The sequence below is a fragment of the Oxyura jamaicensis genome, chromosome 3 (assembly GCF_011077185.1).
Source record: "Oxyura jamaicensis isolate SHBP4307 breed ruddy duck chromosome 3, BPBGC_Ojam_1.0, whole genome shotgun sequence".
Taxonomy (NCBI): Eukaryota; Metazoa; Chordata; class Aves; order Anseriformes; family Anatidae; genus Oxyura; species Oxyura jamaicensis.
Window position 1 is genome coordinate 57,828,652 of NC_048895.1, and position 71,058 is coordinate 57,899,709.

The window sequence follows — 71,058 nt, forward strand, 5'->3', positions numbered from 1 at the left end:
AGGGTGAGCTAATTTTATGGTGCAGAGGAGCAGAGCATTGTTGACTCACTAACAAATAGCAGTGCGGATATCAGAATAAGAGGGTTTAGGCGTGTTGCTTAGGGATATATAAAGGCAATATATATGAAATATAAATCATTCTCTCTCTTATTTATTTTGTAATTAAGTTCCCAGGTTCCACTTGTTTCAGTTTAGCCATGTACAAAATGTTGTTAACTAATTTGCTGTTGTTGGCCAGTGAATCAAGATCTCTTCCTGCAGCAAAGGCCGACCACCATTACAGCAGTTCTCTGCAGTAGTGGAAGTGAGTCCTGTAGTTGTTACAATCCTCCCCAATAACCTGGGTTAACATACCTCACATATTTCATGCAGTTGCTGGATGCTGCGGTGTATGTACATACACTCTACTTTCTGAGGAGGACAATGGTAATTACCATATTCTCTGCCCCCATTCTCAAAGACTGTTGCTTTAAATAGAGGTTAGCCACCGTATTTATTTGCAAGACTGTCTGTATGTATTCTGCATGTGCCTCATCATTGATCAAAATGTAGCTGTGAGACAGAAATCCAATGCATATCCCAGAACTGTATCACAGGCAATCAATCCCTCGGATGCTGTGGCTGACACAGGGCCTTCAAAGTCACAGAAGATGGTCCAGTAGAGTTACACAAGCAGAAGAGGTAGGCTTACATTTTTTTAAGCTGCAGCATATGCATACCACATTTTAAAGCCCCTAGTTTCATAATCCAAAGAGAAAATAAAATGCCTTGATGCTTTCTGTTTTATTAACAAAATTAACTCACAGAGAAATTCAACGAATAGACATATTGCTTGTTAATCTTTTTATTAACGATCTTTCCCCTTTACAAGCAATATACATCTAGTTCTGCAGGAATCTCTATTCCACAGATGAATGCAACACATTAGATTATAATTTCATTTCTTGACGGAAAACCCATAAGTGGGCATTACAGTGATTCAGATTATGCAGTATGGATGATTCATATCTTTTTCTTTGTGCTTGACAAAGCATCAAAAATAACAAAGTGGCAGGTGAGCTCTACTCCAGCACTTGACACAAGTCTTGCTTAGGCTCGTGAGCCATAGTATGCCTTGATGTGACTGTTCCTTGGGCTGGCAAAGCCATGACCATGAACAAAGAGAGGCACTGCCTTAAAGCAGGGACCCATTGAAATCCCTCATGGGAGAATGATGGATCACATCAGAGTCCAAGAAGAGCGTGGTAAGGAATCTGAGTTTGACTACAAGTCAGTCACTTATATCTCCCTGTGAGCTGCGACGCTGCTCAGGGTACCCCTGAGGTGCACCTCGGGGTTGACCCCTCAGGGAACAAGCTTATCTGTGGACAAATGCTGACAAGGAAGTAGGGTGAGTAGTTCACGTTAGGGGGTATTTTGGAAGAATGCAACTGGATTTAGAACCTGCCCCCCAGACCCTGGAGTAAGTCTTCTCTGAACCTTGCCATTCTCAAGCCTTTAAATAAAGCACCATTTCTATTCTAGCACATCCTGTTGAAATTGTGTTAAATTGACTGATGATTAAATGCTGATTAAGTGCTGTTAAAAATCATACAATCTAGCCTTGTTATTTACAATAAAAGTAAAAAATAAATCCTGAATTGCTGCTACATTAAAGTCGTGTAAAGTCTAATTCCATAACAACCATGTGACAAAGCTGCATGTCATTATATGGATTTATCTCAGAGTGCAAAATGCAAGATTCCCATGGATGATACATCTTCATTGACATCTGCATGTGCTGAAACTCATCAGTTATTGTTTTTCCACTCCTAATTATTTGCTCCATTAATCTGTTCACCTCAGTGCTCAGTGCTTTCTGATGGTTGTTCACTAACAAGCCAGCTGAATAAATTTCCCAAATCCTCATAAGGCCAGAAAGCCACATTTGTATTTGTTTAACTTTTTCCTTGTTGAACATAGCACGGGGACATATTTTCAACAAATGCCTTCTGTGCTTCTCAGATAACTCGCGGCCTTGCTGCGGTGTTCAGTTACCTACAAAAGCCATTTATTGCCTCATGCATTCCTCCAACATGGGCATTATCCCTTAAATAATTCACACTCCATTGTGTCTTACTGCCTGAGCTGCAACCAATATAAAAGATATTTAAGGACGGTCTTTACATAAAGCTCACATAATTTCTTATAAGCACAGTTGAACCCTCTTATGGAGTCAGGTTTGCTTCAAGAAAACTCCAGCTCAGCAGGAAATTTACAGTGTCATGTGTGAACTGTTTTCCTCATGATTTGTTTCCGAATCATGAGGAAGAACATCTTCAGTGCAAGCTGCATTGTTACAGGAGCATATACAGGCAGTTAAATCACATTTATCTCCTTGATGCTCTCGTGATTTGTTTTTGTGTTCCCCCCCCACCTTTTTTTTTCTTTTTTTCTTTTTTTTTTTTTTGCATTTACAATTGGGGCCGAGCAGATGGCAACGGCTCAGCTTGCTGTAATATACCCATAAAATAAGCAAAACTGTCAGTGAGCCTTCTCTCCATCAGGAGTTTATTTCACTTTCAGGAGGATTTTTCTTTGACAGGAATGAACCTCAAAAATTGTGACTTTAGGAAGAAATGAATAGAACTTAATGATTCTGCAGTTCTTTTTGAGTTCTCTGTAGCGCTTCTTGTTTAGGGGAGGAAGGTGGTACTTTGGGATTTTCTCCTCCACAGGGCATTGCATTCTGACAAAACTTCTAGAAATTCCTCATTTTTTCTGCTTTTGCTCTTTTGTCATTAAAAATGTTTTTTTGAAAGTATGGAGTGGCAGGAGGCTATCATAGAGACATCAGAAGTGCATGTGTTCGAGACTTGACAGAGCCAATGACATAAGTAACTGTAATCTCATTAAGTTCTTCTCATCAAGTTCCAAAACAAACCAGCACACCAAACAAACAAATAAACAAGAAAAAAAAATAGATTTTTGCTCCCATAGGATCTGAGGTAATTCCTAATTATCTTATGAAATTGTAACTAAGACCTAGAGATGATGGAGATCTGTTATTTCCCAGAATGTGCCAGCATAAACAACCCTTTTCAGATAGACAGTAAGGACAGGCTTTGCCCCAAAACATGATCTAAACAGAAAACACAAGTTAAACACATTTTAATTTTGCTTTTTTCTTCCCTAAAGAATGATGGCATAAACTGCTGAAATGATTTGCCTGACACCACACACAAAGACCGAGGAAGAGCTGTGTCTGAAGCAGAGCTGCAGGCAGAAAACCTCCTGAGCCACAGTTCAGTGCATCACCCACAGTTCATCCTTCCTTTTCAGGGCACTACCATGTAATAACATATTATTCAAAGTTGCTGACAAGTCTGAATATCTCTTTTTCTTACAAATGGAGCAGTGGCCATTGGCAAAAGGTAATAATAGCACTGGACAGCAAAGATTATAACTGCCTGTGCCGTACACTGTGCTACACATTTTGTCTTTAAAAGCTCCCTTGGAGAAACACATACAAGAACACAAAGGAAGCTGAAATCTGACCTGTCTATAATTTATAGTACTCATTATATTTTGGGGACAGCCATCTCTTGGTAAAGGTAAGTTCTTTTATTTATAGGCAGAGGCTGCTCATGATTTGCATGCTAATGCATTCACATCTGCAAAGCCTATAAATTAGCCTCCAGCTCATTATGGCAATGCCATTGTCCTACTTGCCAGTATGTAAACTGATCCCAAATGTTTCATATGTCCGCAAAATAAAAACAGCCTGAGGGAAGAGCTTCACCACTGCAGTAGTAGCACACAAAAAAATGTCCCCCTTTCCCCCTCCAAAAAAAAAAAAAATCACCATAAAATTACTGGAGGAGAGGAGGAAGCCACTGAGTGTTTCAGAAAGATGAACACAAAAGCCTAACACTCCAAAACTCAAGAAAATGGAGTGTTGTTGCTATGTTTTGAGGTGCTAATGCATCAGTTCAAACAAAAGGATGATTTTATGGCAGCTTTTTAATAGGCTCCCAAATAAAAGTATCTTCATAAAAGATTAAGTCGCTTGGTTGTCAAACTGGTTGCATCCTAATGCGTCATGCAGGAACACCCCTGTTATTATTAGTGTTTAACTTCTGTCTGAGCCTAGCTATCTGGAACTGACACTGAGGTCCTTGTTCTGTGCACCTGATAAAGGCAGTCCCTACTTTCATAGTCAAGAGTTTAGAATTATGTCAAGATTTTGCTCCTTCATTAAGCTGACAAAAAAAAAAAAAAAAAAAAAAAACAACAAACAACAACAACAAAAAAAACAGTGTGCAGTGCAGACGAAACAGGCACACGCGCATGGCTCACAGTCCTGTCCGGAGGTGTGGATGCCTCCTATATCAATTCACTTTGTCAACGTTAATCGGATTGTACAAGACCACTTGCTGTACAATAAGTGTTCAGCTGCTAAAGGCTCTTCATGCTCAGCTTTGCTGCTGCAGGTAAGGTGAAGAGTAGTCCCACCTGATCTCAGATACACTTCCACCCACTCTTGTAACTTCCATTTGGTTATTTTTAACTGTGCTGAGGCACACACATGTGCCCACCCTTTAAAAAGAGAAAAGTGAAACCCTTATAAACAAACCCTAAACCCTTCCCATATCATTGGAAAGATCTTAAACCAGGTGCAGTGATAGAGCGGCTGTCAGCAGGCTCTTACCCACTGCCCAGACTTGCCTCTGCATTACCCTTCTGCATGCATCACCTGGCCTTTTCATCTCTTCCTCTTAGCCTCTCTACCCACTCTTTGCTGGCTGTAGAGTCCCCAGAGACCTCCATTCTTCACTGGCCTACCACTAGAGGTAGATGACCATATCTGAGAACAACGCCCGACAAAGGAGAACTTTGACTGAGACTTCAGAGCAGGAAGGGACAAGGCTTCAGGTCATGGCACAGATGTGATGTCAGATTCAGGATCCAGATGTACCTGCATGGGAGAGGTACCTTAAATTAATTTCTTTGTTGAATTCTGGTTCATAATAAGAGCTGGTTATTTATTTATTTACCTGTAAATCTCTTGTTTGTCACAGTAGGTTGCGGAGTACTGGAAAAGTAGGGCTCTGCATGAGTCACAACCCAGAAAAAAGCTCTGCCAAGAACACAAATCACAGCACTTTGCAGCCCAGCCCAGGTGATAAGCATCAATGTTGTTGTCTTCATGTTGTCAGTCTTATACTGCCACGAATGACAAGATTCACTGTGATGTATTCAAAAGGGGCTGTAGGTAGGGATATATCTTCATTTAATTTTCATATGTATGTCTTTTCCCTACTACCATAAGCAAGGGGAAATATAGCATAAAGAGAAATAACTACTTCTTTAAAACAGACATAGGAATATAGAAAAGAAGTTGACACTTTTAAATTCAGGGTTTTCACCTCAATTCTGTTCAACCGTACTTCTGATCTTGCAAAGAATTGCACAAGACTAGATCCAGCTCTGAGGCCAAGAGAAGGTTTATACATCTGCTGTATAAGCCACAGCCATGTCACCCTATCTTTTGCAAGCAGGACAATCCCACTGAGCTCTGTGGGACCTTGCTACCTATGCTACTCATACAAATCATGGAATTCATTGGACCTCGCTGTTTGGACTCCACTGAAAAGTATAGTACCAGTGCTGAGACAAGACAATTCCCCTCTGGTTTCTAATTGCATTCACTGTCTATAAATGGCACCAGCCCCTTTACAACACTGTGTGGGAAGAAAAAATCTCAGTTACATTTTTTTATTCAGATCAGCTGTAATAAAGCCTCTTTCCCTCTCTCCTCTGCCTATTGTGCTTTTCTTTAAGCTTTTGCTGAACCTACATTTTGGACCTAGCTCCTTCACACTTTGTACTACAGACATCCCAGGATGTTTCTTCACAAATGATGGCAAGTAAATGCATGCAAAAGTAGAAACAAGCATTCTGCAATGACGGTTTAAAAACAAACATTTTCCTCTGTGTGTATTTAACACTTTACATCTCAGCCATATGTTCCTCCCCTCATCAATTTGCCTTTTAGATTGTTCTTTAACACTTGCCTATTTTCTTGCTCCTGCAACAGAAGGGAAGTTGATCTTTCATTTGTTCCGCAAATATCCCTTATTGTCCCGGGTTTTATTACCCCATCTGTTATTGTGTGATCACTTGAAATCTCTTGTGGTCTCACTTTTCCAACTGATCACCCTGTACTACAGGTTATATTTCAATTTAATTGCTATCTACTGTATGATGTATAAACTAAAAGGAGAGGAGCAGAAAGATGAGGATGTTTTTCCCCTGTCTACCATTTGTCTGTTCCTGTGTAAGCATACATCGTCAGTGCTTGCTTATTATTGGTGACAACATTTAAGCTAAATCCCTCATCTCCACTCTTTTCAACTCAAAACTGATAGTTCCAGCTCAGTGTTTACTACTTTAAAAAGCAAAAGTGTTTACAGAATACACTCACCAACACTTGAGAGAAATAAGCTCACTTCATGAGCTAAAAAAACACTTCCCTACAGCACACTTGTCAAGATGGGAACTTTCCCCTTAGGCATGGTGTTTCCCCTTTCTCCTTCATCTCTCCATCTCCCAGCCTTCTCCTACTGCTCCTAACACTTTTACTCTTGCTCATGCATGGTTGTGTTAACTCTGTATATCTGTATATTTTTAAAATTATTTTCCCTACCATTCTTTTAGATATTTATAGATACTATCTTCTGCAACACCCTCTTTCATCTTCCTGCACTCAGATACTTCTATCAGAGCAAGAAGTTCAAGAGAGATGCTCTCCAAATCAGAGGTACAGTGCTGTTTCTGCACGGGGAAGTAGATCCTGTAAGGATGGTTAAGCTGAATTGAAGGTTTTGGAGCTGAATGAACAGAGATTTCTGCTATCTGTCCAGTGCTATGAGAGAGAAAAAACAGCATTATTTATAAGCATTGTTTTGCATAATAGAATAGCAAAATGGGTCAATGCCAGGAAGGAACAGAGGCATCTCCTGGTGCAACAACGCTTGGGAGAGAATGCGTAAAAGACAGCACGCCTGACTTGCCCCTTCAAATAATGACTCAAAATCTTGACATTCATGCATGCCGAGTGAATCCAGTGCCACGTCCACATGTGCTGCTAATTTGGTTTTGTGATCCCTCATTTGAGCATGTACTTAAAGACCAGACTGTCTCTTAGAAATCAGGCCTCGGTGGACTGAGCTATTGGATGAGTCATTTATAAAAGCTAAACAGGGTCTTTAATGTGGAGCTGTGCAATGAAATGTACCCTGTCTGGTTCTGGATATGCACATGGAGATTAAATTTATCCCAAAAGCTCCTGATGGTGCTGCTGGGAACCAGGACAGCAGTTTACAAGAGCTGCCTGTGCTGAGGCTAAAAAGAGCAAAAAAGATGACTGTCTTCTACAGTGCTGTGTGGGCAGACCTGGGATGTGCGTGGCTTTACAGAGGAGAAGGAAAAACTGAAGGCAGGAAATACGGGTTAATGCAAGGAAATGCAAATATCAGTAAAACAGAAAACTTCTGTAAATTTATTTTTCCTCAAAACATTTGAATGATACACTCATTCTGGATTTGACTCGACCTTTCCTCAAAGATATAAATTTATTTAAAATATAAAAGATATAAATTAAATACATATATTAAAAGTCTTGGTGACAAGAATGGACTGCAGGATAGAACGAACTTGTATCCATGTTCGCAAGTGCAGATTTCCCCGTGGAAGGTATAAAGGCACAAATACGGTGTGGGTGTCCGGCAGGCCTGTCGCCATCAGGGAGACGGACTGACAGACGCTGCTCTTCACTGCAAAGGGCCGAGTGAGGCGAATTCCAGTTTGGGTTCCAGGTCTTTGATTTCGGGGCAATCAAGCACGGGATGACCGACTTCGTGGCAACGGGCAGGCCAGGAGGGCTCCTCCGAGCTTCGTGGAGCTGCCTGGGAGGCCCCGAGGCCTCCAGCAGGCCGCCATGCCTGGGGGGGTTTAGGGAGGAGGTCGGGGACGCCTCAGGACGGCCGGGGCTGCCCTCCCGGCCCCCGGTCCCCAGGTTCTGGAGGAGTTTCCTGCCCTCTGGTGGTAACAGCCATCCCTGAAGCACGAACCCCGTTTCCTTCAGGCGCCTGAAGCACGAACCCCAGTTCTCCCAGGCTTTGTGCCGTGCGGCCGTCAGGTAGCGAGGACACGTGCATCGCCTCTTCTGTTCGTGTCAACAGGGGAACTGCCGGAGAAAGCCCAGGTCTCACTTAAACAGAGTTCCAGATCTGAAGCCAGCTCTCAGAGTAACACAGAAACCTGATGGTGTCCCTGTAGATCAGGCTGAGTTGCAATATTTGCGTTTCCAGGTTTGTGTTTGGTATTGCACAAATATGACATTTTCCAAAACAAGTCTTCTCTCAACTTATTTGAAGTGAATACATAATTCAGAACAAATATGAGCATGCTGCTCTGCAAGAATTGGTAAGCCTTCCCTGGACCTCTGTGAGTAAATAGGAAATGTTAAAAACAAACAAACCTAAAATCAATGAAAACCTGCAAACCCTCATGTATAAGCATACACTGAACCATGGGTTTTCATTGAAGGGGGATTCAAAAAGAAATATTGGCAACTCTGGAAAGTAATTTTCTCATGCTGGACCAAGTTCCCGTTCCTGAAGCAATAGTTTCAGTGTCAGCTGGGCAATTCCTAGGACTTCATTGCCACAGTTTAGCATCATGCACAAACATGATCAGTTTGCAGCCTTGGAAAAGGACTTACAGACAAAACCTAAATTAGCATGCAGGTCAAAGATGATACAGTTCTTTATTTTATGCTTTCCTTTTTTATGTTTTGCAAATACAAATGAGAGGATGAGGTAAAGAAGGAAACATTGCAGTGAAAAGTCTGTAGACCTTGGATATTCTGTGGACATGATCCAAATGAACCTGAGGCCTCTAGAGAGCTCTGGGGTAAAATCCCAGCCACCAGGGATTCTGTCATTTCCTTTAATAGAGGCAGAATTTCATCCAGTGCAACTGTAAAATAACACAGAGGCGTCTGCAGAGCTTAAGTGCAGAAAACTTGAGTTGCTGAGTCAGTGACCTCACAGGCATCTTACTGACCATCTGCATGGCAACTAAAGGCACAGTGTGTGCCGAAAGAGGAGGACTCTTTACTGTCCTTGTATTTATATGATTTTAGGTCTTCCCAGGCAGATGGAGTCACCTAAGATGTCTCATGCTGGAATGAGAGAGTTAGTCAGCCTCTGTGGGCCATGCTGATGTTTTTGTGCTGCTCATCCAACCTGGTATTTTCACAAGGCGTTTGAAGCAGTTTCAGTGGCACATCAATTGCACAGAGCCAGTTTATTTCAGTAGCGCCAGCCCCAGATGAGTTTCTAATGTAAGCTGAATTCAGCCAAGAGCTACTGACAAAATCTCTTCAGAAAAATTGCTTTCTTTTAAATTCAGATAATGGCAACATCTCAGCAGAGATAAGGAAAGAAAAATTTGATTTGGAAATGCTGCTGGAGTGGTTGGTATGGGTTACACTACCTCGCATCCCCATCCTGTTTTATGGCTTGAATGACTACCTTGTTTTGGTGATGCTAATTGGTGTCTAAATAGAGGTCTTACCACTGTAATGCCTGAAGAAAGATTAAGTAGAATTAGGGCACTTGAAAATTGAGGAAAGTGAGCATAAGACGCTGGTGAAGGACAACACCCATAAATTATAAAATAATTGTATTTACAACAGGTATTCAGTCTGCGGACATTATTTCTTCCTAAAGGCTTTAGCTGAGAAGTAAACAGGCTAGGAAAACTGTCCAGATAAAATGGGAAAAGGAAGGGAACCCCAGCCCTGAAGGGACCCTGCTGTGCCCCACAGCTGCAATGTAGGGCAGAGCAGCGACCTCAGCACCGTGCCCCCCCCCCGGGGCCCCCCCCCCCCCCCCAATGCACCCTTGGGAACCAACCTGCAGATTCCCACCGCCCCACTTCAAAGCCACCCATGAGAACCCATCTGGACTGGAGCTGATCCCTGACCTTCACTCAGCTCTGCCTGGTTTTCTTTGATAGCTTGGTGAATGATTGCCAGCAGTGGTGAATGATTTACTCTGTGCACAGCACCATCTACTAGAGGGGCACATCCCTTGTTATGCTGCAGAGAAAAATAATGCTATATAGTCCCAAAGATTATGAAATTATCTGATGACTTGCATAATAAATGACTAAATGTAACGATAGTGGCTGTGAAAGAGGCTTATGAATCCTGTTCTCAGTGCTAAAAAAAAAAAAAAAAAAAAAAAAAGACAAAGGTTTAGATTATCATAACTACAGAACTCATAACTGTCTTCAGAGCTGAAGGTAACATATATTTGACAGAGGAGCTTGATCTAGAGTGCCCAGATAGAATCAGTTATTTCTAGTCATTTAGTAAAGCAAACCTTCAGTTTGTTTTGATACGTATTGGGCATCTTTTCCTCGTGATCATAGGACTATGTGCTTTTCATGCATGTATCTTCGCAGCACCATAGAGCTGACTACAACCATCTGGTCTCTGTGCTTATGCTGGCTACACAAGCTGGAGGTGACAAAAACTACATATGCTGCTGGAGCTGCTTATTTTGCTGCAGGAGGCATGGCTTTATTAATTTGCTAGATTTTCTCACTGCTAAATCGAAGTAACATTGGAACCGAATGCTGATAACTTTGCTGACTGTGCTGTAGGCCCTTGGTAAACACTAAAATAAATCTTTCGTATGCTGTCTTGCAGCTTCACATGGATTTGGTAGCTGGCTTTTCTGTTCCTTGTATGTCATCGTAGAGCCTGGTGGTTATACCTCCTCACACGGAGCGACACTTCCATCAGTAGTACCCAGAAATGCAAAGGAGCATAAGGGGAATTTTCACCTTAAGCTACTCCCACTCTGTGAATGTTCAGTGCTTAACCACAGGCTTTAGTGGCATACATAGAGCAGGGCCACTAGAAGACAAGACATGAAGCACGGGTAAGAAGACTATACTCTGGTCTCCAGTGAAGAAGCCAGATATTTGCAACCAAAAGGGAACATTGATTGCATTTCCCTCCTCATGGGTTCACTGGGGAGCGGCAGGACAGGCCATGGTGGCTGCTGATGCCAGAGGAGGGCTTGGTGGGCTCAGCGTGATGTGACACAGTGGGGCCAGGCTGCCCTCAGCACCCAGTGGGAGTCTTCTCATTGTGACCCTCCAGACACCACTGCAGGGGCATACGCTGTCTTGGGGAACCAATTAATGTTACTAATAAACCTGGCAACCAGCTCCACGTGCATTTCTGAACTGGGGAAACTCTCTAACTTCTGACCTTGTAATAAAGTGGGCAGTTTCCTGAGCAGTGCATTCCTGCTCTGTTTCTCACAAAATGGATGAAATTTAACCTTGCATCTCTTTGAACGGTAGAGAACAGCTCTTATTTTTTGTACTAAGGAAAAAAACTTCTGTACCTCCTTCTGAGTGCTGCTGATAGTGAGCTGCTGGAAAATCACCTCTCAGCACTAAACAAATAAAATTCTGCTATAGTTACAAAAAAAAAGCTAGTTCTGCCCTTCTGCTCTATGCAAATATTATGTGTTGAAGAATTATGCATGCTGGTAGATTAAGCAAAATTTATTTCCAGCTCTATTTGGAATGAACAGTGAGCGTGGATGTCAAGAACAGATGAGGAAGACTGTTTTGGCTGCTGTGTGCTGCCAATGATTCAGCTGGATTTGAGAAGGACCAAGTTGTGGTAATCAAGGCTTCAAGAACAATACGCAGGTAGTTATGATTTGAATTGGTATTGTATGGAAAAAGTGGTAGGAACTGAAGGGTGAAAGGGGAGTTACGAACAAAAAGTACAGAGGTGACAAAAGTACAAAAGAACAAAAGTGTTTTTGTGTATATATATGTACACAAATGCACACATGATATATACATATATACATATGTGCATGTTAATCAACCTTCATGTATATATGCATGCATATATGCATCTGCTTATTTATGTGTGTATGTATGTATATTGTTAAACCGTAAATTGATACCTTGTCACAATTCAAGTTAGTATGCAGGTACAAGCAAGCCATTACATTTTCCAGATAGGTGACTCAAAGACAGATTAGATTTTAAAACTATCCCTTCATTATTTTGCCAGACAATATAAACTTGACAGTAAAAGTCCTTGAGACAGTGAAGTCGTAAGTGGTCCTTCAACAGTATTCAGAAATGGAAATTCTTAAAAACATCAACTTAAAAATACCCTTTTTCGGTTTTCAGTAAAACAAGAGCTCATAGCTATATCCTTTTATTTGTACACTTTGGAAAGCCACATGCTGTGCAACAAATATGCAAATAATCTTTGAAGCTACTTTTAAATATAAATTATATACTTTAATTATCATTGACAGAATTAATACTTCTCACTGTCTGATTTTTTCTCTGACATTGTTTTAACAAGTTCATACAAGTACATACCTTTTAGGTATGCATAGCTTCTTTTTGGGTTTTCCTGGTAGGAACTTTGAAGAGAAGGCTGAGAGGGTTGGTGAAACTTCTTATGGTTTGAGGTAACCTGCCTGAGATTTTTGCAACTTCCCTATCGTCTTGTTTTGTTTCCAGCATCACAATCTACTCCCTGGCATTTGCCAGAAATCAATACTCATATGAGGTTCACCATCCCTCCCCACAAGACAACTCCTCTGAGTATCTTCTGAGGAATTGACATGGGTCACAATTTGAGCACGTTTGACATGTCCATGACAAAATTTGATGCAGTGCAATAAGACCTTAGCGCTCTGCATCTTCCTTGAAACCCACATAATCCACCCTACCCAGTAATCTTTTTCAGCCCTTCAGACCTCAAATATTTGCTGTCCTACTGACCTCGTTGTTGAAGCCTTGAAGCTGCTCTAAGACTCAACCAAATGTATGTGAGTTATGTGCCAAAAACACATGCATCCTGAACCCTGTGTTTGGCACGTCTGCTCATATGACAAGAGTGTGCATTGTTGCTGGACAGTGGGGTAACATGATGAGATGTGCGTAGATACTACTGTGGAGAACTGTTTCTCTCATGACCAAATTATTGAGCTTGCATTTATGTCATGTGGTGCGGAAACCTTCATTTTGGTCACCTCTTGGGTGCATTTCCAGATATGGGATGGGGAAATACCAGGGAATATGGCACAGGGGTCCTGAGTACCACTCCTGGATTGTGTCTCTGCGCTGTGCTTGTTGAAAGTCAAAGCACAATTGCAATCAAGCACTTGTTAGACAGCCATTAGGAACCAGGCATTTGTTTAATGCTAAGTTTAATGCCAGACAAGTGTTAGCTATGATGAGCTGTTTCCTTGTCAATAATGTCATGTTCCCATCCTCAAATAACACCTTTCTTTCTTCTCATTTGCATTAAAATTGTCCAAAACCAGGCAAGGAATTGACCACTTGAACTGTTAAGCAACATATTGTAAGTGTGCAGTACCTAAAGTGGCTAACACTATTCGTATTATTAACCTTAGGTAATGATGATCTGTCTTTATCCGGTGAGCAGAGAGGAGAAAAATGAGTTACCTGGAGAGAGGGCAGGGCTTGTGAAATACATCAAGAACCTGAAGTTTTTGCTGTGGCTATTTACAGCTACCAAGAAGACACCTGCAGAGGTGGTGAGAAAGGCAGAGAGACAAACTTTTGGGTTGTCTCAACATTACTGTGGGGTGTAATGTAGGGGTATCATGCAAAGGTCAGGTGTAAGGTAAGGGATCCACCATGTAGCACTGACAGCAGTCAAAACAAAAGTCAAAACAAGGCTTACATATACTGGGAACCTGAAAAGCAGAATCTGGTTTTGAACATGCCCCTAGCCAAAATGCAGCACTACACATTTTAGGACACCAATTTTCAGATCAAGCATATCGATGTGCCCTCACTCTATAGCCCTCTGAGGCGTCCATCCAAGTGGTTCAAGTGCCCCATGAGAGTCTTGGCTTTCCCTGTGCCTGGGTGAAAAGCCAGCAGGACACAGGACAGTGCCACCGGCCATGACTCAAAAGTGAGGTTGGACACGGGAGGGGAGCAGCTATCAAGGAGTTAAGCGCAGGATGGGGAGTGTAGGTGGACGGTGGTTTGTTTCTCGCTGCACTGAGGGAGCAGGGGCAGGGTGAGGAGCAGGACCCAGCCCCGTGCTCTCCTCTCTTCTCCTCTCCTCTCCATTCCTCCAGCTCCACAGGTTGCCGCCGCCACGCTTAGTCACAGGAATGTGGGTGGGACTCCCTCCTCCCCCAGCTCGCATTAAAACCCAGCTCAGACGGACAGACCGGCAGTCTCTCTTCTCAGAGGAGCGTCCCTACGACACCCCACCCTGCCCTACCGGCGAAGCTCGGGCTCTCCAGGTACCCCCGACAGCCAGGCAGGATGGTGGTGTGCAGCCTCGCCTGCTGGAGGTGCCGGTGGCTCCTGCCCCTGCTGCTGGGCCTGGCCATCATCATGGGCATCATCGCGCTGGCGGGCAGGGGCTGGCTGGAGTCGGAGTCGGAGCCCTACGTGCACCAAGCGTCGCTGTGGGAGAGCTGCACGCGGAGCGAGCAGGACATCAACTGGAGCTGTGAATCCCTCATGGACTATGGTAAGCGGGGAGCCCGCGAGTCCGCCCTCCCCTGCGTGGGACCCCCGCAGCCGAGCTCCGGCGGCTGCACCCTGGGGGAGCTTTGGCTGCAAAAAGAGTTGGTTCTGCAGGCGGTAGGAAAAACAGCGGTCCCGACACTTCTGTGGTGGTGCAGCTGCTCGCTGGGATGGGGTTTTCCGGGCAGAACCAGTACCAGCACTGTCTCGGCGCTTAAACGAGCAAAGAATCAGCTCCTCAGACTGCTTCAGAGCAGGCTTTTCTGTCAGTAAGGAGCACTTTTTTTTTAAAAGTTCTTTTATAATCAAAGTAAGAGAGCCAGCTGGCCACAAGTTCACTTTCTATCAGTTATTTGCAGGCTGCAGTGCCAGCAGCCTCGCCCTGCCGTAACCAGCTCCCTCTCGGCCTCGCCGATCGAACAGAAAGGGAAGAAGTGTTCACACAGGGCTTCCTGCGCACCTGGGCAGTAGCAAAGGTGCCTTCCCCGGGCCTCCAGAGAGAGGACCTTAACCCTGCCTAGCTGAGGGATGCCTCCCGACCTGCAGCTTAAAATGGCCCACTGTGGCTTTGCAGACAGAAAAAATAGTTCCCTATAAATACCTCTATTGCACTGGGACCTAAATCAGGGAATAATTGCGCCTCTGTTTTAACTTGCTTAGCTGCTTTTCTATCTGACATTGAACATTCTTACCACATACAGTTTCTGTTTCTTGGGGACTTTTTTTTTTTTTTTTTTTTTCCTAGCTGTGGTCTGATTACATCTGCTTTTCTCTCAAACAAAACATTTCTGGACAAATAAGCAGACCCGCCTTAAGATCCTGAACGAGGGTACCTTGGGGACTGCAGCTGGAGAGCTGGAAGGGAGCGTTGCAGCCTGCGCAAGTGCAGGCAGGGAGGCTTCCCTGCACAGATCCCCTGCCACCCGTGCACAGAAGGCTGCTGTTGGGACATTCATGCCTCTGCTAAATCCTCAGTGTTTTGCAAAAACACTGGCTTTGTTTTAAGGCCAGGTGATGGCTGTGCGTTTAACCGAAGGTGAAAGAAATCTGGCTGGTGGGTTGAAAATACCCATCTGCCCCACTACCCAGAGCAGAAAAGCTAGTGCGGGAGCGTGGCTGAAATCTGTGCTGCACCGAGAAGAACTGCTAAATCAGAGGAGCTGCTGAGGTTTGCTTTCTCCAGCAGTGACCCTGCCTCTCACGTCCCTGAGTGCCGATGGGTGTGTGCTTCGCTGTGGTCCTGAGCGTTCTGGGGCAGAGTGACTTTCTGCAGTTTTCTCTAGCTAGCAGGAAAATAGTATCCTTGACTTTGCTTATTTAACCTGAAACCAAAGCTTGTTTAAATCCTTGGCTTATTTAGACCAATTGGACTTTGCCTCTTCTGTAATTTTGAGGAAATCAATGCCACTGTCTTCTCAAACGCTATTTACATCTAGAGACAGGACGTAACATATGAGTTCATCTTTGATTTATTTTGTTTCCTTTTTTCTATGCTAATGCAATTAGGCTCAAAGTAGGTGAGGGCATTTACAAAGGAAAAAATGCCTAGCAGGCGTTTACAGCACTGCTGCAGGAAAATAAAAGCAAATTAATTGAGATGCATAACTTGTGTTTTGCATATGATAACTACTGTACTCTAACTACCCTGCACCTCTCCTGATGAGAAGAAGACTTCAGAGTGAATCTCCATTAGTAGAAAACTGCACTAGACGTTCTCTTAATTGAGCTGTGGCATGTATGCTAAGAAGAGAAAGAGAAAAAGCAGTTCGGTCACTTGTTTTAAATGGGGAAAAGGGGGCAGGAACAGACAAACAAAGTTTTGCAAATAGGAATGTCTCCTAAACTGAACTGCTTCTTAATGCATATTTACAGTCCACATAAGAGGGAAGAAGTGGAAAGGGAAAAAGAAGAGTTAAAGAATCATTTGGTAGGGAGGTGGGGAAGGATTTTGATTCAAGCTCTGTACTGGTTTGCATCTGGGAGATACCTGCCTGGCAGCATCTGTGTGTTTATCAACGTGTTGCAATGCATGGCTGCTGTACTGCACATAATATGACTCAAGATGACTTAGTTTGGACCATGGCAGGATAAAACTGTTGACTGTGTGTTTGAAACATATCAGCAAGCCATCAGATATGACAAGGATTGTTGGCAGCGTGGTTACTTGGAGAGGGTGTTTGCCTGCGTCTTTACAGTGATGAGCCTGTAAGGCTAGGAACAGTAATTGTGGGTGTGAATGTCCTCCCAGTCCTGAACGCCTGTACCCAGTGACTTTGGCTTGAATTGTCACTATAAAAGATGGGTGTGGATGTGTGCAGTTAAGGTGATCCCGAGGTGGTGAGCTCTTTCATATTACTAACAGCTGGTTGGTATTCATTAAGTACGCAATAGCCAACTTAGAAAAATGGAAGCATTCATCTGGAGCCTTAACAAGGGCAGAAAGGGAAAAGAAAAAGGTGGGACTTAGAGGTAGGAGCCCAGCCTCTGTGAATCATGTTTCCCTGCCACTGTGCCCCTGCTGCCAGAGGACTGGACTTTGATACCGCAGATATTGGTGAAACAGCAAGCGTGTGCCGAACTTGGCTGAGGGGCCAGGTAAAAAAAGGACGTCATGGGTACACTCAGTACACCCTCACCTCTTTTCAGGCATGGTTCTGTCTGACTTATGTTGCCAGGATGTGTTCTAGACAAACAAACTTAGAGTATCAGCTGGGTGAAGGCACTCAGAGAATGCTAATAGAAGAGAGATAGCAGTCGGCGTGCTTGGCTACACCCAGAAGACGTGTCCTGAGACTCCCTGGTGAAAGATCCCAGTGAGCAGGACAGGCTTTCCTCTGCTGTAAGCAACAGGGAGGCATTAGAAGCTGGAATCATATAGGATTTTGCCTCTCCTGACTTCCAATTGGAGTCAAATGGCTGAAACCAGGCTTTTATTTAAGTTCGGTAGCAAAACAATTGCTTTTTCTGGACTGCTAAAAACAAGGGAGAGCTGGGATCCCTAGTGTTAATTCCCAGCCAGCTCTCCTGGCAAGCCTGCAGTTCTGGGCTGCCCTGTGCTCACGATGGGTGTGCACATACCGCTCCTTCACCGCTCGTGTCGTCATGGAAATTCGCACATTATGCAAGCAAGAAAATATTACTCTCAGTGCTCTCGTTCTCACAGTCCAGTGTTGTTTTGTCAACAAAAGCATATTTTCTGGGCATTCGGTGCTATGAGCTCTCAACGCCAAATGAAAATTGTCACTGTGATTTATATACAGAAAACTGTTATAACTACAATGTGAAACTGCATCTCTTCTAAGCATGTCATAGTAAAAGCTTCTAGCCTAATATTCTAGTTATTCACAAGCTGACAAACTAGCTTCTGGTTTTGTAAATAATGAACTAAGATGAGAAGGGATTATTACTTCAAATCTGTACTGGTTCATCTTCCTGCTAGACTATTTTCTCAGTCCTTTTATTTGTTTCTACAGGGAAATGTAGATGTAAATGTCCTACCCTGTACAGCTTCCATCTCTTCCCTGTTGAGGCTGAGGCCCAGCCATATAAAATCAGGAAGGCCAGCTAACACTAAGGCTCTTGTTTTATTTTATTTTATTTTCCTTTATTTCATCCTATTACTGATGCTCACCACTAACTTTAAATAATTCTGATCCCTCCTAGTTATTCACATGCTAACATTTGCAGCTTAGCTCTTTTGCATAGTCACCATTGATGAAGCAGTATAATAAAACTCTCAACCCTTCCCAATAATTGTAGCCCTTCAGCCCCTGTACAGTTTTTTAATGTTCTGTAAACACCACCTAACTGATAATAAATACTTTTCTTCCCAGTAGATGCAAAGAGCTGAACTCTTCTTTGAGGCAAAGCTGACCTGGGGAATGGTAACACCTCAAACCGTGCCACTCTTCTGTTCTCCCATTCTTCTGTCCTCCTATTTATGCAGCCCCAAATTACTTTGGCATTATTGTTTTATTTCATAAACAGATGTCATATTTATGTCTGGGTTGAGTAAGAAATTGTCTCTCTGCCAAATGAAGGGACTTTCTATTTCTATGGAGAACATAAATTCTGGCAAAATCTCTCGTAATTACAAGGCTCTTCTGGGCACAAACCAACTGAACATTGGCGTTGATCTGTCTTTCTCAGACGGCAAACAGATCTCCACAGCTCTTAGGTGAGCAAAACCAGGGGAGACAAAAATCCTCTCCCCCCGACAGCCCGGAGCCGCAGGCGGAGGAACTGGAGGACAGAGGCTGGGTGCCTGCGGAGTCAAGGAAGCCTGTCATAATAACTGTGGGGATTATGAGGTTAATTTGGGGAGATTTCTCTTAACTGTACATAGCTACACTTGGCTGCTCTTGCAGTTTTTCCCACCAGTGCTAATGTGGCAGGCTGGCCGTTCGATAGCTGTTATCTAGTCCTGCCGAGAGCAGATCCCATCCATCACCGTGGCCAGCACCAATGGCTCGGTCTTATCAGCTCTTGTCAATATCATGCCGCTGATAACTGCTGCTGGAGAAGATAATCCAGCAGGAGAAGGAGGGAAGATGTGGGTTCACCAGCACTACACTTTGTTGCATGTGAGCACAAAAATTTTGTGAATTTCATAGTGGTGGTACCTGCTACCTTATCTGTTTCTGAAGATGTACAGAAGCTGGGTTTGATATCAATCTTCCTGACTGGATATCTCCTACAGCGACGTGTTGTCACCCATATTGCCAGAGACAAGCTAATAATTCACTCTGAGTGGAGCCAAGGCTGAGCTGTATCAAAAAGCTTGTTACCCTTGTGAACTAAGCACGGAGGGTCTGGAAATAGCAGAGCTAGCACTGAGGGCTTTCCAGCCTGTATCTCTTGCAGTCTTGTTTGTGTTGCAGCAGACTTCAAGGAGTCTAGCCTGCTGGTGTATTGCAATCTCTCCTGTATCAGGCAGATGCCAGGCTTGGTTTCCTGCTCTGTGCTAACGTACGTGATGCACTGTAGGGGAAGGTACTTTGATAACTGAAAGTGTTCCTTGCTGTTGTCACTGTTTTTGTTTGTTTTTATTTTTTCCCTTAATAGGGCAGATATTGATGAACACCATGCCTAGTTTGTTCAGTCTGAATCACTTTTCCTGGGCTGGCAGTGTGTAATGGCTAAATGCCCTTTTATATTCTTTATCCCTAAATAAATCCTGCTGTGGAGACAATGCCCAATACCTGCATTAGGTACGTCAGAGAAGATTTTGAAGGAAAAGATGATATCAGACCGGTGACATAGCTGTAATCTCCAAATGCCAGTGGGGCGTCCTCCTTCCCTCCTGCCCCTGCAGCACTCTGCTAGGCAAGGGGCATGAATCACGCCGAGCTGCCTGCAGGAGGTGTGGAGGCTGAGGAGAGGTGGTTTAAAAACATTTCACCGTCCTGAGTCCTGTTTCTCACAATAGCTCCAAGAAAAGCCTCTTCTTAGCCCTTTCTGTGCCAACCTGCCTTCAGGTGGTGGTGGTGTTGCATTCTCTGTCTCAAATTACTTTTTTTTTTTTTTTTTCTTTTTATGTAACAGCAGAGCACATGGGTAAAGGCAGAGGATCTAACTCCTTAGGAAAATGTTTGCGGTCTCACTGTCTTTTTCTTAGTTTTTACGCAAACAAGGACTTGTTTGACAGAGGCTACGTTAAAAAACAAGGTGTCTCCTTGTTTTGTCACTCCAGCTGTGCTGGGACAGACAACTCAGATGAAAGATATTTTTGGAAAATACTCTGGCCCAGATCTCACCGCTCGCTTTAAACCTACGTTAGAGGGAGCTCGGGATCTGGCCCTGGCTACATCTGAAAGTGTGCACGTTGAAACCTGTGCTATGCAGACACAGAGAGCGAGCTGTGATGACAGCTCACTGAAACCCAAGCACTGGAGGTACAGTTTGGGCCTCGTGGGCAGGTATCCTGCCTCCAGGCAGGAACACCTTTGCTGTTGTTTGCATGGGACTCACCCAAATTTCTGTCTAGTTTTTAAAGAGAATGAGGTCTGGCTGCAACGGGTGTCTTTTCAGAAACCCGTGTCACTGTGAAATGGGAATTGCTGGCTGTTGGCTGGAGGTTTTCTCCCCCTTGCTGTGCTGGTGCGTGGCAGGTGAGCTGCGAGCTCGGCTGGGATCAGGCCCCTCGCTCCCCTTCTGAGCCTCCCCAGCCCGCAGCTGCCCGATCCTGTTGTTGAACCTGGGCATCTGTGTGGTGCCCGGTCCCACCAAACATCGAAGTAATGACTCAAAGTAATGACTCTTCCACTTTACTTCTGACTCTGCTATTTCTTCTCCACCCACAGGTTTTAGCTTTTTCTAAATACTTTTGGCTGTGAATGGATACTTATCTTCAAAAGTATTCTCTTCCTCTTCATCATCTCTCAGCTTGGCTATTCCAAATCTATTTCTTTTTGGTCGTGCTAATTTTACTTCACATACATTATTCCTGTCAGAAACAAGCAGACAGGAAGCTGTATGCTGACAGCATTTTTATTTCCCAGCAGTTGTGGCTGTGCTTGTGGCTGTACCCTCTTGTCCACTCTCATACTTCCCCATGTGTGGAAGTGGTTTGTAAAGCTGTATGTCAAACAGGGCTCATAATGATAAAGTACATTCTCAGAGGAGTGTGCCCTATCTGCTCAGATGGCTGTGGGTCTCTTACAGATACTGAGTTTGGAGATGTTATCTCCATTATCATGCTACACAATATATCCCTCTTTTAAGTAGGACAAATTAGCGGGCAGGGAGTTCATCACTTCTTGTCCAGCGATGGTGCCTTGCTGCTCTGCAGCTGTGTGCTTTGGAGAAATCCCGGATTGCTTTGACACTGGGCATGCTTCTTACAGTAAAGCATTTCAACAAAGAAATGGCTAAAAGAAACAAGACTTGCAGTAACCTGCAGTTCAGTGCACCGCTGTGTGTGACACCTTTCTTCTTTTCTTTTCTAGGATGGGGGAGAGCAGCAGCTGCCACGTACCTCGTTGGCTTTGTGATCCTGGTCATCTGCTTCGCCCTCGCAGTCATCGCGTTCTCAGTGGAAATACTCCGTTTCAACTTTGTGCGGGGAATTGGAGGCTTGCTCTTTGTTGTTGGTAAGTCTGGGTGCAAAGACAAGGCTGTCCTAGATGTAAAACGGGCACCAGCAAAAAACACACTAGATGGAGCGTTCCTCATGAAATAAGATGCCCTTGTCTGGTTTACGATTCATTTTCATGGGAAAAAAAGGGAAGTTTGACTTTTGCTGAGAGGACAATGGTAAGGGAAGCTCCAGCAGACTTTCTCATTGGGCACTTTCCCAAAATTAGTGCACGGGAGCTAAACCAGCTTTGACCCTGCATGTCACATGCTAAGACTTCAGGACTGAGAATGACAGGTACTTTCCACCTTCCTGGGGAGAGGAGGAGCTGTGGTACAAATGGGAGGTAACTGGATCCACAAGGACCAGGGTGCCTGGCAGTAGGACAGGGCTGGTCTGGGCGTGCAGGTGAGGGCCTCAGCCAGGTGGCAATGTCAGCTGTAGCTGCCGCTGCCAGGTAGGTGGGGACCTGTCTCGACCAGAAGTCAGGCACCTCTGCAATAATTCAGGTGTGACCGTAGGACTGAAGCTAATCCGTACATATCTGGGAGGGCAACGCGGTTATCTCCAGGTACCGTTGTTTAGTGGGAAAAGTAACAACATTCATTGTCATTTACTCTTGGTTTTATTTTCTTTCTCTCCTCAGCTGCATTCCAGATCATAGGCTTGGTCATCTACCCAGTGAAATTCACAGAAGAAATCCCACTGATAGGAGATAATATGTTCAGCTGGGCCTATGGTTTTGGTTGGGCCAGCACTGTTGTTGTGATAGGTTGCGCTTTCTTTTTCTGCTGCCTCCCCAACTGGGAAGATGAAGTCCTGGGGAACATCAAGCCTACTTATTACTACTCCTCCCCAGAGAGAGCACCATACTTAAATTGAAAGATGAACTCCAACTACAATCAACTGTCAAAGCAAGAGAAGAGCACCTCTGCTCTCAATTTTGGTGCGATTATAAGAGACTGAAAGGAAAAAAAACAACACTTTATTTCTTCAGAGTATTTCTTACTAGCACTGGTAAAAAAATAGTAAAAACATTGGCATCTCTAAGCAAATAGCTTTTACTTAAAGTATTATTTATGTATTCTCACGTCAATTCTGTTTGGGTGGTTTACTTGCTCCTTTCCCTCCTAACTAATTGAGTCACCCTTATTTTATTCAACCATTTGCTTGTGAATAAAGACATAGGGTTTCAAGTCCAGAAAGGAGGGAGAGAGATTTTAAACAACCCACAAGGGGGACCTGCAAAATATTTTTTTATTATTTTTTCATCTCTAACAAAATTGCCTTAAATAAAACTAGGAAAAAAATGCAACCCTTCTAAAGAATGTTTTTTCTTCCACCAAAGTCAGTCCCAAGGAAGGAACTTTACTGAATCTATTACAGTCACATGCTGCCTAAGAATTTCTTCTCATTCCTGTTACTGGACTTTTTTGACTATTAACTGTATGAACTAAGGGGAAAATATATTTTTTTTCTCCTCCATCTGTTGCAGTTGGATGGAGATTTCCTCTAAAGCATGGCGTTAGTGTGTGTAATGGTGGCTAGTGTAACACTTAGTGGTGTTTTTGTGGCCGCGGCATTGCTTGTGGTGGAGACACATATAATTAAATATTAATTGTCACAGAGAGAAGCGATACATCTTCAGATGTTAAAGTGTGTACATTTTTACGTGGCATTTTGACAGATGCTGATTTAGAAAATACTTTTCAGTAGAAACATACACTGTTCTTTATGTCTGCCCTTTAAAAACTGCAGTATTTTAATTATCAGACATGCTTTGGAGGGAAACCTTAGCATAAGGTGTTGAAAACCTCCAAAAGTTTCTAAAACACACTATAGGTACTCCAGGGACTGGTAAGCTTGGGAATGTTTTGTGAGTCACTAGGGATAACAGGTATAAATAGGAAAGCAGTCTGTGAACAATATATACATGCAAACCTCATACAGATGCATGTCTCAGGGAGTAACCTGCTGGACTCCCAGCTTGTCTTTCTGGAGCTGGCGACTGCTTTCCAGTGAGACAGAGCCGTGTCTGTGTCCGTCATGGACCAGAGCAGCTTACAGTGTAATTAGCTATGGTCTGTAATCTTTGTCGGGGATTTCTTCGGCTGGGGAGGAAAGACTGCTTTCCCCTTATCATGAAGCCAGTACTCAGGAGATGGCAAATGCGTGGGTATGGTATATGTATTCAGGCACATGTACAAACTAGAGCTACAATGCATAAATCAGTATCCTGTAAAACTAAAGGAATGTGGGTCTAAGCTTTTTCAATGCCTGATGTATCTTGTATTATATGTTGCATATCATTCCGTTTTGTAACACCTCTTCTAATTTGGTAATTCTGCATTTTGTATGTGTTCCTGTTTTGGAAAGGCTGGGTGATGTCTTAACAGCCCTTGCAGGCCTATATTTTATAATTTTACAGAGTATAAACGCCTGCAGACTTCAGAACAGTGTTACAAGCTCAGTCAGTCATGGCATATACAATCAACTGTGTTTCTGTGATTCTTGCTGAAGAAGACAACTCGTGACAAATGTGTCTTTAAGAACACACTTTTTCTGTACAGTGGGGTGGGGGTATACTGTGTAGACATATCTGTATTATGAGTAACGTCAGTAAGTTTCTAGCGAATTCAAAATACAGAAGAGAATCTCAAGTCTGGAAAATCCTTGCACAGCTAAAGCTGAGAAGGAGAAAAGACATAAGAAAATGAACACCCTTCCTAATGGAAGGGAGGATGGTATGGTAATAGGGTTTAGCATAAAGTAAGTCTTTTGTATGTTTTTTATAAGCACTGTCATAACTTGTCAAAAAAAGCACAAATGTAAAATAAACGTGGTTCTGAATATACTGGGTAGGTGGAAGCATAAGCAGCATGTTACACAATTAAGATGTCTGGGAGAAAGCTGTTGCAAATAGTCATTAATTACTCTCAAGTGATACTAATGTATGTGGCACTCCTTTCAAATGTGGTGGCTTAATTAAAATTTTTTAATTGATAGTTGTAGAAACTTGGTGTCATTTGTGTTTCACGGATTCGATTCATAAACTCGAGAAAATAGCCATTCTTTTCTTCTCTTAATGTGAACATCAGTATCTGTTGGGTTCATAAAATGGAGCCAACGAACTCATCTATCCAGGAGGCACCAACTGCATTTTCCAGTCAAATAAGTTTGAGTATGCACTGCAAAACACATCTGCCTGCTTTGATCAGAAGCACCAGGCACAGCAAACTCTTGGCTAAGCCAAAACCTCTTAAATGCATCACGACTTCAGGAGGAACCCCAAACGTTCTAAGTACATTGTGGTCTACAGGAGGTCTCAGATGTGGGAAATATGTTCTTCGTAATCAAAATGCCAAATAACTTCCCTAATACTGATCGAGCACCTTCAGTAGGGAGACAAAAATGAAGTACTCACCTGGCATTTTCAGAGGAAGGCTGCACTTCTCCAGGGATTAAAAACCTTCTCATTTTTAACCTTATGTTATGTGTGGCCTGTAAATAGTCCTATGCTACTGATATTCTTTATTTTGAACAACTCTTTCTGACTTCATACAGGCCGCAAATCCAAGGTTGGCCACCACTGCATCAAACCAGCCTGGGGCTTCTCATTTCTGGAAAGACAGGTTCACCATTTTCCCAGCCTCTTTAGCTGCCCTTTTTCTTAAATGTCTCAGTTTTAAAACACACTTACCCTGAATTCTGGCTACTTTTTTTTTTTTTTTTTTTTTTTTTAGATTTTTTTTAGACTTTAGATTTTCCCAAATGCTCTGAAAACAGTTGGAGGGTTTGTGTGATGCCGTGATGCCCATCTTTTAACATGAAGAACATTTGTTCTCCTGCTTACCTAGCAGTCTTTATTCAGCTACAGCCTAATTCTGTAAAACTGAAAAACCCCACTGAGCTTCAGGCTGTACGCAGGCTGGCTCCTTCTAGCCCACCCATGGTGCAGAGGGAGATGCTCTGAGAAGCTAAGCACGCGTGGCTCTCTGCTCTGCTCAGGGCAGCAAAGAGCACTCAGCTCGTGTGACTGGGTGCCAGAGAAGGCTAACTCACCTGACTGGGGTGACTGAATGATTAAACCTCATGGACATGGGAAACAGTTGCCACACCCCACTGAGACTCTGTTTTCAGTGACTCACTTTTTAGACAATTCCTTCATGAGGCAGAATTCCTGAGAAATACTCATAAGGCCTTTACTTCCTGCATCTAAGGACTGTTGGACCCAGAATACATATATAAGTCAATACAGTATAGTCCAGATAATTTGAGATAACTTCTGTGTGTGTGCTTTAGGATATTCGCAACAGGCAAAAGAGCGGAGTACTGGTGCCACAATGCAGAGCAGTGGAGGGTACTGGCAATAAGGAACAGCAGTCTGAAAAATGGGATTTTCAGTGCCAGTAGGTGAGACGACACAGGTATTGAAATGAAACTGGGAGTTGATACTCACAGCAAGAATGAAACGTAATCAGTTGTGGAGGATGTGTTTCCCAAAGGCAAATATGATAAAAGGTAGTCCAAGGCATTCCCTGTACAGGTCTGCACCAGTGCAGCAAGCAGCATTTGTCTGGGGTTTGCTGGCATGCAAAAGTGTGGGCCGAGCTGCTCCAGCTATGGAGTTTGACATCCAGCAATTCCAGGCAAAAAGCCAATGCCTTCAAATTTTGCCTGTACACAATTATATTTAAATGACTTGGGAGTTGTCAGAATAGTCCAAAGATATATTTTTTTAATTATGATTATTTCTGAATACCTAAATTTAATAAGGCTGAATTTGTAATAAACACTGTAGTGGAAAACATGTAGGTGTGTCTAAAGCTTTACGATATAAATAATAAAACTGCAAATAATATAAATAAATTATAGTGTATGATAAGCAATATGCATTATGTGATATAAATAATGAATATGAACTTTTCCATGAATTATATTCCTCATGGGTATGTCTCTGCAGGATTGGATAATATCTACCATAAGGATTGCTATGACTCCTGCTTTTTATTTATTTAAGGCAATGTGGCCAACACATACCATTTTCCACAAAACTCTTCAAGAATATGGAAATGTCTTATAAATATTGAAAATTGCAGCGCGTCTAGGGCACACACTGGAAATCGGGGATCCATGAGACAGGGACAGCGGAGAGGGCTCAGGGAGGTTCAAGGCATGCGCTCACGTGAAGAACTGTGAGCCCAAAGGGCTGCACTTGGCTACGTTTGGAGCAGCTGAAGTGCAAAATCCCTTAGCAGTGAGAGGTATGGCTCTTCCTTTGCCCTGATTTCCTATAGAAAGCCACAACAACTTGCAAAGCAAGACTCAGGATAACCATAACTGCATTTTGTATCAAGACAGCATGAAAATCTGAAAATGTTGGTAGGAGAGCACTGCTTTCTTTTCAGCCTACTTCCCATATCCATTGCAGATAAAATACCTAAAACTGAAACAGTCATTTTTCATGCCATTTTACTTTTGTCTGGACAATTTCAAAGTGGAATTCATGGCTGAAACTCTCACAGGTATGCTCGGTATGCATGCTTTATCTGTAAATCTCAGAGTACTTACAGAAGTAGCTAGTGCTGTTCCCAGCTGACCCATACGGCTCAGTAAATGAAGCAATTTCTTTGACAGAGAATTGTAAGTAATAAGGGTGTAGCACCTGGGAATTGCCTGCGTAAGGCTGTTTTTACCCCTCTCCTGAGGCAGCTGACCTGCATGTTTTACAAGGAGTCGCTGTTAAAATCTACTGTGCTGGGACAAGCATTTAGTGCCCCTCGCTATGCCACAGGGAAGCTGTGGGCCCCAAAGCATTTTGCTTAAGTGAAATCATCATTGTAAAAGAGCTGTTGCCCCTGACAGCCACACTTGGAAGCTGCAGATCCCCCAGATGGTCACAAATCCTCAAGACCCTACTGTGGCTGTTTTACAGCACACCCTTGGCTTCGGCCGCTTGTGTGGTTGGAAGGCTGAATGAATCAAACTTCTGCAGAGCATCAGCAATTGTGGGTTAAGCCTTGCTCCAGCACAGAGCTTGCACTGAAGAAACTGTGTCCTTTAACAAAATCTACCTGAAAACAAAACCCACACTCAGGCACACTCAGATTTTCCTTTTGTGTTTTCCTCATACAGTCTTGAACTGCCCACATAAATAACAAACGTAGGAGCAGCCTCATGTTCGGTACTCTGCAGTTAAAACCTGCTATTATGATAATCTTCTGTTTCTGCACATACAGGCTCACTATGGGAAGGAAGAGTCTTTTAAGCTTGTACATCTGCCATGTTGAGAGAGGCCTGTTTTACTGACAACTCGGTGAGTGCCATGTGTGGGGCAGGCCCAGGAGTCAGACAGCATGCTAGTCCTAGATGGCTCTTGCTAAAAGTCTTAACAAGACCCCGTGGAGGTTTTCCTCCAAGCTCAGCAGCCAGTGAGCCGAGGAGGTCTCAAACCTCTTCAGAGCCTTCCCGTGCTGCCTGTGGGAGCGAGGAGGGACTTTCCCAGACGTGTGGCAGCAGGACCCACCACCAACTGCTGCCAGGCCACCACAAGCACCACGTCATAGCTCCTGTTTCCAGCCACCGCAGGAGACTCCTTTGAAATGCCCAGCATGTGGGAAAAGAAAAACCCACTCCCCAGGCTTCAGAGGCTTGGCTCAGTGAGGCAAAAACCTTGGAAAGGAGCAACCTCTTCCCTCAGAAGGGCAGTTGAGAGAGTGGATGTGAGCGTCTTCTTGCTGGAGGCTCAGTAATTTCCCCAACCTTCTTCTTCTTCCAGATTGAGCCCTGTGTATGTAAATAACAAGTGCTAGCCTTCAGGCAGCACCTTCAAAACTGTAAGATCCATCTCTAATAGTGCAGGCAGAAAATGTTTCTCAGTTGCTCATAGTGACTTCTCAGATGTAAGAGAATGGATCATAAAATAATTTTAGCAAAGTTTTAAAGAAAAACAACTCTGGAGGCTTCTTGTTCATAAGAAGTGTGATCATGGATCGAAAATGCTCTTTCTGTAAAACACATGAACGTGCACTGCCATTGGTCAATCCATGTCAATCAGCAGTCGTACATACAGTTCACATGATAGGGTCAGCAGACTAAGGGTAGATGAAAACGTGCTGCCAATCATTTGTTAGCTTCTTCTTCAACTGAAAACTATTTGTGTCTTGGCTGAAAGGGGCAGATTGATGCTTTTAGTTCTAATGTCTTAAAATTGTTTGTTTTATCAACATCCTACTGATTACTGATTACTACAAGTAGCAATGAAAATTCATTAGGAATATTTTGAGATGCAGTAAGTGCACTGAAGTGTAAACAGTTTAACATAGATAATGTAGATACATTTTCAACAGATGATGCTAGTGTTTACTCTGAGGGGCTGTCTACAAACATTGGGAAAAGCAGAAGAACCAGTTGTTTTCACACAGCTCATATACTGCAAAATACAAAGCCCACTGTGGGTATGTCATCACTTCAAATCGCAGACATTGTATCAGAAGTTTTCAGTCATTTTTCCCTGTTTGCCACAGGAGTATCAGAATTACATGTGATACTTCATTTTGTCAGCTTTGAATACATCTTCCTCTCTACTGTCCCAGATACCACAAATTACCCTTGTATTGAGAGTCAGGATTGCTTGTCATTTGAAGTTACTTAAGGATGACAAAGATGAGCAAGATGCAGAAACACCTGCTGTGACTGAACATCACTCATCTTTCTTTCAGTGTGATTAATGTGTTCCTTGGTATCATCCTGCAAATACTAACATTTGTGACATTATGCATTCATTCAAAGGTGAGTTATGACAAAAAATGATGACAAATCCTTCAGTCATATATGGCTACCTAAAACAGGGATGAGCGTTCCATAAGAAAGGGAAGAAAATTTTATTCTTCAGCAAACACTGTCTCTCAGACACCTGACTGTGCTTGGCTTCATAGTGGATTTAATCTACAAAATTGCTTTGATTTGGTTGTTTTCTCTGAGAACAAAACGGCCAAGTGTTTAGAAAACTGTAACTGTTCTTGAAGGATTGAGAATTTACAAGAAACTAGATATAGACAGCTGAGTGAGGGCTACAGTCTACATGCATCAGTGTTTTTGATGTCATTGTTTAAAAAACATCTGATATACAAATCCAAACCTCTTTTGTCTCAGGGTATTTGGAGTTTTTGTTATCATTTTTACCTCAGCTGTGGCAACAGAAAGAATGTGTGTAAACAGATGTGGAAAGGTTGCAGGTTCCAGCATATTGTAGTAAGGGTGAGCTTCGAATAATACTTGTTTTAATGTAAATATAAAAATTCTGTGTGTAAAAAAATATATTACACTGTGTTAGAATTGATAATTAACCTTTTAAGCATTATATTTAGGTTAAAGAACTGAATTTGTAGCTAGTACAAATGTGACCTACCAGAGCTTCCTAAAATGTCCTTTACAAAATACGGTTTCATTTTTTCTTGATGTTGCCTCTTATTTTCATCCTCAAAACAGCAGCTGAGATCTGTTGTTGGTTGGCTTTGCTCTAAGTGATGCTCAAATTCCAAGGCCAAGTCTGTAAAGAGGCTTCCTGCTCTAGTGGAGGTCTGTCAAATGCTGTTGATAGACCTCTCACAACCTCAGGAAAATGGGCCATGACCATACTACAGGAGAGTTGCTGCCAGAAGGCTTCAGCTAGCCAGAATTGCACCAGCTGGAGAGTGAGGGGCCAAGCAGCCACACCACTGCTAATCTACCACCATGCTAATAAGTAATCTCCGCTTAGGGGTAAGGCACGGTGTCACATTAACCCGTACAAATTGCGCTCATGATGGAGCTAATGCCTCTTCACTGTGCTGCAGATCACTGGTGTGGATGTTCCAGTTTGGGTCTACATGAACTCAAGACCTCATGGTGCACGCTCCTGTATGGTGTATTAATTCAATGTAAATCGTGAATTTGTTTTATATTAGGTATATTACGGATTCTTGAATATTAATTTGCCAAAATGCTGCGGAGTTTGCCATTCAGTATGGATGTCATATTTCACCATGAAAACTGCAGTATAGCTACAAATCTCTGTGAGTACATCAGGTCCAGGCTTGGATGCAGACCTGGCTGACAAAATCTACCGTGGTGGTTTTTGGATGTTTAGCATCCTGTGGGCTTCACCATGTTTCACAGAAAACAACTTCAATCTGCAAGCAGTGCAGATGATTCCAGACGTACAGACAACTGAAATACCAGGTTGAGGCACACGCTAGTTCAAAGGGAGAGCGCTACGAGCATGGCAGGGTTATTTCCGAGCTGGCTGATGGATCAACCCGCAGCCAGGAGGCCGTGGATTGTCTCTTCTGCGTCACGCTCGCAGCGCATCACAGGCAGGCTCTGGCAGGCCCTGAGCCATGTATGCACAGCCAGATCCACATGTAGGGAGACTTCACAAAGCACAGTCAAACCCAAGCCTAGTTTTCGTTCTTTCACAGAGGCTATAACCTGACTACACTATATTTTTAATGATAAACTCCTGTGTTTTTTTCCTCCCCTGCAGCTATGACTTAGCTTAATAGCAGCGAGAGCACTTTTTTTTCTTTGATTGTCAAAGATAGGGTATCATTTCATTTTTAAACGGAGTCCAAGAAAGGCATCTTTCAACCTGCAGGTGGCAAGTTTCAGAAGCAACCACCACCCTCCAAATCAAACAGCTGCCTGGGCTGACTCCTGCATTTACCTGCCCCATGCAAATCCCACGGGAGATGCGAAGCTGCAAGCACAGCTGTGAGTTGATCCTTTCACTGGGGAGCGGCAGGAAGGAAAGTGTTAAATGCCGAGGGTAAACATCACCCTCTTTGTTACCCAGTCAGCAGAGCAGAGAGGATCCCACTGACAAACCCAGCCTGGCAGCCTCTCCCCAGCCAGACTGGTTATTGTTCCGGAGGCTCTTACTCATTTGAATTTAGGAGGAGCTGCCTCCCTCCCTCCCTCCCCTGTGTGTCCCAATTAAAAAGCTTTTCTCAGACACCTGCAGACCGGCTGGCAGGTACGGGTGCTCACTTAGCTCGGCTGGGTCGGTAGCAGAGACATCTCTCTTCTCCCTGCCAGCCTCCTGCGGCCCTGCACGATGGTGAAGTACGGCCTCGACTACACGCGGTGCAGATGGATCCTACCCCTGCTCCTGGGCATCGGCGTCATCTTTGGCATCATCGCGCTGGCGGGCAGGGGCTGGCTGGAGTCGCAGACCTTGCCCTACCTGCACCAAGCGTCGCTATGGGAGAGCTGCAGGAAGGCTTTTGAGGGTGCGGAATGGAGGTGCGAATCCCTCATGGGTTACGGTAAGCATCGGCAGGGGCAACGGGGAGGGCTCTGAAGCAGTGGGTCACCTCTCTGAGCTCCTCTTCCCTCAGCTCTCCTCGCCGTATCTCCTTATATCTGACCTTCATATAAGAAGCTATGGGAGATAGGGACCGACACTGAAATACATCAAGGTTTCTGAGTAACAGAATGAAGATGTCCTCAACCCTGGGCAGAAAGAAACCTGGGTGCTTTAGGAAATGGCTTGCATAGTACAAAGAAAAAGCCACAAGTCATAATGCACCAGTGCAGAAAATATCACAGCATTTAAGACTTTTTTTCCTCTTTTAGAAGAAGCTGGTAACCTTTTCTCACTAATCTCAGTTTTCCAGAACTTAAAAACTGATGTTGATCAAATGTCCAAGCAGCAAGTTGTGGGGGTAAGCCTGGAATGAGTGTGATAAGCCAACCCTGAGTGCCAGTAAGAAGTGGGGAGCTAGAAATGTGAGATGATACAAAGATATCCCCAGGGAGTGTCAGACTGCAGAATGCTGCTCCAGTAGGTGAGTTGTGTGAAGGAGCCTTCGTGTGATTACGAAAGAAAGCTTTAAGAGAAGAAAGCATTTATGTTTGTATTGAATTTTCCTTAAGTGTGCTATTGAACAAGCTGACCCAGCTTGAAGAGGTTTAAATGACTGAGTTTGGGGGAGTAGGCCAAGAAAAAGATCACTGTAAATGTGTGCTGTTTCTTAGATTTTTTTCTGTATATCAGGTATGGGCCACAGTCTGAAGCGATTTATTGGGAGTGATGGACTGTTAGCCTGAGCCAGAAGGTTCAAGCTTTCTTGTGATTTATGCTGACGCTCACTCAGATTTTACAGAAGAACATTTTTCTCTAAGGTTCAGAATTCCAGCTGTTTTAGCTGAAAATGAGTGCTCACAGAATCAGTCTCAGAGGTCATTAATACAGTTTTTCAAAATTATTCCTGAAGGTTTATTATCTATGGTCAAACTCTGCCTCCTGTGCTCAAAATTCATCTGTAAAGAGTTAACTGTGGCAGGCCCATGTGAGTGCAGGGCTGTGAGACAAGGGCAGCTCCATTCAGCCACATGCCCAGTCCTGCTCTCAGAGCTCCTGTGTCAGCTATTTGGCTGGGCATGGATTGAGCCAATTTGCTGCCTCTGGCACGTGGCATTGGAAGGCAGGAGAGAGACCGTGATGCTCAGCTGCAAGTATGTGTGCATACTGTGGGTAGAGGAGCGGTGAGAAAGGCCTGGCCTTCCTTGGTTAGAGTTAGCAAAGGGTTTCCCAGTCCTGAGGTTCAATGAAAAGCGAGCCCTCCTCCTCCAGTTAGGCACGGTCTGTGTCATGAATGCCGGTTTTACCTGGACAGAAAATTTTCAGATGTTTCACCATGCTTCTCTTGATGATAAAAATGCTTCCAGGTCCTACGAGCTTGTTTGGCATTTCACTTCCTTCCTTATCCTGCCTCTCTCTTACATGCTTAAATCCTGCAGTTGTATGCACACTTTCCCACAGGGAAACATCTACAGACAAACCAGGGAGGTTGTCCTCCTCTATTTGGACTATCGCACAACATATGGGGTCACCATGAATTATATCCTCAGTAAGTGCCACACTTCTAACATGTTGGCCTTAGTACACACATACTCACCAGAACATGCATTGTAGAGAGTCATCTGGCACTTTTGAAAGCATTAGAAATGCTGTTTGCATGCTGCATGACTGCAGTACTCCCTCAGTGGACATATATCCAACAGGTAACTTCCGCAAATTTACTAAATACACAGAAAGCCTGACAAATCCCCCTGGACAAAATTCCCAGGTGGAAAAGGAGGATATGTCTGAAACAATAGAGTCATTTAGTCAATGGGACAATATGTAAAAGCAGAATGTAACAAATACATGCATAAACCAAATGACGGTGGATTAAGCTGCCAGACCTTTGGCTTTGCAAGATTAATCCCTTGCAGTGTAAATCTGGGCCATTACAGGGGTGGCCCCCCAGGGGCAGTAAGAAGGCTATAGACCTGCCTATCACAGTGCAAAGTCATGTCACTATCCTGCTCTTTTCCAGCCCTGTAGATGCAGATACCCACTCTCCCCTAATGCAAGCAGGGTGTCTGCAGCACTATGCAGCAGAGTTGTGGTCCTCCTTGCTCTTTTTCCTTCCGGTTTTGTGCTTTTCCCACCCACTGCCTGGGCACCAGGACCTATTACAGGAAGATCTGGGCTGAGCCCCCAGCCTGATCTGGACCCAGATCTCCCTCCCTTTCCAGGCAAGCCTGCTAACAGTTCGGGTGTCACCTAGAGGTGGCCAGCAATGGAGGTGTCAGGAAACACAATTTTCTCTGCCATGTATGAAACACAGAAGAGGAAGGAGGGATTGCAGTTTGTTTTTTTGGAAGAGCAAATGAGCAATCTGTCTGAGGACTGGTTTCAGCTCTCAGCCCTGAGGAGATGGAAGTGCTGTCTAGGCAGATTTCCTTCAGGTATTGTGAATCCAGAGGTGGGTTATGTTCAGATCCAACCCTGTCATCTGTACTTCCTCACATTCCATTCTTGCTCAGTAGGTGTGGCCTTGGGATGTCTCTTTTGGGGTGCTGTCTTTCCTCATGCGGGGTGCAGGTGCCTGATGCTGGTGTCCTGGATTCCACCCAAAAGGCAAGCCCTGTGACAGCATCTCAATTGCAAGCATCCAGGTCTTGCACTGAGCCTGATTTTACCTGCCCCAGTGCTGGAACATAGTTTTTTAATAATTCTGGGATTATGTTTATCCATACTGCTCCAGCAAGGTCACAGAAAACAAGCATTCAGTGTCTTGTGCCATGCTTGATGAACAGAGTGTAAATACTTGCCTTCCTGTGCGGAGAGACAAAAGACATGGTGTAAATAGCAAGGACAGAAATGTTCTGCACTTTTCCAGAGATAATTCTTTCTTCCCCCCTCTATTCCACAGTTCCTATTTCCTTTCCTCTGGGATTTATCCTCAGCTTCCCAGGCTGGGTAGGTTCTGAAATTCAGTCTTCCTTTGGGGCTAGTTTCACTGACATACGTAATATGCACATCTACCCCAGTGGCTGCCAGTGAATGTGCTCAACATGGCTTGGACAGTGTAGATGTCTTAATCCATTTCAGACATCTTCATCCTATTATAACTAGATCCAACTATAAAGATCTTGCAAGTTGTTCAATATAGTCTGCAAATTCAGATCACATTCTCCACCTGCAATGTTTGTAATTCGCCTAGCATCTCTGCTGGTCTTTTGCAAGTGTATGAAGACCATGGAAAGTGAGAATATGAGGAGTCTATATACTCTACTAACTTCTCCAAGAGTCCAGATCTTCTGTTTTAACCACATGACACTAATACAGACATTACCAGAAGTCTTTTGCTTTCCAAGCACATTTAGCTCAAACAAATAGAACTTTATGTGGAAAAATATATAGTGTTTTAAGGCACATTAGAAATGAATGGAGTTTAAGATGAGGGACTGAGAAATGCAAACTATAGCTCTACAATTTTCTGCTATTTGGAACAAGTACAGGTTTCAAGCTCACAGCATGACTGAACCATTACAAAGACGGAGACAAATACTTAAGAGGTGGATAATGAGGACAATATGGAAAGTATCTAGCGGGGACATGGCTGAGCTTGCAAAGAAAACACAGAGGTTAAATCCCTTCCTGAAGCTGGCATGGTACTCCTTTGTTTTTCTGGATTTTTTGGCTGTATAACCTCTCCTGAACAAGGTGTGTCTCAGACCTGAGACAATTTTTTAGTGTGATTTATTCCATTGCAGACTCTGAAGATGTTTAAACGTGTGTTCTTGGCTGGGAGCAATACCTGATTTTATTTGATTAGTTTCAATACACAATAAGATGAATAACTCAGGGGTACTTGTACCAGCCTATATTCCACCTGGCCCTGCAGCCCTTCCATGTGCAGATGCTGCTATCAAAATAACTGCAAGCTTAAGCCTTTATATCTAGGTTGAAGTTGTTGGGTCATTTGCATGGTACAAACAAAAATCTTGGGATAAAAATAAAAAGTCAGGAAAAGGCATTTCCACATGATGGAATCCAGACCATCAGTTATTTTCACATCATAGTATTCAAATCCAGCCTTTTCCTAGGATGTCCAGAGAGAGTATTGCCTGTGGAGATTAGGGGAGGGATGAATGATTTTGCCCTCTGTAGAGGACACATTTCTCCATCTTGTCTTCCCATGTACTGGGTAACTATCTGCTATGTCATTCCAGTATTATTTTGGACTGTGAATGTTAGTTCAAATCTACAGGATGGGATGGCTAGTATAGTATGATTATAATGGAAAAAAACATTAGTTCAAGAATGACCGCAGATGAGTTTGTCTAAAGCATAAGTAAACAAAGGGAATGCTGCAAAAGGCAATATCCTGTCAGGAGAAGAAATATTCTACTTTAGTCTCCTAAGAACTCCATTGGTGAGAAAATTTTCTTCCCTGTTTTTGTTTGGTTTTGTTTTCAAATTGAACTATGGGTGCAGGGAACCTGTTGCAATGATGAAGCCCCATTTATTGTTATGGAGGCAGCATCCATGAATGGAAATCACTTTCCACTTGCCTCCTCCCCCCCCAGGTACTGATACAACAGTGAGGTACATGGCCTGGCTCCACATCTCCTGGAAAATTGCCTTCTCCAGCCAGAGCAGTGACTCATCACACCTAGGGCACAGGGCAGACCAGACACCTCATTTTCCCGCTGCCACACTGCCTACATGAAATTGTTTAGCCTTCCCCCACATTCCAGTCACTCTGACAGTCTGGCATGGGAAAGCCTTCTCTTGCCTCAGGCAAGTGCCCTGAGCAGAACAACACAGGGATATTTCCAGAGGGCTGGACTGGGAGACAGTCCCCTTCAGCAGGGCCTGGGAGGAGAAGCAGCCTGTCCCGACTGCTCCTTGGCATACGAGGGTGTGTGCACGTAGGAAGAGAAATGGAGCAAGCGTGTGCTTTGAAGGAGGGCCTGGATCAAGTCACAGGGCCATTCTTGCAGGCTTTCCCTGAAGCCAAGGTTCTGCACCTAAACTTTTCCAGATGACGGTGATATTCAGGTAGGCTTGGAAACGTGTCCCTAAATATGGGAAACAAAGGCTGAGGAGGCTTCTGATGAGTCCAAGGAAGGCTGTGTGGGAGCTCAGAATGGAGCCAGATCCATGCTCCCTGCTCCATGCTCCCTGCTCCATGCTCCCTGCCTTACCTGAATTACAAGGCAAAGCACCTTTGATACAGGGTGAACTGAAAACAAAAACTGTTTGCTGTTCCTGTTGCATCAAAACCTGAAACAATTACATTTACGTACTGCAATTGCCAGTAGTGTTAATGACAGTGTGTAGGGTAGTACATCATTTCCTAAGTCATCAGTTGCCTGAAAGTGTAACGTTACTAAGGACTAACCAGTGAGAAACAGGATGACAAGATTAGTTACTTAATAACTTAGAATATTCAATAGCTATTCAAAATTTAGAATGCTAGAAAATACAGGCTTAATTGTATGTATTAAACTATATTAATGGAAATATCACAACAGCAATATATTTAAGGAACTCTAATGCAAGAGAGAATGAACAATTTTTTTTTGTTTGTTTGTTTTTTTTTTGTTTTTTTCCCAGTTTGTAGGAGAGACTCCATTGTTACTATAGAGGAATAAGAGAAGAGATACAAGCCCAGAGCATTTAATTAGCATGGCAATTTTCATTCCTCATCTGCAATTGCAAATATGCTTTCCCTTGTAATTTTAGTGTTTGTCCCTGTTTATGTTTAGTGGCAGATTCATTTAGTCAGACTTTTTTCTAAATAATAGTTATGTTATTCAGCAATTAACTCCACAGAGAGCAATTGCAGATGGCATCCCACTGTTTATCATCCAACCTCCCTTTCAACAGTTACAGTTAAATCGCATGGAAAAATATCATCCGTGTGGTGGGTTCTCCCTGTGAGGATATGAACTGCTGGTGTCAAGGACTTTGCAAAGATCCTCAGTGCTTTGAATTCTCAGGATCTGAAGTCCTTGAGTGCATACCATTAACTCTCGCACACAGGAGGCACCTCTGCTGAAAAATTATGGAAACTTGTGGCTATATTCTCATTTCTCTTCACCTCATATCTTCCCCTAGCTTATTGAGGTAATCTGATACAACAGGGCTATAGTACTCTCTCCCTAGTCTGAATGGTGATAAGGTCTGCAAGGCTGATTTTGAATTCCACAGTAGGGTTAAACAGCTGGATTACTTAAACAGAAAAGCTTAAGGAAAACAAACCATCCTCCCAAAATACTATTATCTATTATTTTTACATTTCCATAATAATCCTCACTGACAGCTTGTGTTGTTCTGAGCAACTCTGAACATGGAGAGTCGGCAAATTTTTAATGCTATGTTTCTTCTTTGTCAAGCACTATTACAAGATCTCTCATCAATCAAAAATTCCTGGGAACTCAAGTTAGTTTGTGAAGTGAGGATGTTTACATCTGTGTCAGATGTTTCTGACTATGTCCCAAAGGCTTCTGTCTTCCTATTGGTGCTAAACAGCACTTCAGCTCGTAAACAGCTCTGCTGGAGTAGTAATCTGCAATGGAACACATATAATGTCACAAATTATGTTGAATATTCACAACGTGTTTAAATCTGGACCCCAAAATAGGACGTCTCTGTGTAGTTCCCATTTGTTCATTAACAGCCCCATCAGCAGTAAGCAGGAAACGCTGAAGAATTTTAAGATGTATTGTCAAAGATGTCATTTTCATTCACAAGAAGAGTAAATAAGGCTTGGAAGATATTTTATGAACACAAAGTACCATCTGTTTATATGTATTTTTTTTTCAAATGATAAATTTTTGCTTCTAACAGGAAATTAGATCCAGATTTATAGCTGCTCTCTGTTGGAGAGAAACTCCTTAGTGCAAAAGGCTACTTGCAGCAAGCTTTCAGAACACAGTTTGCTCACAGCATGAAAAATGCAGGTCAAGAGTAAGGAGAACAATACTTGGTGCATATGGAGATGATATGTATATTCAGTATTCTTCAGCTTCAGATGGCCTTAGGAAAATCAAACTTAAAAGGAGCTTTTTGGAAAGGTTCCACTCTGCTGTTTCAATTACAAGTCCTAGTTCATAGCCTGTGTTGTCATGGAAGTTTATTCTGTTTAACTCGCATTATATATTTTAACCCATTTTTAGCTCAGGATTAGTTAAGAAGCAGGTGCATCTTGCCACTGCGTGATTAACTGAGTTTATGTATATGTACTGATTTATCAGTACCTTACTCGTATTATTCATCTGACCTTGCCCACCTCTATACACCCATTCAAGTTTGTCATCCTTTTTTAGCATAAAATGAATAGGAAAAATAGGAGGAAAAATGTTGCAGTATTACAACAAAACTAAATTTTGGTCCCAAGATGTTTGCAGCATATGCAACTGCTTCTGAAGATAATGGAAGCTAGGGATATTCCCTAATTCTCTCCTGGTCAAACCTTTAATTCTGAGGTGCAGTGCACACATTATTTTTAATAGCTAACTTACTCCCTTGGTGATCCCTTTGATGGCGGCTCTACACGCTCTGCCACTTCTGCCTCCCCAGTGCTAAGTAAGCATCAAGGAGAAGCCCTCATTAATACAGGATTTGCAGAAGCCAGCTTCTGAGTCAAGCTTATACACGTCTGGGCTTATGGTGAGATGAATTTGAACCACTCCCTCAAGACGTAACTGCTCCTCCCCTCAAAATTCAAGTCAGGATAGCTCCTAAGTTGGGTTGCTTTCCTCAGTAAGAGAAGAGGTTTTCAGAAGCATGTAAAGCCTTGGATGCAGGTGTTGCCTGTTTAGGTTCACGACTAAAGTCAGTGGTTGGAAGTTCATAGTAATTTGCTTTAAATGAGTTAAAGTCCACCAAGCTGAAATGAACCATTATCTTAGCAATAAGGCTAGACACTGCCTTCTGCTAATGTATATTGTGTTTTACTCATAGATGGTCTATACATAAAGGTTCCTTTCATTACTGTTGTCATTTAAAGACATTATTATGGGGTAATCGAAAGTCATAATTCTTTTCCATTTATATGGGACCTGCTACTAATCATGGAGAAACTTTAGAATGACATTACTTAGTGTGAACCTAAGTAGGTTGTCCTCTGCCACAATGGTTGTCTCTTTAGTAGTGACAAGCTAAAAACGGGTTCCTGCTCACATAAAAATGGCCTGCATGTTATGAGGTAATACCCTGTTATTAAATGAGAAACCCATATTGACTGCCAGTGAATTCTGAAGTAATGCTAAGGGAAAGAGAACAGAGTCCCCAAAAAGGATGCCAAAAGGAAGAACCAAAAATGTGTATTTTATATTGCAGTTCAAATTACATAAACTCACACAAAAACCAGATAAGCAAGCAGCATCAACTTCCCAAGGAAAATATACCCAGAAAACACAGATGTTTTAAGAACAATCCAGATGCAATGCAGAGCACTGGAGGATAGAAGCTCAGAGAATAATACACATCCAATCATGCTTTTGAATTTTTTTTACCCCATTTTATTCTGTTCATAAATTATCCGTGACTAATATGTGATTTTCTTCATTTTTATAGCCTTTCTGATAAATTATTTTCGGTCAATAGCTTTTAGTCTGCATATACTGTTTATTCATAAGAAGCTGCTTTTAATAGTTTCTGATTTATTTCAGCTGTAAATGAATAAATGAAGTCAGGTATTTCCAAGACAGCTCTGTGTTCAGCAGACACTTGCAGAGATTTAAATGTTCCCTTGTTTTCAAAAAGATCACACAAATTTCTTGTGGTTTGGTTGTTAGAGGGTCATGATTTTCAGAAGACAAGATTTTGCGCTGTCCAATGTTAAAAGGAAATTCTGACCGTGCCACTTACCTGGAGCCCTGGATAGCAGTGGCTTATATATGCACCAACAGTTCATAACATTTCAGCTGATAAATCAAGCTTAGGGTTAATGAGTTTGATGGGTCCACTTAAAATTCAAGCTAAGGAGATATAAATTAGGAAAAAACAGCTTCAATTTAATTTATTTCCAAAGGAAAAAAATCAAGGAGTCTTACTGTAAATGCATACACAAATTCACAGCTGCAGACATGTTTTTCTACAGACATTTTTGCTTTCACATGGAAATGTTCTCAATGAGAACAAAACAAAATGAAATGGAGAAAACCTGGCTAAAGCAGTTCCTTTTCATAGCAAATTGTGTGCTCTGCAGAGTGTGCCACACCCTGGTGAAGAACGCCAGGTTGAGAAATCTGAGGGAGTTCAGCGTTGTTTCCAAAATAATGCTCTTTCCCTTTAATCAGAGAGTCATAAAACAGGTTGAGCTCTGCAAACTTGGTCTAGAAACATTCTCATTATGTACAACACAGAGATGAATCACCACCAAGGCAGATTTCAGCTCTTGTAAGAACTGCTATGTAAGACTGGAGCTAGAACAGCAGGATTTGTGTTTGTCTCCCATGTTGGTATGAGCGATAACAAAGTAAATGTTACTGTCTTTCCAAGACAGTTCTGCATTTTCCCCCTCTGTATTGAAGCGCTCCTTAAAATTGCTTTAAGTTTACTGCAGTGGCTGATGTGATAAAATGATCAGCTGGTGAGAATGCGTAGATAATTTGTTGACGTTTGCGAGCTGACAACCATTTATTTTTCGTTCCAGTGCTAGTTGTGTGCTTCAAGATGGGAGGAAAATTTGATGACGCGTATTCTTACTGATTACACCAGAAGTACTCCTGAAGTCTCTGGTGTTCCTTTCAGAAAATATGACTCAGAGACACTCAGGGGTTTGTGTGGTTTGGGGGTACCACAGCAAGAAAGACATGAGAACATCACTGTGCATATTTTCTGTGTTTTGAACCACGTACACCAGCGACTCGGCTTACTGCTGTGCAAGGAAGTTTGCCTCCTTATGTGCGAAGCACAAGCAGTGCTCACGCTTTTGCAAACTGGAGAATGCATGAGGGAGTGAAATCAGGAAGGCAGGAAATCAGAGACATTCTTAGTCCTGGGTTTCTAATAAAGCCGATCAGCTTCCACATGGCTGCAGTCAGCAAGAGGTTATTCAGAATACGTTCAGATGGAGCAATGCTACCTCCAAACTAACTTAGCTTTAATAGCACAGTAATAAAGCTGTGATATTATTGTACACTCTCAGCTAATTACCTTGCTCAGAAGCCACAGTGAGCTCTGCAAGGGTATGGGTAGACTCTTTCTGTTCTCTAAATTAGCTCAGGGTCTCCTCACATGGCAGTGGGTTTCAGAAGGCAGGCACTTATTTTCACTTTCCAGTAGTCCCATATGGCTGCAGTCACAATGGGTAGTCTGGGCTCTCACAAGTCTTTGCTGACTTCTGCACAAGACACTGTAAATAGAAGCACTCTTTGCTCTGCTTGAGATAGGCATGAAAATGGGGGGTTCGTTTTGCCTGTGGGAGATAGCAAGGTCTTGCTGTAAGGTTTCTGCTGTAAGATAAAGTTGCTCAGAAAATTGCCAGCTAAAAGGAGTTGAAGGGAGGGTGATGTGTAGCTTCCTGCAAAGCCTCTCAGTGCTTGTTGATGGGCTTTTTTTCAGCTGACAGAGGAGGTGAAAAGGGAGAAGTAGGACTGACATGCAGTGCTACAGGATCCTGCTGGTATTCCAGGACACGCTTGCATAAACACATAGTTCTTTTCTAACAAGCAGATTTTAACTGTTAAACAGCCAAAACATCACTGCCATGTGCGGGGACTGAGAAAACAGATCTCACAAATTGCTGTGTATTTTTACAGACTCAGCTTGATGTCCTGTAAGCTGCTGCTCCCTCCGTCCCTGTTTCTCATTTTATGATGGGAGAACTTTCAGCTGCTTCTCTCTAAAGTCAAGTGTTCGTTGAGTTGGTGTTACACCAGCCATGGTGTTACATTCTTTGGACTGCATTCCTTTTTTCATTTTTATGAAAAAGCTTTGCAGTTAGAAAAAAAAAAAGTATTTATGCTGTAATGTTTGCTTTATGTTAAAGAAAAAAGAAAAAAAAAAGAATTAAAAAAAATAGAAAAAAAAATATTTGGGATCAGCTTAGCCACTTGGTTGCAATTAAATAATCTCCTAAAACCATTCAAAAGTGTTTCCTAATAAAACACCTATTCTGAAATGGTACTTTCAACAAAGCGTTTTGCAGCCTGTGGAGAAAGAGCCGGTGGGAAGGGCGTTGCTGCTCAACATCACAGGGACTCTGTATTTGTGCCAGGCCTTTGAGAATCTGCTCTAGAGGTGCAGAAGACATGTGCAGTTGTAGTGGCTGAAGTTATACATTCTCCTTCTGTTTTTTGACCTATTTAATTCTGGCGTTTATGAGGAACTGTAAGTACTAGTCATATTTGTAAAGACAGTAAGCTTCTCTAGTTCTTCTGGCACAAGGAAAAATAAATACCTCAGTTACAGAAACAGTTGCAATTATCCCCACATAATCTTTTACCCCAGAAATGTACGTTATTTACACGCTGTGGTCTTAGGCTCCTGGAAACTACTTTTTATGAAGGACAGGTGGTGAAGTCAGGGTACAATTCCTCAAGAAAAAAAAAAGAAAAAAAGAAAAAAAGAAAAAAAGAATACGGCGGCTCTCCCATGGAAACCTATTGCCTTACTGCAGCTGAGTTTTCTCCCAACTTTGAGCTACATTTTTTTTACCTTTTTAGAAGCAAGTGTCACAAACTCGGCTGTTAGGCGATTAAGCAACGCGTCCTAAAGATGTAAGCATCCTGCAGCATGTCTCTTCTTGCCACACATCCAGTGCCCTGCAGGCTGGGCGTACACCCAACCTGCTTTCACACAGTCACTGTACTTGTAACACTACTTCAGGAAAAACACCTGGGCGAGCCCGGAGGAGGATGGAGATGGCAGCATGCACATGGCTGCAGCCATCAGGCACCCACTGAGCTCCTAGGTGGGTGATGTTCCCAGCCAAGGGGTGGCGATCTGCCTGCCACCAGCTCCTCCGGCCACACTAGGCCATGGCAGACCCACTGAGGTGCTCCTCTCCCACACTGGACCCTGCATCTCCACACTGCATGCTCTACCTCCATGCCTCCTGTAACTCCTTAAGAGAAGAGTCTAGGATAAAACACTGGGCTAGACGGTGAGGCTAGCTTTGCTGTCCCTTCAGTTTTTCTCAGGAAGCTGCCTGTTTACATGAAGACTAATGCAGTTGGAAAGTCCTCTAAAGCAGACTCTTTGGCGTAAGGAAGAAAAAGGACATGACATAAAATGGAAAGTGTAGTGCAATGGTTAGACTGGATCAAGGGTCATAAAGTAGGCGTGGATAGCGAAAACTAAACAGAAAGGGAAATTGGTTTTGATGGGCTGAAGGGTAAAAAGGAAGGCTGACCCATAGTCCTGACCCAATTTTCTAGTCTGATATCAGAGGGCTGGGAAAGAGCCAGAGGCAGAGCAGTGGCAGAGCCCAGAGGGCTTTCACGCCAACACAACACTGGGGATGCTTTGCATTTTATTACTTTAATTCTCTGGTATGGGTGATTGTCCTTTAAGCCTTGGGCTACTACAGCAGCAGGAAAAGGGAGCTGAGATGAAGGTCATTTTCTGGTCCTACCTGCACAGGCACGCAAGCCGTAGAATGCGTAGGTCACCAAAATATACGATGGTTGCGTGGGAAAGCATAATAAATCCAAGCTATTTGGTGAACTGTGTCCTCCCCCCGCTTTGTCAGTCTAATGGTGCCTGTCCAGCTGACGGCCGGCACTCCATGCAAAAAGGCCTTTACGGAACAACGCGCACCATGTTTGAGTTGAGTTATAGTTATCACCAGGCTTGTTTGGACTGTGGTAATTTTACAGCACGGTTGCTCTGTGTCTTTGGTTAGAAGCCAACACCTTGCAAACAGACAGTGTAGGCGAGGGAGTGAAGTCTGTAAATGCCCAGCAGACTTGAACTGCCTACTCTATCTACATACACAATTTTTAGTGTCAAAGCAGGCTTTTTACACTGAAAGGAGGAGACACTTTGATCTCTTTGAGCAGTCATTGCACCTCAAGACTTAAAATATTGAATACATAATATTTCTTCAGTTGTTACAACAACATAATATGCTTAGCTCTGACGTTATAATGTAAAGTTACATAATTTGGAAATTAAAGTATTAATATCCTGAACGAGATTTTCAAAATAAAACACTTCTGATTTTGGACCAAAAGGAGAGGTCCGGTTTCACTACAAAATAGACAGTAAATCTTTAGTTCCACTTAGGACATGGGGCTAACCAAAGGATAAAAACACAGAAATTTGCTGAATTTTGACATTAGTGGAGTATCGCCAAATTTTTACATTTGCATATCAGAGTGATAGTACTTGTACAAACTTTTTGTTTGTTTGTTTTGTTTAAGAAAGAGTTTGATTAGTTTCAGGGACAGTCCAATTCTCCTTTTCCATGCAGAATGCTGCTGGTTTTACGACATCTGCTGAAGTATTGACATTTGTTCTTGAAGTAGAGTGTCCACTGTTAAATCTTTAGAGTCACTTTTTCTCTCGATTCTTAAATGTTAAACCTAAACAGGAAGCATGTATGCAAGTCCCATTATATTCTGTAGGAGAGGTCTAAGCTGGTGTCCTTACACACTCTGCACTTAATGAATGATTTCTGGTGGCATTTTCTTCTTGAGAGCTGACCTTCTTTCCATCGTTGTTTAAAATTAGCCTTTCACTATAAACCAGAGAAAAACGCTAAAGAAAAACAGTCTTTTTTTTTTTTTTTTTTTTTCCTGTTCTAATTTACCTTCCTTCTGATTTCAGCTTGGGGAAGAGCTGCAGCCGCCACATACCTTGTTGGATTTATACTCCTTGTCATCTGTTTTGCTCTGGCCATCATAGCATTTGCCATTGATACGCTTCGGTTCAACTTCATAAGAGGGATTGGAGGCTTGCTCTTTGTTGCTGGTAAGAAAAAACATGAAGCAAAGTTTTGCTCGTGCAGGAATATCCATACCAGAACTGGTATTTCCCTCAGCTGCTTCTATATGCAGTTTATGCCTGTATGCACTTGAATTCTCAATGAAAAAGAATGTAAAATCTGTCATGGCAGTGGGTCTATTTCCAAATCCTCCAAAATATGGTTGGATTTAGCTACAGGTACTATGGAGACAGGCAGTGTGATGGGTCTTAGTTTAATCATTATTTTTTTTCTCCTGTTTCTTCAGCTGTGTTCTCCATCATGGGCTTGGTCATTTACCCAGTAAAGTTCTCCAGTGAAATTGAAATGACAGGAATCAATATGTTCAGCTGGGCCTACGGCTTTGGCTGGACCACTGCCATTATGGAAATATGCTTGGGATTCTTCTTCTGCTGCCTTCCTAACTATGAAGACCAAATCTTGGGTAATGTGAAGCCCACATATTTTTACTCTTCCCCATAAACACCAGGAAAAATGCATTCATATTACACAGATATCTGACAGGCTATCTACGTTTTTCAGAATATTATCATCAGATGCTAGTAGAAAAGGCTGGAAACTTTAAAGTACATGTAGAAGAACAGTACTGGCATTTTACAATAAAGTTATCTACTCTTTTGTGGACCTTCATATCTGATGTGGGTTGCTTAGATTAAGTCTAAACATTAAAAAAACTTGTTTCCTCATTCATTTCCATGAGTGGGGGTGCATATGGATTTCATTAAATTTTATGTGCCTTTATATTTCTAACTAAATTCGGAAAAGAAATGATCAGCAAACAACGACAACAAAATGTATATCATCTTTCTGAAGGGAAGTGGCTCGCAGAAATCTCACTTCACGTGTGTTAGTTTTCTTTAACCTGAAGATTTTGTGCATTTTTCAGAAAGCCAAATGCCTTTATCCACTGACTGCCAGAGCAGCAAATCAGTCAGCCAGGACTTCATGGCTTTGCTTCCAATTTTCTATTCCTTCAACTTAAGCCATAGGGCTACAGTAAGAAAAGGGCAAGAGAAGCCCCCCTACCAAAGCCAGCATCCTGACTTCCACCCATCCATTTGGAGTGTAAGCTTTTATTTCTGAATATCAGTAAGAGTAAACAAGGACCATTAATAATTCAAGCGCCCTTAAAAATCCTGGCATGGCATTGCTGCAGCCAGCACAGAGCAGGCAGAGGGGACTTCCAGCCATCCCTGCAACCTACAGACCTGGTTTGAAGAGGCTCCTAGTTTGGTTTTCTCCGTGGGCCTCTGCCCCTTTTATCGGCTGTATCAAAACCTATGGCTTTAGAAAGCTCTGTTTTACTGTTCCAGTTGTTTTATCCAGGATAAAAGGGTCAGGAAGGAGTTAAACAGAGGTATGACTCCCCTCAGCACTCGGCTCACAGGAGTGGACTCGGAGCAGTGTGGATCTAGGTATTAAACTTTGGTCAAAATGCGCTTTTAAATTAATTTACTGGTTTTAAGTATTCTAAAAGTGGAAAGTATGTACTGTAAAATGTGTAAATATCCCCCACCATCTCATAGTAAGACTCTCACAGTGAGAGAAATCTTCGTAAAACACTCTTCAGTATCTTATGCCCCACAGTGCTTCAGAGCTGGGAATATTGCAAGCAATGAAGTATACTCAACACTGTTGGTTTCTGCATTGCAAACCCTGGCTTTATAATGTTCTTTTTCTTCTCTTACATGAAAAAAGTGATCATTCTACTGTGTGTAAAAAGGAGTCCCACTGAAATCCTTAAACAGAGTTGATTATTATCTTGTAATATATTTGCAATTTTTAAACTATTTGTACTTTATTAAAAGAGCCTTGCCAAAAGTTCTTTACTGCAAAGAATGAGAGGTAGGAACATTTTTTTAATAAAACCTCTGAGTAGCTAAAATTAATAAAGACATAGGCCTTAATTTTTTTATTTTTTATTTTTAAGCAGTTAATTCCTTTCACTTTTATAGATTGACTTCTAACTTAGATCAATAAACATGAGAAATGTATCAGGCCAGTGTGGAGTGTCTATGCAACAGGGACTGGCTAGACAAGAACTTGCAAATGCATTAAGAAGCTATTTCCTAGTTGGAAGTAAATGAAAATAAAATAAACATACATGGAAAAGCAATTTGTATAAAATGGCTTGCAATTCTTTATGTAACGTTATCTGTTTAGGAAAAACAAAAAATCATAACTCTTTTCATTCTGCTTATTACACCTAATAAATGATGGTATCTGAGTATTGTTTCAAAAGTGAGTCTTAGATTTTGTTCTCTACCAAGAGCAGGGAAGTGTGGAGTCCCCAGAGTATTCTCTTCTAAGGCACCATGTTGGAGCATCTGGGTATGTTGGCTGGATTTAAAGGGTGAGAGAAATTTACAAATATAACATCAAAACAGCTTGTACCGTTCCTAAGTTGACTGCATCCTGGGGCCTCGTTCACATCCACATGAAAGTACTGAACTTGCTCTGTTGAGCTTATGGTCCATGTGGACTCAAGTAACCATCTGCATGGTTTGCTCCAATGGATGTGTCAATCCCTTGAAGATGCAAAGGGAACTTGAGCAACCACTGACTGTATTTGCAGTTTCTTTGCCATTATCTGAATGCTGACCCAACACCTGGAGGTGGGGGAAGGTGCACAGAACAGAGCAGTGTCAGGGCTGGTGGCAGTGGCTCTGCAGGACACAGCCCCGGTACCCATTCCCCGCTGCCACCTTCCCCTTCCTGGGAGGGAGGAGAGGTGAGCTGGCATCGCTGACCTCAGCAGAGCCACAGGGCACCCAGCCCAGCTCATCTCCATGAGCCCCCATGTCACACAGGGAAAAGCTACTCTAGGGCAAGGGCGGGGGGCAGGCGTGTATCCAACACGCAGAAGCATCACAGGTGCCAGACCTCAAGTGCCCCCACTTAAGGTAGTTTGTTTCCAGTCATAGAACAACCCAGGTTGGAAGGGACATCAAACCCAGCATCATTTCCAAGATGCCATGGGAAAAGGGAGTCTAGACCAGGATTATCTAGCACCCTGTCCAATGCCCCCCTTCCATAACAGGGCAACCAGCTACTCAAGAGAGCATGGCAAAAGCAGAATGCAAAATGCAATCTGTTTTAACTGAAAAGGGTGATGAATCCAGTGCCTAAAGGGGACCTACAGGGAGGGACTCTTTGTCATGGAGTAGGTTGATAGGACAAGGTGTCATGGCTTTAAACTAAAAGAGGGTAGGTTTAGATATATAAGGAATACATTTTTTACTCGGAGGGTGGTGAGGCCCTGGCACAGGCTGCCCAGAGAAGCTGTGGATGCCCCATCCCTGGAGGTGCTCAAGGCCAGGCTGGATGGGGCTTTGGACAACCTGGTCTGGGGGGAGGTGTCCCAGCCCATGGCAGGGGGTTTCAACTGGCTGGTCTTCAAGGCCAACCCAAACCATTCAGTGATTCTGTGGTTCTATGATGAAAGCTTAACCACTAAAATAAACAAAATAAGACTTAAATTTTCTTTGTGCCAAATGGCAATGCTAAAGAGATACCAGGTAAGAACAGGTATCTGCAGTATTTGGCTTTTGAGAACATGAAGTCTGCTACAACAACAAAGTATTGGGGAACATCCTCCAACAAACACAGCATTTAATTCAGCTACATTACTGAAAAACAAAGAAAGAATGTGCTGAGAACAAACAGATTGTTAAGCAGCCTTACTTGTGCAAACCAAAGCAGAAGAAATGAAGGAATCCTTCTATCAGTAAGTTAATATGCTGAATTTAATTTCTGGTGTTTCTGCCAGGGCTTGTGTAACATGTTGATGTCTTGATCTTTCCTTGCAAATATTTCCATCTTTCACTATTCATTTTTCAGGCACCTGCCATTTTGTCTTAAAATGTAGCCTGCCTAATCAATAATTCAAACATAATCTAGTTTGCAACTGTATTAAAGCTGTGCATATTTTGCTGTATGAACTAATGCTATGAGTGAATTTTGACCCCATTGACATCACTTGTAAATCCATTATTGATTTTCTTGAAGCTGGCATTTCATTCTTGAAGAGCAAACACTTTTTCCTACATGTGCTCAGAATCAGTATCATCTCTGTGGATAGCTCCATTGATTTCGGCAACTGTTTGCTTCTGGAGTAGGGCCGTAGTCTGTATGAGGTAAGGATCCAGAATTACAGAGGAAAGGATGGTTCCCAGGAAAAAGGACAATTCAATGTGTGCAAGATAAGCTAAATCTGGATCATAATTGCATGACACTTTGTTAAGTACACAGCATGGTCACAGTAAAAAGATGGATCTTCCCTTTTGACACATCTCATCTGTACAATTATTACTTCTTATAGTTCCGTTTCTTGGAATACTTGCTTGCACTTTTTTATATTCAACAGACTTGTCTGAGCTCTGAAGATGAGTAGATTTAAGAAAAGAATGAAAAAAAAATGAGCTTGTGATAAGGGAGAAGAGAATTGACCCATTTTTACAGTCTGGCAGGAAGCCGGAATCAAACTGACTTGCTAGAGGGGTACTGAATGGAACTACCAAAGAGTTCCTTCAGAGTTGTAGTGGAAAGTGAAGTAAGAAAAAAGAATTAAAGGACTGTTACATATCTAATAATGGAGAAAGAGGGAGAAAGTCACATGGATCTTCCCTTGCCTTTTTCCCCACTGTCAAAATATTGCTATTGCTAGAGAACTGTGATTCAACAACAAACAAACAAACAAAAAACAACAACAAAAAAATCATTTGGGTGCAGCTCTGTAATAATTACTAGGTCTAAATTTTATGTCCTAAATTTTTCATTACTAAGTGCCACAATCTGGAAAAGCACAGATAAGGTTACAGATGGTTTTGCTAGGGTCATCAGAGCTGTTTACATAGATGGTTCCTTAAGTACTTAGGGATTTGGGCCCATATGCCTGTTTATACACACTGGTTAGCTCCACAGATTTCCTGCATGTGAAATGGTGTTCTGATTTTTATTGTTATTTTATATAATCAGAGTGAAAATGTGGATGCATCACAGCATTTTGCATATGACTTCTGTGTGTGAATTTATAGGAACATCTTTCAAAATAGCTTTACTGCTTATGATAAATGTGGTAAGATTGGATCAAAACGTCCTTTACTGGACAGCTTTAAGGCACATCCTTTTACTTGTGTTACTGTTTGTCTGAGACATCTGTTTTTCTGTAAAAACAGTTATGCAACAGCCTATTCTAATGAGTCTGTTATGCTGAAAATAAATTATATTAGATATCCATGGAGAACCCATCATAGATCACTCCAAATAGCCCTTTACTGTTCACATGTGTTTCAAGCAGTGAGTTGTCGCTTAAAGGATTTTTCTGGAGAATAGTGTAAAACCAGGCCAATTTCTTTGAAAGGAACAAGGTAAGGAAAAATATTACAGAGACTTACACATATATACATGCTTTGTAACACCAGTTTGTCTAAAATCAACCTCACTGTGAGGTATGTAAAACGCATTTGGGCTTGTACTGTTATTCCCAGGTTTACATTATCTTTTTCTCCTTGCAGAAATTTTCTCACCTCAGTTCTGTCAGGCTTTCCTGCTCCTTGGTAAGCTGGCCCAGTTTTACCACACCTAGTCCTGGCAAGCTACCCATGCTTGCCACACTCCTATCTAAAGCCTATAAGAAGTATTAATAGAGGTAGGTTTTATGCCCTAACCCTCGCTCTTTGCTGCTTAAGTAAAAGGGGTGTGAAGCAATAAAATCCTGCTAATGCTAGGGAAATTAGAGGAACGGAAGATATTACAAAGCTGTTTTAGAATGGACAATCAAAACAAGAAAGCAACAAGGACTGGGTTCAAGAGAGAAACCCAGTCCAGTGTGAAAATGGTATCCGTATCCCAAAGAGGCCTTGCAGTCCCTACTGTACAATGCTTTGGGGTGATTAGCGGCCAAATTACCCTCACAACCTGCCCCTTCGTATCAGCGTGTACTCTCATCTGAGAGGACTGTGTGGGTCAGCAGATGAAGGCTAGAGACCTGGTGACTCACAGAGGTTAGCCAAAAAAAGAAAAACATTCCTGTAAAATCAGAAATTCACACTGTCAGGAGTTACAGCCTTTCTTAAGATACTCCCATGTATAATACATGGAAAAAGACAGGGAACAGGTGCACCTATTCGTCTTCATAATCTCTGCACCTGGGGCTTCAACTCCAAGAAATGCTCTTTGGATTAGTAACAGGAGGATGAGTACAAAAAGCTGAAACTTTGCACTTTGCCCTGAGTCACAGCACAAGGAAGGGGCCATCTGAGTCAGGGTGGAGTGCTGTTCATGGCTGTCAGAGGAAATTTCCTATCTCCTTGTTCGCTGTCTGTTCAGCTCCGCTTGCCATCCACTGCTTGCCGAGGAGGCCGCTCTGAGAGCTGGCCCCTGACTTCCAGCTGACACGTACCACAAGCCAGGTGACAAGAGCTCCTCTCCTGCTGCCACGGCCTGTGACTATATCCAGACCTCACCCTGGGGCAGTGCTTCTGGCCCTGAGCTTTTCTCAAGCAGAAACTCTTGTTTTGGCAGCAAGAAGTCCCACTTTGTCTGCTCCAGCCCCTTCAACGCACCCTTCCCCAGGCCGCACGCAGCCTTTGACATCTGTGTCCCTGTCATGACCGCTGCCTCCCCGCTCAGGCTGCTGCTCTGCGTGATTGCTGTAATTCAGAGCAGTGCCCCGGGCAGTCCCCTGGGTTCCTCCTTTTCCTTGCCCAGTCTAGAGCACAGTTACTGAGAACTGGCCACGCAGCGGCCAGGTGAGGAGCAGCCACGAGCAGGCTGCCGGGGAGCTTTGCTCCTCTCCGTGACAGTGTGTGGTTAAACAGCAGCCCAGCGTGAGGGAGCTTTGCAGAAAAAAAAATGTTGTGAAGAATGAGGTGAAAACAAACTTACACAGGTCTCCATCTCTTCAGTTAAGACAAATAAGGACAAAGGAACTGTTTGCCAGCACACCTTTTGCAGGGGTGGACTTGAAAGGACATGCTCTGCCTTCACCTCCCAAACCCTTGAGGGCACTTGGGAACCATGGTGCTGGCAAGAACGGGTCCTCCAGAAGTTCAAAGAGAGCAGGGGTGTTTCTTCTCCACACACATTTCCACCTCTTCTTGGCGATACAACTCCAAGGTTGCAATGGGAGTTTAAGTAACATGAAGCAATCAAACCAAAACATCTCTGAGGAGGAAAGATTGCTTCAGGCAGCACAGTGGGCTACCCCCTCCTATGTATAACGTTATTTTGCATAGAATAATATAGACATCACATGCACATCCTGTACAGTGCCTGTTTTGGGAAAGGATGCTTTGTTCTGAAGTATTAAATAATGCTACAGGTGGGGTACTAGGGTGGATTAATACTGGAAGCGGGGATTGATATTCAGCAACCTCAGTGTTATCAAAACAGTCCCACTTTGGGCTGTGTTTATATGTAGCTTACCGCGTACAAAATCCAGAAGTTTCATATTGTTTACCTAAATGATAGTTTCTTCAGGACATTTTTTGGTTTCATTTTGCTTGTCTATTCACACAAGCTTTAGTTCAGCCCCAAACTGAAATATTTATTTCATCTTCCTTTTGCCAGTGCATTTTTTTTTCAGATTTTAGAATAACCAAATCTTGAAATTAAATAGCTTTATTTCAAAAGTATAGATACAATATTTTAGTTATTTCATTTTTACTGGATGAATATATTCACAAATGACAAATCTGAGAGTTTAAAGTCAAGCTGAGATCTGATTTGTTTATTTAAGTGAATAATCTATTTGCCCAAGACCAGCTTTGTTCTGCTGTTGTAAATATAGGAGCCGTTCTGCTATTAGAAACAGTAGTGCAGCTAATGTAATCCGAAGAGATCCTTTCTTTTAAGTCAAGAGTGATAACATACAAACAGTGAGTGAAAAGCAGGGAAAGGCAGGGCTTTGAAGGTTATCAGATGAGAGATCACAGAAGACTGAGCAAAGTTGTATACGACTGGGCTTGTGCACGGGCTCCTCCTCACTTACTCGCCCAGTTTTGAGAGTCGCTGCCAAGCCAAACATAAACACAAAGACTTGTTGACAGCCTGTGAAAAGTGTTTTGAAGGCAGGGAGGCACTGCAGACAAATGCCAAATAATTACAGTGCTGCTGCCATGCACTCTTGCCACTAAAAGTTTGATTTAAACCTCACTGTACCTCTGCAGATGTTGGCATCTCTAAACGTAATATTTGTATGTTGTGAAGCTTCACTTAGTCTGTATCAATAAAATGAAGGTGTAGGCTGACTTGGTGATAAAAATTAGTGGATTAATTAACTAAAGTGCAGGGGCTTTCCAAAAAGGGAGTCTTGCATTTTTCTTACAGAGCTTCATCACCGTGCTTCCTCCTCCCCTCACTGCTATTGTAAGTACCTCATGGTAGAAAAAAAAAAGGAACCGATACCCCTCAAATACTAATTCTTACCAGGCTTTGGGACTGGCAAGGTACCACATAGATGCAAATACTAGGCATCTATAAGATCTATTCATACAAAGTTAAACTCAGCATGAAACAATTAATCCAGGCAAAAGAAGAAAGCCTCTGTTTCAGCTTTGGGGCAGCCGGTTTATTCCTACTGTCATAACAGATTAAGAAATACACTGCACAGTCCTGTAAAGCTGAATCGGCACAAAATGCTGGGCTGAGGCGCTGGTGATGAGACATCCAGTATCAGCTCTTGAGCAGAAAATGCACCTCGGGCTAGGGATGGGCTGCTCCAAGCCTCCTGGGTGAAGCCACAGGAGGCACAGGCGGTGCAGACATCTTCCATTGGGTACAGGGAGCAGCTCCTTCGCAATTGCTTGAGGGTGGTGAGACAGTTGGCATAGAAGCCAACACAGCCCTGAAATTAAAATTACAAGCTGCTTTCCCATGGCAGTGCTGGGACACAGCATGGTGCTTTGTAATTATGTTTTAGGAGCCTCCGCCCTCATGCCCTAATTTCCAATTAACAGTTGTACCCTCCAACTGCAACACGATTGCAAACATCCTGAAAATAGGGTGAGGAAGCCAGGAGGGACCATTCTGTGTAGGTCAGTAGTAGGCTGCAACGTGGAAAAACGACTTTATGTCACCACCAACGTGTGGCTCAGCCATGTTTCTTAAACCATCGTCTCTTGAAGTCTCACTGGCAGGATAGTTAAAGCCACAGGGGAAAATGGCCAGAGAGGGGAATGGAAATGTGGTAGAAATGGAAGGAGATGTGAAACTGAGACAAGGCAGCAAGGCAGTGGGACACAGATAATTCAAAATTATCTTCATATACTTATTTACATGCTTTACATAATGTATATACCAATTCAACTTCAGAATGTGCAATTTAGTTTATTATTATTAATAATACTTTTAATCTCCAAAGGTTTGTCAACAGACTTTTCCCTGTGGCTTTATATGACTGGTCACCTGCTTTGATTGCCAAGTGGCATGGATGAAACCAGAACATTGGATTTGTGATGGAGGTTGGTGGCACCTACTTTAATGAGAAAGGTGTAGGTAACTGCTGGAAATGCTCTGTTTTACCACATCTGAATAGGCAGGGTTTCCTTGCTAGGTTATTTGGTCGGTCTGTTGCAACTGTGAAGGACTCACCACTTGACCATCACAAAGATGCCTCCTCTGATGCTCTCTTTCTCCTCATGTGCTGGTGTAAAGAGGAGGCTTTCAGAACCTTCCTCTGCATAGGTGCAGTGTTTTCCTGTGGGCAGAAATTAAGGAAAGACCGTAACCTCATGGGCTTAATTTAAAGCAACTTCGCCCATTTTAATAACAATAATTGAATACCTTCAATATGATATTAAAAGGATGCTTTTCCCTTCATCTGCATAATAAGTTTCCTTTTAACTTTAATAGTCTTTGTTCTATCATTTGTGACCAGTAAAATGTATTATTAGCAACAAATACAATGTATATAATAAGAGAACTATGGACTTACATTGAACCCTTTACCTGTCTGCCTGTCTGTTGCTGTTTCTACACACTGCTGTTTTCTTGTTTGTATTTTCAGATGGTAAGAGCCTAGATGGCCATTAAAATGGAAATTGTGAAAAGTTTCACAAGGAGAGCTATCCCATTGAAAAAACAAACAAACAAACAAACAAACAAACAAAAACAGGTTTGAAAAAAAAAAATCAAAACAACTTTTATGAACCAGTCTGGTTTAATAAAGCCTTTCAACCAGAAATAATTAGGAAAAACTGTAGCACTTCATCTGAAGACTTAGGCACTTTATCTTGATATTATTTTTATTCATGTGAAACAGCAAAATTAGAGTTTAATGAGATGAATTTCTGAATCTTATAAAAACAAAAGGACTTTCACCTCATCAGAATAACCTTAGCAAATCCTTCATTTATATTTTAAAATCATTTTTACTTTAGCTTTTAAAAAATCTATCTCACAACAGGTGGGATTATCAAAATATTAGAACAAAAATTGCACAAAAGAAATGTCTTGACTGGTTACTGTCAAAAATTGATTTTTTTGTAAATAAAAGTTTTTGTGAACACAATGGCTGGGACCAGGGGTATTAACCAGGAATTATTTTTCATTGAGGAAATTCAAGTTCTCTACAGGAAAAAAAAAGAAATGTAAATAAATGGGGGAAGAGGTTGGGGGAAACAATATTCCTGCATTTAGATGTAATGAAATAAAAAACGCAGAGAAAATTTCCATTCTGGTGGAAACTGTGAATGCCCTGACCATTTGAGTAGTACATAACAACACTCTAGCTCTGTAACTGGGTCTTCAGCCTACTTGGATAGATTAGATCTTGCCTTAAAATGAAGCTACACTCAAACTGACACCCCAGCTGTGCCCATAGTCAGCATGGGTTCAAAGTCAACGGAAACAAATTTCAGGTTTGTAAGTATGGGGCAGAGGCTGAGATAAAACCTGGCTAAGAACCAGTACCGGAGGTAAGGGCCACAGGCACCATGGAGAGTTACGTAAATATGGCTTTAAAATTTGGGATTTTCTGTAATTATGTCCTCTTCCACTTGTATGTATTCATGTATCTACCAAGTATTCAGGCATAGCTTTTTTGCATAGCCTATTAAAATCCTGTGTGTCCTTGCCTGCCTGAGCAAATACTATGTAGGCATCACATCTTGGCATGCGGCTGGAGGGTGAGACCTCTTATGCCAACTGGCAGATGTCCTCGGTGCAAGATCAGATTTAGAAAGACCCACGGAGCAGGGGGTGGAAGTGGGGGAGTCTCAAAACCTCTCTGAGCACCTCCAGGAGGCAGGCGGGATGGACTGGGGACCAAAAAGATGAGAAGGGATCTGCACAAATGGCAGGTTCAAACCCCCTCCTCAGCCCACTCCTCTGGAGGAACGTTTGGTGCCTGGCCCCGAGCTCATTGCGTTTGGCCAGCCCTGACCCCACTGCTCACCTTGAAGAGGAGACCTGGCAGATGAACCTCCTTTGGCCTACCTGAGGAAAAGTCTTGTTACAAGACTGCAGGGGCAGCACCACTGGACCTGGAGACACAGGTGAATAAGTCTGCCTCTTTCTTCAGTATTGGAGGAGTTGCAACACGACCGTTTACCATTTTATGACCAATGCAGCTGGTATTACTGAGGACAGTATGTTGTAAGGTATCGGCTGCTGCTTCACAATCTAGGGTGGCATCCGCAACATTTCCTTTGCTCCCTGTGTAGTACAAGATAGATTACAAGCAAAGGGAAGGCTATTAATTATATAATGAGCAAATGATTTAAGCTGAAATGTTACTGATTTAGTAAGAGCTTTTATTGCAGCATACACAAGCAGGCCCATCTCACGTGAAAGGCACGAAGCTTTTGATCATAGCTCTTCAGCAGTTATTAGTGTTAAAGCTTTTCCAAGCTACCCTGGACTGAAAAGTTGACAATGACCAGCAGCTGCACTAAATGGAAATCTTTCTGTCAAGGAGGAAGTAGGGGCAAAGGACTAATACACATGTGCAAGACAAGATTCTGCATTACACTTCAGTTAATATTAGCCCACATTTTTATCCATTCTTGTCTGATTATTCCTGAAGTTTTTTTGATAGTAGAAATTTGCTTCAGGAAAGTCTTCATCTTTCAGCAGTTGGTTGTGTGTGAAGGGCTGGGAGGAAAGGAAACCCTACAGGGGGCTGAGCTTAGCTGTGATTTTCATGAGTGGGAATCTCAATTCTGCCTGCACGTGTGGATGTGAAGGATGAACAGAAAAGCATGGCCAATAACACAGGGAGTGCAGGAACAAAGAGCTGTAATTCTCCAGTGCCCCTTACCTCCTCTGAGCATCTGTTTCCATGTAAAACAGGGAGAGCAGCATCTTGTAGAGCCGTTGGCAGGATGAATATTTGAAAGGTACATCGGATCTGCAGATGTTTTTGCATTTAGCTGTAATTGATTGCTAAAACTGGCAAACAATCTGAGCCTGTTGTTCTTCAGAATGCCAACGCAGCCACTCCTCAAGGGCAACACCCAAGACAACACCACCACCCTGATCTGGAAAGAAATGAAGAAGCTGTTCTCCTTCCTCTTACTCCTCTGTGTCCCCAAGCCCCAGTCTGCTCACGTCAGATGCCAAAGTGATTGAGGCGGGTGAAGCAATACTGTTCTTTACGTACTTTCCCATGCTTTAGAGAAAGAGCAACTGTGACAGTACACCGTAATTTCAGTAGATGCACATCCAAAATACTCAGAATATTTTTGGTAACTTTTATGCTGATTCAGTACAACCTGCAAACTCTTTGGGAGTTGTGTATGTTCTAGCAGAAAACACCACCATTATTTATTTCTTACTGTTTTTACAAGCCTGGTTGGACGTTCACATTTATATACTAGAGGCTTCAAAGCCTACCGCCGTCACCTGCAGTGGTGGCACCACCCCTCCGTTCATTGTCATTACAGGGGTTCCTACACGGCGCCAAAGGCACAAGGACAACTCATCCTTGCATTAGCAGTGCCGGCGTTGTGATTCTCCTCCCAGTTTATGGCGTGGCTGCCTTGGTGCTGCATCTGCAGAAGTCAGTTTGTTCTGGTAGCTGAGCAACACGTTTCTGTTGCACAGAGGGGATGATGAATCATGAGGGTGTTGGTTCTGGCTCAGCTTGGCTCAGCTTAGAGAAAGCTCTCCACAAAGGAGCCTAACAAAGCCAGTACGGAGCAAGGAAAACACTCCCGTTGTCACCGTCCAGGTCACGGACTGATCTACGTAACAGATCTCAGCATGCACAGCAAAAAACCTGCCTGTGCTTCCAGATGCCAGGTAGCTCAGGGATCTCAAAAGCCTCATTAAGCGACTGGAAAACAAATTATATTTATTCATGATTTTTTTTTTTTTGCAAAGACTTCTTTGTCCTCTATTAAACAAAAGCAGGGTCCTAATGTTTGTGCGAGTGTGAACACGGAGACTAACAGCATCCAGACAGCAGCTGTTGGAGCAACAATGCATTGTAGTGCTTCTGACAGAACTAGAAACTCTGAGATTTGATACCAATTTTAGAAGCATATACAGACTTAAGGAGTGGATTTGCCTAAGCAAGTTTTCTCTTAACTTTGAACAGATTAATGAAAGCATTATAACCCATTGCTAGCATTATTTATTTATTTATTTATTTATACTAATAAAACAGGAAATAATAAATGAGAGGGCTGGGTCAATTGCACATTTTGCCATGACTGGTAAATAAACAGGCAAAACGAACCATGAAAAGTAGTTCTGGTGTGAGTAGGTGTGTAAATCTACAATTTCACAAACCAGAGGCTACGCAAACAGTGATACATTTGGTGTAGGCTTGGTTTTTATGTGAGCTGTAGCACGGATGACTCTTTTCCTTGGAAGGCAAATTTCCTTATCAGTGATCCTCCAGGTGGGAATATGGAAGTAACAGACTGCAAGTTTATCCCTTACCCCAGGTGTCATAGGTCTGTATCTTGAACAGCTTATTTCCTGTCATTTACTTCTAAACATAAATCAACATTGACTGGGTTTCAGCTCAAACATCTGAAAGCCCTCCCCTAAACTGAACTTGCCTAAGCCACAAGTGTTTTGTTCACATTAGAAGCTGTCTGGTGTTCAAGTCTTCTCATCTGTCAGTACTGGAAAGAACAACCTTGTCTCATAAAATCAGACATGATGAGAGTTCTTGCTTTCCAAGAACCTGGCAATGGCTGTGGCTTTCATAGCTGCGAAACCCCTCTTCTGGTTTTATTTCTTACTACCTCGTTATTTGTCATTGTCTCCTGCTGGGAGATGGGTTATACCTATGCTGATCTTCCTCAAAATCATTTGTGTTATTTTTCCCTATCTTGTTTTAGGCACAGTCAGTTGGATCCTTTCAGACTTTTCCCCACTAAGTCTCTACTTTCCGCTAATTTACATTATTTATCTTTGTTGATTAACAGTGACATGAATTAGAAAGTGCTCTGCTAGTTGCAGTGCTGTCAGAACAGCTGTGGAAGAAAAAAGTCGGTGGGATTCAATTTTTCTGTTATTCCTGGACCCAGAAGAGGCCCTCTCCTTGAAATACAAAATGCATCCCTGAGCACTTCTCTAGCTGGGCCCTACCTTGTTTTCATCAAGGTCATTTCATGGGGGTATATACATGGGATTTATTTTTCAAACTCCACTTAATTCTCTGCGTGCTTCCTTCAACACCCCACGATGCCTTTTAGAAACACCCATATAAAATGACAATATAAAGCACTTCTGTGTAGCCTGAATGTACAGACAATTCTCCATTAATGCTTTCTCAGGTTGCAAAGTGATAATCCATTGCACTCTATAGAAAAGTAAAAATACTACAATACATAAAAGGTTTTCAAGTGGACACATAAGGTATCTACAGGAGCTCAGGACTGTATGCGTGTCTTGACACAGGCATCAAATATCCCACACTAACCAAGCAAAACCATGAACATTTGTCTATATGAATATTCCAAGTCATACACTTAGTACAACAGCTCTGTGCTTGGTTTTGGGATTCTGTCATTTTCAAAAAAATTCTCTTTCCAAGCAGAGAGACAAAATTAAAATATTTTCTGCTAGTTCCAAAAAGCAGATGGAGCTAGTTGACTGGTTACATCAGCAGGAAGGACTGATTGAACTGAACTAACCTTTCTCTACTCTTAAATAAAGAGCTGAAGCACATTAATACGGCCTCAGTGGGGAAGCTTGCATTGTCTCTTCTTATGCTGTACCTCTTGGAAAATGAGGGATTGTGTCCCTCACCACAACTGACAGTTGGATGCATGTCATGTGAAATAGGTTCGCAGGAAACGTGAAAATAAGAAGAGTTAAGGACAGGCCTCTGAAATGGTTCTATGGGACAAAAACTCAGATAGCTGCTGCAGTGCACCCTCCTTTTACAGTTGACATCTTATAGTCGTCAGAGTCTAAGATGAAAATCATCTCCTTGTGCGTTCCTCCCCAGAGCACGAAGGGAGCCCAGCCTGAGCAACTTTGGTGTAGACGCCTAAGATAGGTTAACCTATCTATACATTTATCTCAGTTTCTGATCGTTTGTGTATCATTTTCAATAATCTCAGATTTTAAGGCTCTTATCACTACAGTCTTGCTTCTTGCATGACACAGCCGTGAATGTTCTTAATGAATAAAATGTCTAAGCATTGCCAAACTCAGCCTTTATAGTTTGTCTGAAGTGTGAGATCACTTTTCCAACTTTACAAATTCTTACTGTTTCAACGGATTATTAATAATAATTTAAAAAATATCCAAACAGGCCACCTTTGCCTGTTCTAATCCCTGGATCATCTCAAGCTGGGACTAAAGCGTAGCTCAGAATTTGTGGTTATTGTGCACATTTTCTGTGCTGCTGAATTGTGGCCAGCTTGATTCTGAGCTCCCATGCAGATGTGGGCCCATATCACCCACTGCTTTGCTGTCATGACGGCACCTGTGCGAGACCTCCTGACCTAGAGAAACCTGCACTGGCCAGGACTCTCCTGCCCCAGAACAACCTAGGGGCAACCCTCTGGTGACTGCAAGGGAGGAAGGACGAATAAAGATTAACATCCCCTCCCTGTATGGATGAAGTAATCCTGTTTTATGGAGTCAACACACCCTCCCCTCCCCTTTAACTAAGTTAAACCTACAGTCACAGTCTTGTCTGAGACAGAAGCTCTTTATTTCAGTTCTTTGCTTTATACCCTGCTGAGCTAGACCTTCACCAGGCAGATCTAGAAAAAAAGATAGTCATATGGCTGGAGTTTACCATCCACTCCCCGAAAACAAAACAAAACAAAACACTTCAGTCCATCCTGCCACACGTATTAGAAGAAGTGGAGGAAAGTGTGCAAAGCAGGAAGATTTAACTGCACCATTCAGAAATGCTACCAGTACTTATTGGCACGATCACCACCTGTACAAACAACCTTCTTGTATAAATTTGTTATTAAACAGGCACATGGGGGAACCTGCTGCAGCTCTAATAGATATCTGAATGCCTATTCCGCTTTGTGTAGATTTTCCTTTCGTGGCACAAAATAGTCAAAAGATAATCACTATGATCAATGTCTTTTCACCAGGAAGCATGTCATAAGTTCAGATGCAACATATCGTGCCCTTGAGCTCTTTGAAGTTTATGCTAAACAAATCCCAGTAAACAATAATTAGTTGTGTATGGATTTTTTATTTATTTTCATCAGAAGGCATAATGGACTCATATTTATTAATCCTCTAGTAGCAGGCAAGTTTATCTCCCTGGTAGAAGAGTGTTAGCACCTTAATGATCTCACTTAAAAATATCTCATAAGAATCTCAAGGATTTTACCTGTTTCACTTGCTCTAGAAAAGGCAAGTGCTTTGTCAGATTGAATACGACACCCAGGACAGTAGCTTCTAAAGTAAACCTTGATGGTATGCTATGGACATTTCACTTTCTTTACAACACCACTTGCTTGGCAAACAATGGCAGTAGTGCAAGCCTTTGTCTCTGTGTAGGAGGAAGGAGTTTACATTTTTAACAGCACTGTGCAAATAAGAAGCTATTTATTACATAGGACAAATAATTTGTTACATAGATTTATAAGAACTTTCGAAGTTGATCAGTAAGTCTTCTCAAAGGAAGCACAGCCACTGTCCACAATTTAGCTTTTGATGTCTTGGCTGGTAAATTTTTTACAGTTATACTCTTTCCAGCTGTTTGACTTAGAAAGCAACCTTAGCTTTCTGTATTAGTAGCACCCATGTTGACTTCCCTTTATTTCAGTTCTAGAGACTTTTGCGGTAAGGACGTTGTAATCCCTGCTATGGATTACTTGGTAAACAGCAAGTGTGTGCCCTCGGTTTGTTCACTTAGTGGGCAGATCTGGCTGAACGTCCCAGTTATAAAAGTATTGGAAGGAAGAGCAGTCGACATCAGTATAGATGGTTTGATGGTCTTGTCTTAGAAGTTTTACCTGTTTTACATGGACAGATGCCCAAAATAGTTTACAGTGAGATTTTGAAAGGGATCTAGAAGACTTTATGGGATGACAAGTTTGAACATAAGGAGCAAGTTTGGTAAACAGTTCAGATTTCATAGCTGTGTAAGGTAGGTTTGATTCCTTGTATGTAAAAAAAAATAATAATAAATCACTTCTTACTCTACGTAGGAAGAGATGGAGAATATGTTGTAGTGACGGTATCAGCTTCTCTGCTTCCCACAATAACAGGTGGTTGTAGCTGCCTGTGCCCAGGCTGCAGGTTCCATGACCTGAGGGTTTTTAAATGGGAACATGGTGAGCAAGGAGGGTGAAGGTTCCCAGAGGGCTAAAAACTGCAAACAGAAATATTGTGAGTAATATGTCTTAACTGGGTCTCATGTTGTCCACACTCAAGCCCACGGCAAAACCTCAGCTGATTCAGCCAGAAGCAGACCACATTTACAGAGCTTTGATGTATGAGCTGACTGTTTGGACAGAACAATTTATGGAAATACACTCCTCCAGGCATCCTCTGAAACATTTGTCTCTGCTCTGAAGTTCAAGAAACTCAGATTGAAACCCAAGCTTAGTTTCTCAGTTCTGGTTTCAAGCTGTTAACAGTGAAGCATTTAATGGACTGGCCAAATTCTGTCATCACCCACTACTTGGTGGGCATACGTCTGCTTTGCTCACAAGGTCTGCATGTGTGTGCAGCAGGTGGCATCACCATTTCCCTCTTCAGTGTCACATTGCAGTGGCACTGTCTACATGTTTAGAGCTATTAAGCTTTTGGGGGGTAAAAGCTACAGAGCAATTCAGCAACCTGTTTTTATTCTGCAGACAAGAGAAGGGGATGTTTAATTTTCCAAACCTGCTGATGCAGAAAGTGCTGTGTATGAATGTGGGGGGGAGAATGACCTGTAAGTCAACAAACACACAGACCGTGATGTGGCTGGATTGGTGCTGCTAACAAGCAGAGTCCTTTAGGTGCTGGTAGGGTGGCACGCTCAGTAGGAGTGACTAAACTGCACTAATTGCCAGAGGAAGAAAAGCAACTGATGTAATTCAGTGTCACTAGGGTGAAAAAAAAAACAAAGGGAAAAAAAATAGAATTAGTTGAGAAGGAAGCACGATTCAAGGGCACTAACCAGGAAATTAGGAGAAGGCTGATGAAATGCCCAGTAAGGCCGCAGAGTGGTTTGCATCACTCCCAGTACCTGTTGATGCAGTTCTGCCCCCAGCACAGCCAAGGTGCGCCCTGTGCCCATCCTTAGTGCCTGCTGCATCCTGACTGCGGTACTGCACCACCCCAAACCCTCAGCAACATGGTGAGCGAGGGGTCTCATCGCCTTGAAATACCTATTATTCAGTCCTCAGAAAATTATGAGAAAAGAGGCATAGTCAGCCAATTAGCCCAGGATTCAGAGGAGCAAGAAAAAGAAAAGTTCATTTCATGCCCTGTGCCACCTTGAGAAGTTGCTTTAGGTAAAACTAGAAAGGACAGTTATACTTTTAGGGGTGCAAGCTATGAAGTGTTTGAAGACAAGACCAAGTCTTAAAAACTACCTTTGTTGGAGTGTTAGATAATCTTTAGGGTTGAGAAATGTGTTTTTATCCACTGCAGAGGAAAAGGTAAGTATCAGAGCAATGCAAGAGATCGCAAGGATCATTGTCCTGAGCTCAGAGATTAGCACACAGCACCTGCGGGGAGACCTGAGATTCTGCCTTTTCTCAAAGTACTGGTTTTACGTTTAAGAACTATTACATATTCATGAACATATGTTCAGAGGGGGCTGCAATCCAGTTCCCCACTCTTCTCTCTTTCCCACGAGATAGTTCACCATGCTGCTGCTTCTAGCCCAGTGAGATGTGAAGCTACAGGTCTCCGTCTGGGGAAAGAGGAGAGGCTATAGCTACATTTTTATGGGATGCAGCAGAACCCAGGGGTCCCATGGCCTTGTGATTACTCTACTCCGGTGTCTGCTAAAAATACAAGGCACCTGTGGCATCTAGAAACCTCCAGGAGCAGACAGCAGCCAAGCAGCGGCTCGCTGCTCTGAATCTGTGTGTTTCGTTCTGATGGCTCACCGTTTCATTAAGTGTGTCTTTTCAAGATCTCAATCTTCAAGCCCAATATTGAAGCGGAGTGGAGAATACCCTATTTATGAGGAAGCTGCAGGCATAAATATATTGAAAGACCAAGGGATTACAGATATTAGAATAATGGCCAAAAATACCTGAGAGGCCATGCCCTCTGTGTTAGGGATAAAGTATTGCCTATATGATTCCTTGCCAACCAAGGCCAGACCAACATTAATCATGTATAACCATATAATTTCAGCTTGTACAGATGCATTCTGGCTCCCATCCAACATTATAACTGTATTTTGATTGTCTGCTGCTTAGGGAATCAGCTTCAGGCCTCCTGAAGACACAAAGGAAATATAGATCGTCATCAGTACTCTGACAGGCACTACCTTTTTTTTCTAAAAGGCACTTTAAGAATCATCACAGGAGTTTCCATCACACTCAGATGTATTCTCTAAATGCTCCCTTTCTCCTGCAGCAGGTATTTTCTCCAGATGCTGCTCCTGCCTGGGGCCAGCGTTGTGCTAGCCCTGCTGGTGGGAGGGCCTGGGGCTGAGGAGATAGTGCCATGTGAGCTACATCCACAACGAAAGGCGTGGATTTGGGAAGAAGGGTTGCTGCTTGCATGCATGCAGGAGGGGCAGTAACTGCTAAAGATTTGTGTTTATGGCTGAGTAACAAATTGCTTGGTGGGCAGGGTGACATTAAGGAGTTAATCAGCAGCGAGGCAGAGATTAATGTCTAATTGTAGCAACTCCAGGCAGTTTAATTTGCTTCCCCTGGCCTGGTGACAGACTGAAACTGTCAGCTGGAGCTGTGTGAAGCCTGCTCCACCCAAACCGGGGTGGTTTCAACCAGACAGCGCCTGCCAATCTGCCCTTCCTGCCTCCCTGCATGCACGGAAGGTCATAAATCATGTAAAACTCTCCCACGGCTAAGCTGTTTTGCGCCGAGGGAATTACCCATGACTTGATGGAAGCTGCTGTCTCCTCAAATTGGTTAGGCACGTTCGCACATGGAGGAAAAGATAAAGTGGATGAACAATTTGAGATTAGTTTCTGTCTTCTTTTGTTAAAGCTGTATTCACAGCACATGGCCTCAGCCTACGCAGAAAGAGAACCAGATCAAATGGATTATTAAAGCAGTTGCAATTCTGCACCCAAATTCTCTCTGGTTGCCTTTCTTTTCTGGCCGTGGTGACTCTGGAGTTGCACCTGGAGGGAAAAGAACGGGGCTGGCCTGCACTGGGCACCGGGGTGATTACTTTGTACCGGCACATCTCTTGGAAAACGAGTTACAGAAATGTGTCTGCTGTAACAGTTTTCTTTCAAAAGAATCCACTATATCCCTTTGTACAGTAAGCCATTTCTCACCTCTCTGCACTCCCTGGTTTCTAATAAAGGAGCTGATTTACAGCGTACCACAGCAGTGCATGGCTGCTTGGAAAGGGCCTGTGCGTTGCATTACCAGCAACCTGAACCTGCAGGGGAACGTCTGCTAGGCTGAATTAGACCCCTAAACTGGAATTTGGCAAAAAAACCTGGATTCGTTCCTTTACCTTCTGAAACATACGTCAGAGAGCCTGAGGGCTTACACTGCATCAAAAAGCAGGGTCTCTGCTAAACCCACAGTACTCCAGCTAATTCCCGAGTAAGGTAAAATCAGTCATTCACCAATCACCTGAACTACTTTCCTCCACACAAGGCCCTGCCTGCCTTAGGAGGGTGTCTTGGCCAACCTTAATTCTGACGGTTGTGTCTGCAGCAGGAAGAATGGCCTTGGGTCCCAGCGTGGAGCCCTCCGTGCTGGTTCTCCAGGGACCGCCATGCAATAGGGAAGGCACACAGTCACCCAGGGCCAGTGTGGGGAGGCACTTAGGCACTGAGCTGGTGTCTGAATGCCAGACTGAAGCGAGTGCCGCTTTTGGCCTTTGTGGAGATGATTACTAAACTGTGAGAGAGATTTTTCCATGCAAAATGACACTTTTTATTTTCCATGTCAGATAATTGCTCTCATTTTGTCCTTATTTCTTTATAAGTGACAAGGACAGGATCCTTCTGGCAAAACAATGAGACCCCAGGAAGGGCTGCTGGCAAAAAACAGACTGTGGAGGTGGCCAGATGCCCGTGATACCAAACGATGCCGTGGCGGAGAGACGGCACAGCTACTGCCTGCCCCCAGGCCGAGGACACGACTGCTCCCCCTGCTCAGGAAACCTCTCCGTCCAGGCAGAAGGAAGCCGTCCCCCCGAAAGAAGGGCAGGGCCTGGCACAGGACGTTCCTGTCACCGAGGGGAAGGAGGCCGGGGACAGCCCCGCCGCTCTGCCCGCGCCCGCCCCCTGGCGGCGCCCGGAGCCGGGGCCGGGGGTCTGCGGGCCGGGCAGGGTTGGGGGTCTCCGGGCCGGGGGTCTCCGGGCTAGGGGTCTCTGGGCCGGGCAGGGCCATGCCGTGCCAGCCGCGCCTGCCTCATAAGGGGTCAGGCTAGAAAAGTCCTGTTGTAGAGCCGTGTGGTAGCTGGATGCCTGGTAACTGCTGGCCAGGCAGTGGTGCACCTCCGTGTTCCTGGTGGAGTACGATCTCCTGGGCCCATGGTCTAGCAGATGTTAGATATGGTTAAATACGTTAGATATCAGGCAGAAATATGCCTGATCTATTGGTGTGTGAGCTCGAAGGGGAAGCCCAGCAGGACCAGCCCATTGCCTTCCTGTAGGACTCAGTAATACTCACCCTCAAATACCTGCGAAGCAAAGGCTGATGGTGAGACACATTGCTGGTGTGATACAGGAGGCTAAACCAGGGAAGTGGAATGCTTCCTCTGCCTTAGGTCTCTACATTCTTCTCACAAACCTGTATAAATTCATGCATTCTCCCATGTTAATAATGCATGCCTGAAGGATTTATTTTCACGATGCGTGTATAACCTACTAGCATAAGATTTGGCTCATTTGTTCATATTAATGTACTCATTTGCTTCTGCAAGCTGGTTGCCACACAAAGTAGAGCAAGCTGTATCAGTGTAAGAATATGAACACAGGTGCTTATGTGTGTATTCTCAGAGAAATATAATGTTTTCTTTTTCATTTGAAAATTTAAGGGCTGGACTATGATGTGTGTCCCTGGGTAAGGCAAGCACTGCCCAGTGTTGGGGGGGGGGGGGGCGGGCCCAGGGCTGCCTCCTTTCCACATCGCTCTGTGGTGCTTCAGCTACACAGGACCCCAAAATAGCTCACACAGCACACAGGCAGAGTAGCACTGGGGGACCTATGGCTGAGTGACCAAACTTGCTTTTTCTTTCCTCTTGCCGCAATAAACATATTTCTCACTTATTGAAGTGAGAAATATTGCTCTCTCATATTGCTCTGCACTGCGCATGGGCAACCGAGTGCAGGGGAAGTGAGGGTGGAGTGCTTGGTGGTGCCTGCCCCAGACCACGGATCAGCTGGCAGCTTCTTGGGAGGAGGAGGGAGAAGATACAACAGAAACAGGAAACTAGCTGGATTCTTGTACCTTGTGACTGTAATTTGTCAGGCAGTAGAAGCTGCTAATGAGGTCTACTACACAGACCAACAAGCTTTTCTAGTATTCAGATGGTGATATGAATTAGATAACTGTTTAAACATTTTTGCAGTTTCTCATGCAACTCCTTTTTATTATCATTTGACTATTAGCTAAATATTAAGTAAGTATTCCCACACATCCTGTCTGGGGATATGCGAATCAACTTATATAATCAACGTACATTTGTGTGCTCTCCCTTTTTGTTTCAGTTTTTATACATTTGTGGTGATTTTACTCGAGTGGGCAGCTGATCTCCACCACAACCACTCTCTCACTCCCTCCTCAGAGACAATACAACACAAAGAGCTCGAGGTTTGAGATGAGAATTATTTAATTAAAGGGAAAGGGAATGGGGAAAACAAACAAACAAAAACAACAAGGCCACGCAGAAGCACAGAGAGAAAGGAAAAATAGTTATTCTCTACTTCCCATCAACAAGCAATGTTCGGCCATGTCCTGGGAAGCAGGGCCTCAAAACACATAGTGGTTGTTCAGGAGGACAGCCACTCCCCGCCCGCCCCTCCCCCCCCCCGGCCCGCAATGAGACCCCCCCCCTTTTTATTGCTGAGTGTGACATCAGGTGTTATGGAATATCCCTTTGGTTGGTTTAGGTCAGCTGCCCTGGTGATGCCCCCTCCCCATCACTTGCCCACTCCCAGCCTGCTGGCTCCTGGGGACTTGGAGGGAGTCCTGATGCTGTGCCAGCTCTATACAGCAATAGACACAACACTGGCGTGCCACCAGTGCTGTTCCAGCTACGAGTGCAGAGCACAGCACTGTGTGGGCTGCTGCAGGGAAAGGTGACTCCATCCCAGACAGACCCAACACAACCTCCACCCCTTATTCCATAACATTTGTGTCACACTCAGGTCCCACATAGTTTTGTATGTAGATATTCTCATCAGCATTGCTCCCTGTCCATTATTTATAGGTCTGTACTTCTTTTCATTCCATAGGCCTTTCCCAAAAATGTTCATAAAAACTGTTGATGGTTTCAGCTTCATCTGTCAAAGTGACCACCCAGGGCAGGCAGAGTTGGTTTTCTTTACACCAGCACCAGCTCAGCTCACGTCGCTGTTGCACTTGCCCGGTTCCTTGTAAAGCTGACCTGTCATTGGTTCTGCAGTGTCCTCCTACAACACATAACTTGGATTACAGATTATTTTTCTCCCACGGTTAAATATCCTTGAGGCACACACCTGATATCCCCATCCTTCTGTATTACCCACCAGGTATACCCTGGTCCTTGGGCGAAGACAATCCCACGAGTGGGTTTGCCTTTTCCCATGGCAGGAGCAACCCACACTGTCTTCCCCATCCACTTCCCTACATGAAGTTAAAGACTATCGGAGGAGAAAACCATGACAGGTACCTGCCCATATCCCCACACACACCTTGCCACCCACAACGACTTTGTCTCAGGGCAGGTTCTTGGATGATATTCTTAATAAATGGTTTGACCTTAGGGAGGAAGAAAAACACTAGAACTAGTAATAGAAGGATGACATCCGACTAAGGGTCTCCAAAATACTCAAAGGCTGCTGCAATTAGCCCAAAGGGAGAGAAGAAGAAGGCAGCAATCCCGATATTATTCACAAATTGACTGCTAGGGAGAAAAAGAAGGCGGTGTAATTCTTAATATTTCCAAAAAGATAATCTCCAGGAGACCAGAATGATAACAAGGCAGGGCATGAGTACCAGGCGAAACTGAAGGCCAGTATGTTACAGCACAGTATGATAAAGAAACCAAACACAGATTTTAACACGTTCCCTGATCGGATATAGAGGAGAAAAGAGAACAGAGAATGGATTACATACATAGTCACACATAGTCGCACATAGTCACACATAGTCGCACAGAAAAACATTAACAGCAAACCGAGCATTGTGACTAGCAAGTATGTTAGTTGTAAATACTTTAATACTAGAGAAGTGAGAAACAAAGGAAAGAAACCAAAAGCACCCCCCCCCCCCCCCATATCCACCCTCTTCCACCTCCTCCCTCTGAGCGGTGCAGGGGAACGGGGGAATGGGGGCTATG

The 71,058-nt window shown here is 43.1% G+C and overlaps 3 protein-coding genes across 4 annotated transcripts; 2 read left to right on the forward strand and 1 right to left on the reverse strand.

The window, feature by feature from the left end:
* Positions 1–14,199: 14,199 nt before the first annotated feature.
* LOC118164796 (p53 apoptosis effector related to PMP-22-like) lies at positions 14,200–24,705 on the forward strand. Its single transcript, XM_035322545.1, has 3 exons — positions 14,200–14,629; positions 21,573–21,716; positions 22,347–24,705. Exons 1-3 carry the CDS (start codon positions 14,419–14,421, stop codon positions 22,580–22,582), a joined length of 591 nt encoding a protein of 196 aa, XP_035178436.1. The 5' UTR covers positions 14,200–14,418; the 3' UTR covers positions 22,583–24,705.
* Positions 24,706–31,408: 6,703 nt separating this feature from the next.
* On the forward strand, positions 31,409–48,207 carry LOC118165045 (p53 apoptosis effector related to PMP-22-like). Its single transcript, XM_035322908.1, has 3 exons — positions 31,409–32,007; positions 45,810–45,953; positions 46,214–48,207. Exons 1-3 carry the CDS (start codon positions 31,797–31,799, stop codon positions 46,426–46,428), a joined length of 570 nt encoding a protein of 189 aa, XP_035178799.1. The 5' UTR covers positions 31,409–31,796; the 3' UTR covers positions 46,429–48,207.
* A 5,335-nt stretch (positions 48,208–53,542) lies between these two features.
* Positions 53,543–58,912, reverse strand: LOC118164841. 2 transcript variants are annotated; one of them, XM_035322599.1, is made up of 4 exons: positions 58,804–58,912; positions 58,229–58,448; positions 57,521–57,624; positions 53,543–54,814 (listed from the first exon to the last, which is right to left on the reverse strand). In XM_035322599.1, exons 1-4 carry the CDS (start codon positions 58,846–58,848, stop codon positions 54,551–54,553), a joined length of 633 nt encoding a protein of 210 aa, XP_035178490.1. In that variant the 5' UTR covers positions 58,849–58,912; the 3' UTR covers positions 53,543–54,550. The 2 variants fall into 2 exon arrangements, 1 of the variants encoding a protein (XP_035178490.1); XR_004749696.1 differs by lacking the exon at positions 53,543–54,814 and having other exon boundaries at positions 57,346–58,448; positions 58,746–58,879.
* Between the last annotated feature and the right edge of the window lie 12,146 nt (positions 58,913–71,058).

Excerpts from the sequence above, each read along its gene's own strand:
- LOC118164796 (XM_035322545.1), top strand. The coding sequence starts at position 14,419 with ATGGTGGTGTGCAGCCTCGCCTGCTGGAGGTGCCGGTGGCTCCTGCCC. Across the intron at positions 14,630-21,572 it reads TGAATCCCTCATGGACTATG|GATGGGGGAGAGCAGCAGCT; the intron begins GTAAGCGGGGAG and ends TTTCTTTTCTAG. Across the intron at positions 21,717-22,346 it reads AGGCTTGCTCTTTGTTGTTG|CTGCATTCCAGATCATAGGC; the intron begins GTAAGTCTGGGT and ends TTCTCTCCTCAG.
- LOC118164841 (XM_035322599.1), bottom strand. The coding sequence starts at position 58,848 with ATGACAATGAACGGAGGGGTGGTGCCACCACTGCAGGTGACGGCG. Across the intron at positions 58,449-58,803 it reads CACCACTGCAGGTGACGGCG|ATCAGGGTGGTGGTGTTGTC; the intron begins GTAGGCTTTGAA and ends ATTTCTTTCCAG. Across the intron at positions 54,815-57,520 it reads GCTGCATTGGTCATAAAATG|GGCTGTGTTGGCTTCTATGC; the intron begins GTAAACGGTCGT and ends TTTTAATTTCAG.
- LOC118165045 (XM_035322908.1), top strand. The coding sequence starts at position 31,797 with ATGGTGAAGTACGGCCTCGACTACACGCGGTGCAGATGGATCCTACCC. Across the intron at positions 32,008-45,809 it reads CGAATCCCTCATGGGTTACG|CTTGGGGAAGAGCTGCAGCC; the intron begins GTAAGCATCGGC and ends TTCTGATTTCAG. Across the intron at positions 45,954-46,213 it reads AGGCTTGCTCTTTGTTGCTG|CTGTGTTCTCCATCATGGGC; the intron begins GTAAGAAAAAAC and ends CTGTTTCTTCAG.